Below are 72,089 nucleotides of genomic sequence, written 5' to 3'. Positions count from 1 at the left end.
CCTCAAAATTGTTCATGTGTGCTCCACTTAAGGAGTTTCAGTCTTCAGTGATAGGGAAGTTCCTCTTTGAAACAAGCTAAAGTATTAGTCAGTTCAGGCATGTCTGACTCTCTGATTCCACTTGAGGTTTTCTTGAAAAAGATACTAGAATGATCTGACATTTCTTTCTCTGGATCATTTTACATATGAGGGAACTGTGACAAACAAGGGTAAATGACTTATCCAGGGTCACACAACTAGTAAGTGTCTGAGGACAGATTTGAAAACATGAAGAGTTATCCTGATTCCAGGCCCAGAATACTATTTACTGCGCCATGTAAATGCCTAAGCTAAAATATGCCTCTCTATAAGTTCTAAGCAGGATGCTAGTTTAGAGAAGCCCAGAATTGGAAGAAAATCAGTTGCTATTTAATCTAATCAACAACTGAACAAGGAATTCCTTTGCCTAAGTGTGTGTGCTATAAAATTTGATCTTTACAACACCTTTGAGAGGTGGGTAACGTTAACCCTCTTTTACAGATAAGAAAACAGCCTGAGAGAGATTAAGAGATTTGTCCAGGGTCCCACAACTAATAATTGTTGGCAGCAGTATTCTAACTTAGGTCTTCCTAGCTTCAAGGTAATCACCATTTCTACTATTTCTTAGTCACCCCAAAACTAGTGGTTTACTGTTGGGAGAGGCAGAAAGTAGATTAATTAATTTGTGGTTCAAAAATCAGGAAATTAGAGCCAAGTCCTGGCTGTTTATTTACCAACCACATAATCAGAAGATACTTTGAACTCTCTGGACATCTGTTTGCACATTTGTAAAATAAGAGAGTGAGGTGATTCTCAGGCTTTGCTTTAAAACTTCCAGTAAGAGAAAACCCATTAATTATAATTGTAATAATAGTAACTATCATTTATATATCACTTTAAAGCTTGCAAAGCAATTTACATGTTCTCTCAACCCTGAAAAATAGAAGTTATAATAATCATTCCCATTTTACAGGTGAGGAAATTGAGGTATATAACAATTAAGTGTCCAGAGTCACACAGCTAGCAAGTATAACAGACATGATTCAGACTTATATTTTCCTTCCTCAAAGGCCAGCACTCTACAATGTGCCACTTAACTGTCTCTAAGGCAGTCCATTCTCCTCTGGGAAAACTAATTGTTAGAAATTTTCTCTTGGGTTAAACCTAACTCTACTTTTTTTTTTAACTAACCTCTGTCCTCTAGGACAATCCCATATTATTCCTTCTTTCTGGAGAGAAACAGAATGAACAAATCTAACTACTCTCCCACATTACATTTTGTCATCTTATTCAATATCACTCATGACCTAAATTTTCTGTTCTCTAAGTTGAGCATCTAATTTCTTCAACCAATCCCCATGTGACATAATCTCAAGACTTTTCACCTTACTGATCACTTCTGAGATCTTTCTAACTTATCATTATCCTTACTTAAAAATATTGCCCAGAAGTGACAATAATAAAGATGTATTTAGACAAAGCCAGAGTACAATATAATCTCTCTAATTCAACAAATAAATCAATTAAGAACATTTATCAAGGACCTACTATGTGCCAAAGAAGGAGACAGAGGCTTATTTCATAAGTACAAAGAAAAAAACAATCTGACCTATAGGAAGCTTACATCTAAAGGGGAAAAACCACAAGTATACATACAAGCAAACGTTAAATAAATAGATAAATTTACAGAATTTATAAATAGAAGGTCAATGGATTAAGATATCAACAAAGTAATTAGATGCAAAGTACTATGTCGAGGAGCACACTAGCCCTGGGGGAATCTGGAAAGGATTCATGCAGGAAGTGCTTAAAGTATAGCTTAAAAGGAGAGAGATTTCATGAAGTAAAGGTAAGAGTATAGCATAGGCGATGCCCAGTCAATGGCACTGAAAGGGCAGGATTATCTTGTGTGAAGAATAGTCAGCCAGCCAAGTTTGATTTATTCACATAGCATGAGAAGAGGAATCATGTCCAATCAGGACAGAAAGATAGATTGGGACCAGATTGAAAAGAGCTTTAAAAACTAAGCAACTGAGTTTATATTTCATCCTACAGGCATTAGGCATTCACTGGAGTTGATTAAGTGATCTCATAGCCAGATCTGCCTTTATGGAAAATTACTTTGACAGTGATATGTAGGATGGACTGGAGTAGAGAGATCTGAGATAAGGAGAACAATTAGGAGACAATTGGAATAACCTTAAATGAAAGGTAGTGAGAGTTTAATAAGGTGATAGCTATTAGTAAAGAGAAGCGGTCAAGTGTGAGAGATGGAAAGGAGGTGAGAACCACAAGATTTGGCAACTGCTTAGATATGTGGGACGATGAAGAGTGAAGAGACAAGGGGAACCATGGCTACAAAGCTGGGAGACTGGAAGGATTGTGATGTATTTGATGAAAATAGTAAAGCTTGGAAGAATGGGAAAAGGAAAGATGATGTGTTCACTTTTGAATATGTTAAGTTTATGATGCTTTGGGATATTCAGAGGGATGTATATAATAGGTAATTGGTGATGGACTGAAACTTGGGGGAGAACTTGGGGTTCTGTGTGTGTATGTCTGTGTATATGTGTGTGATTCTGTAATTTTACAGTATAGCAATGGCAATTAAACCTGTGCAACCTGATGCTATTGTGGAGAGAGGGAGTGAGAGGGTATAAGACAGAAGCTTGGGCATAACGAGCCAGAAAAGGGGTCTGAGAAGGAATCATGTTAGGAATAGGCAGGAAAGAAACAGGAGAGTTTGATGGGGAAAAAAATCCAAAGAGGAGAGGTTATCCAGCAGGAAAAGATAGACAACAGTATCGAATGCATCAGATTATTTAAGATAAGGATTTAGAAAAATGCCTTTAGTTTTGACAATTAAGAGCTTATTGGTGACTTTGGAGAGGGCAATTTCATTTGAGTAGTCAGGTTGGAAACCAAATTAGGAAGGGAGTGAGAAGAAAGAGAGTAGGGCAATGAATGTAGTCATTTGTCTGCAAGGGGGAGGAGAAATAGAGGATAATATTTTGAGGGGATAGATTAATCTAGTGAATTATTTTTTAGGATGTGGCATCTTAGACATGTTTGAAGGGAGTAGTAAGGAAAAAATAAATACAGAATGTTTGAAGATTAATGGCAGAAAGGGGAAAGACACAATTTTCTGTAGAAGGTGAGAGAGTATGGGATCAAGTATACATTTATAGGGGTTGGTCTGTGTAAAGAAGAGTCATGCCTTTGTCAGAGACAGTGAATGGAAGAGAACATATGAAGTGACATTTTTGAGAAGATGAGAATGGGAAAAAAGGAAGGTCATGTCAAATGGTTTCCATATTTTTCAGTAAAGTAAAAGGTGAAGTCCATAGTTGAGAGGAAAAGGATGAGAGGTTTCAAAGGCTTGAGGAAGGAAGAGAAATATTGGAATGACTTCTGAGAGATAATCAATTAAGGAGGAATCAAAGGGTTCCCTTATTTCAATGAGTGTCCAGTTGAGGCTAGACACCATAAATTGCAATGTACCCATTCAGTATAATTGTGAGACTTGTACCAGCATCAACCACTGATGAGAAGCAAAGCAGGTAGAAGTTGAAGGTAAATTCAAACTTAGTATAACCTTAGATTACATTAACTTTTTAAATGCCTTGAATATCGTTTATCCAAATTGTTTCTATCACATAAAATCTGAAAATTTTTTTCAGAAAAAAACCTCTTTATATAAAATATCTCTCATCTTGAATTTGTACAATTGTTTCTGTGAATATGTACAAAAATTTATACTTATCTCTATCATTTTTAATAATCTTATTTACCTTGAAAACTTTTATTCCTTTCATTTCTGAGAGAAACCTTCTACTTGACTATGTGACATATCATCATCATTTAATTTTTTTTAAAAGAGGGGGAAAAGTAGTTCAACAAAATTAACCAACACATCTACTACATATGACATTGTATACAACCTTCCTTAACGACAGTCCCATACCTCTGCAAAGAAAGAGGCATTTGCTCAATGCTTCTGTAGGCATGATTTTGATTATTAAATTCATGGGATATTCAATTTATTTTGTTGTTTGTTTTCTGTTTATATTATAGTAATTATTTTGTATATTGTCTTCATAATTCTACTTATTTCACTTTGTATTAGTTTATATGTCTTTTCATTTCTGTATGAATTCTCTGTATTCAGCTGCTAGTAAAAATATTTAATCACTTAGTAATCTGTTCTAAAATTTTGCCAGCAATCAAAGCCAAGTTCACTGGTCTAGAGTTGGCAGGCTCCATTAACATTATATTATTTTTTTAAAAAATCAGACCATTAGACTTTGCCCAGTTATATGCCTCATTCTCCCAAACCCCATTTACTAGCCTTTCAACCATCATTCTTTGAGTACTCCAGAATGCAGCTGTTTGGGACTTGTTATATACTTGCAGCCATCAAGGGTAGTTAAGTGCTTTCTTACACTTCTTAATAGTGATTTTTTTCTCATCCACTTTGATTTGTTGATCATCCAAATAAAGATTGTCTTCACTGGCAGAGAAAACAAAAATATAATAGTAGTTGAGTATATATGATTTCCTTCTATTATCAATATTCTCTATACCTGAACAGAGGTTATATCCCTTTGTCTATCCTCCTTTTTTTGCATATACAGACAAAATGTACCCTCTTATATATTGTCTTTTTCAACCTTATCTCAGAATGAGCTTTAGCTGTCTGGATTCTATTTTTACTAGAAAATAATGTGATACTTCTGTATTAATCTTTTATTATCGATCCTTGTTTCTAACTTCCGTATTTGTTGCGCTTTTTTATATCTAAGTTGATTGATGAGTTGTCTGCGAACTCCATTCATCTTTTTAGTCAATTTCCCCTTTTTCATTTCATCAAAATTGTTTCTTTTCTGTCTTTAGAATGTCATTCCTGATTTTAATTTCTTTAAGGCTGATTTTTCTTATAGAATTTTATTCCTACCCTAGAATATGCCAAAACTCTTTGAAATGTGCTGACCTAACTCTAAGATTCATGTCAGATTGTTTCTATCTTTCCTTTCCTCTTTTAACAATTCTCAGAGTAGTTAATTCCCACCAAAATTTCCATTATTTTGATTCCAGTAATTATTTCCTCTTTTTTAAAGAAACAGCCTCAGTATAGAAGTCCTGCTCACTGGCTTTTATACAGTTTGGTATCAGATTATGAATAAGTTAACTAAAATTATTAACTATTAACTCTGGTTTTGACAGAAATACAATGGATTCTGGATAACTGAAATGATGCATCCATATTATATAATGTTCTGTACTAGACTTACCATGTTGTTCAAACTTCAACTATTTATTCTTTTCAAACAGGTAGTTTTTTATTCTTATAACGTTTTAATATGTAACTTGATGAGCAATAGCTTTTTAATGTCCTTCCTAAAATGTCATACTCTTCACCTGAACATAATGTCCATAAAATCGAACTATTCAAACTTCTCTCATTTTGAACATGCTGTTTCTTTTAATGAAGACAAAAATACATTCACTTTCTTAACTGGGTCATACTTTTGATGCAGAGTGAGTTTGTATTCCATGGAAACCTTCAGGGTTTTTTTTTTTTTTTTTTGCTCATTAAGTGCTGCCTAGTTGTTTCTCTCTTATCCTATATTGTACAATTTTTTAACCTAGGAGGAATTTTATATTTACTATAATTAAAATGTGTCCTATTAGAGTCAACAAATTATTTTATCCTTTAGAGACATTTTGTAAGCCTAGTTTCTCATGCAGTTATACCTTTTTCCAATTCATTTGATAAAATTTTTAAAAGAAGTTTAGCAAGTTACCACTTTGGAAGGCAGAGAAAGCCTGAGCTTAAAGAATTTCAGAGCAGTGTCAAAGTAGGGCAAATGAGAGAGTGAGACATTATCATGGAGATAAGGGTCTTTTAGTCCTTTAAAGTTTATGAAGCATTTTTCACAAAATCTTTCTCAAGTAATAATAATAGATCCCATTGATTTATTAAATATATTTTATAGTTAGCTCCCCACAGCAACCCTGTAAAGTTGATAATTTAGGTGTTATGATCCCCATTTTGCAAATGATTCTAGAGTCAGCACATAACCTACTACACCTTGATGTTAAGTCAAGTCAACAAGCTTTATTAAGTCTCCATTCTGTGCTAGACTCTGACACAGAGTGGATACTTAACAAATGGTGATATAAAGAAAGGTAAAATAAAAGTCCCTGCCCTGAAGGAGCTCACAGTCTAATGGGGAAAGAAATGTGGAAACAACTACGTACAAATCAGATATATACAGGAGTACTCAGGGATGGTCTGAGTGAAGGCTTCAAGATTAAGGAAAACCAAGGTTTCTTACAGAAGAAGAGAGAGTTGCTGAGACCTGAAGGAAGCCAGGGAAGCCAAGGGATAGAGAGTAACAGGGAGAACATTCCAGGCATGTTAGACAGCCTGAGAAAATGCTCAGATTTAGAAGATGGAGTGGAGCATGTGAAGCATATCAAGGAGGCCAGCATCCCTAGATGACATTCTATGGAGGAGAGTAAAGTGTAAGAAGACTGGAAAAGTAGGAGAAAGTCAGGTTAGGAAAGGATTTAAAATCCAAAGAGGGTATTTTGTATTTGATGCCAGAGGCAAGAGAGAGCTATTGAAGTTGATCAAAGAGGTGAGTGACATGGTCAAATTCACAATTTGGTAAGATTATTTTGACAGCAGAGTCCATTTGAACAGATTTGAGGAGAGACAATGCACGGAGTCCAAATAGGTTATTGTAATAGTTTAGGTGTAAGGTGATGAATGGCTGTCCCAGGGTAACAGAGTCAAAAGAATAAAAGAATATATGTAAGAGATATTACAAAGGTAGAAACAGCAAGACTTGAAAACTGTTTGGACAGGGAATGTTACTAGGTTGGGACTCAAAGATTAGATAACTAGGTTGCAAGCCTAAGTAAAGATATTTTAGAAAAAGCTAAGTTTAACTTTGGACGTGGTGAGTCTTAAATGTCTGTAGGACATCTTATTTGTGATGAATAAGCAGTTGGAGAAGCCATTGGAGTTCAGCAGAAAGGACAGAGCTGGACAAATAAATTTAAGAATCACCAGCACAAAGATGAAAATTGAATCCATGGGAGCTGGTTATATGAGCAGCAACGTATAAACTTTACAGTCTGTAGTTTTGAAAGGAAAATGCTTTTATAATAGATGCTATTGTTGTGACTCTAAAGTATCCAATTAAATATCACAGTATCATAGATAGAGAGCTGGAAGGGACCATAGAGGTCACCATGTCCATTCCCCCCTTCATTTTACAGATAAGAAAACTAAACCACACAATTTAAATGGCTTCTCAATATCACAGAGATATGGAAGATAGAGATGGGTTTTGAACTCAGGTCTTGTGACTATATATTCACTTACGTTATAACATATATAATATAACATATATTTATATGTGTGTGTGCTCTTTAAATTTTTGCACTCCTAAATTTATGAAATAAAAATTCTAATATTTGAATTGTAATACTTTGGCTTGGCATCTCTAAAATAATTATATTAAAGTTAATGAATAAAAAGCACATTAATATTCATACCAAGAAATTGTCTTATCCTACTCACTATATATACCTGTTATTTAACTCTATTTTCTAAGAAGTTAATATCTTAACATTACTTTAAAAGATGAAAACACATTGCACCTTGATTATTTTAAAAGAAAATATAGCTCATTACAACTGTCCATCACCTAATGGAAGCACTGATAGAATTATCTCTTCTGTTCTTGAGAATACAAAATGAACCAATTTACAATTAGTGTTGTTATGACAAGTGCCTAATAAACTCATAATGATTTGATGCTAGGGCTGCGTTTCTATCAGAAATAGTGGAAAGTTATGTGAACAGAGGCTTTTGTAATCCCTAGGCATAGAGATGAAAATCTAACCCATAATAGGAAGTCATCCTTATCCTTGCTGTTTTCTAATTACAACTTTGGGCACTGAGCATTAAAAAAAACACTGTTGACACTTTATAATAAAAAGCAGATCCTTATTGCTTTCATCTTTATTCACTGTAATGCCATTACTTATAATGAGCTGTGGGCATCTTCATATATGATATGAATATCTATGCAAATTAGAGGATGGAGGGTTGAAAAATGTTCAATTGGAGCAGGTCATTCCTTTTCCTTCCAGATTAGAAATATACAAACACTCAACAACAATAACCACACTACAATAAACTTAACCTTTAGAATAAAATATTTTTTTCTTCCTATTTATTTCTTAAGCTTGATTGGTTCCCTTACACATGTGGGAACATTTTAAGGATCTGTGACTGTTGGGGTAATTCCTCAGGCAGAAAGGATAATAACCTTTCCATGATTTTTTAGATTGGATCTGAAGGAGCTGAGACACACAGAGATAAAAATAACTTACTTTGGTTGACCTTAAAGTCACAGGATGGTTTTGAATCCAGGTCTTGCTTCTGCTAAGCCCAGAATTTTGTCCACCATACCATGATGCATTTAAATGCATCATCATTATTATTGACGAGAAGTAACTCCAAAGAAAAGAGCTAAGAATAACATTATAAAAAGGTGTTTCTTTGTAAGTTCCAATTTGTCCTTGTCCTTTTCTTTTTTTAACCTATAATATTCCTCCACTGGGAAAGGTACACGATAGACACTGAAAATTTAGTAGATGTTACTTATGATATCCTTGAACTCATCAAATAAGTATCCAGGAGGTGGAAAGAAGGTTGTATAATCTAACATCTTGTCTCTGGCAGATGACAACTATTGGTGTTTTAGAAGACAGTGGCAATTAGAGTATTCCCTAATGTCTTTAAGCATGGTACAGGATAGTTTTGCAAAGAAGAAGAAAAATATTCTTTCAATATATCCTTAGAAGGCATGTTTGCGTCTCCAAATGTGTTATTTAATTTCTCATGCTTAGAAATCTATAGGGGATATTGATAGTCTTACAAAAACATAAATTCATTTAATTTAAGTATAATAGTAAAGATAATCCAAAAGTGTATTAGTTATAGGATTATGCACAACTGTAGTCACTAAACAAGCTCATCTTTCTCAATGTCTCTTAAATATATCTTTTCCTGTTTCTGAAATGCAATCATACTGCCAATACCCTTACATCCATCCTCTTCTCAGAGTGACTTTTGTGAAGTGTAGGTATGTACATATTACTCACTATTCAATTAAATCCAATCATTTTCAATTGGTTCCAGGATCAAATATAAAGTCGTTTGTTTAACCCAACACTTCTAACAGCCTGCTGCTTTTCTATCTCTTATGTGACTCCTCATATATCTCTCATGCAGCTATATCAGTTTCAGACAGGACATTCCATTTCTTTTTTCTGTCCTTGTCTATTAATTGTTCCTTATGCACGGAAATATCCATGTCCAAACGTAGTTAAATGATTCCGGATTTGTTTTACTATTAATATACATGCAACATGGCATGGTGGATAGGGAAAGCAATGTTTTCCAGGCAACCTTTAAAAGTGTAAATAGAGATCAATTTCCAATCTTCATCCATAGAATTTCCACTTGAGAGTAGAGGGAATAGGAGGAGAAGCAGAGAAATAGATGAGAGACAGAGACAGAGCCAGGGGGAGAGAGAGAGAGACACACAGAGAGAGAGAGAGAGAGAGAGAGAGAGAGAGAGAGGAGAGGTTAAACCATTAAGATTTCCTTTACAATACTTTTATGACCAATATGGGATTATCCTTCAACTAAATTGTGAAGTAAGAAAAAAATCTGAGTGTTACCTCTCTGGCACTCAGTTTCCTCATCTGTAAATGAGCCAGGTTGGCCTAGATGACCTCTAAATTCTCTTCCATTTCTAAATATATGAGCCGCCTAAACTAAATCTTAAAGATGGAAGGAATCTCAGAAATCATGTAGTTGACCATGCTCATTTTACATGATACTCATATGAGTTTATTATTTTATTAATCTGGGAATCCACTCCAATGATCCATGGATGCAAATCATCCATGCCTACCTAGCCTATTCAACTCTCATCAATATAAAAACTTATCCCATATTATGTAGAGCTAATACTTAACCTTAGACTATGTGATTACTCATTCCACATTTCCAAGCAATTGGTAAATCTTGCTAATCTACAAAACCTCTCCTATTTGCCCCTTACCCTCACATCCACTGCCCTAACTCAGGCCCTCCAACTCTTTACTCCGCATTCTATCCCATCTCCAGCTTCCTCGTCTATCAAATAAAAAGGTGAAAATACATAATCTCTAAAGTTTATATAATCAGTAAACCCAGGAATGACCAAGTTGCTCCCTTGCTTATAAATTTATAGGGGTTCCCTACTGTGTCTGGAATAAAATGAAAGCAGCTCTATTTGCCATTAAAATGGACTTCTGCATATATTTCTACATAATTATTTGACTGCCATCTCCCCCATTAGACTGTGAGCTCCTTGAGGACCAGGGGCTGTCTTCTTTATCTGTATCTTTAATACAGATACATACATACTTGGGTCTGGCACACATTTAATCCTAAATGCTTGTTGACGTAATTGACATTAAGAATCTTTGATTTCCTTCGTGGCTCAGCTCAATGTAACTTTCTCTAATTTTTCTAAGTGTTCACGTCTCTGTCTCTCTCTGCGTCTGTCTCTCTCCCAAATATTCTGCATTTATGTGTACTTTTACATGTTGTATCACTTGGGACAATGTAAGCTATTGTAAATATGTCTTTTTTTCCCCCATAAAATCACAATTGCTTTTTCATGGGATTATAGATTTAAAGCTGTAATATATATCAGAGATCAGTCAAACTGACCTTTTTTATGGGGATCATAGATTTAAAGTTGAAAGAGACCTAAGAGGTCATGTAGTCCAACCTTGTCACTTTATACATTAGATTAGAAAATGGAGGGAGTTTAAGTGACTTGCCCTACATTGAATAAGTAGCAAGAGACAAAACCAATACTAGAATTCTGACACTTTCCGTTTTTATCTATTTACCCACTGCCTATCCCTTAGACATGATTGTTACTAGTGTTCTAGATTCACTACTCTGTTGGGGCTAAGATACAAACTCTCTTTGCCACTGAAAATCAATATCTAACTGTCACAATCTTAGAGAACTTCTTGGACCACTCAGAGGTTGTGACTTGTCTATGATGACACAGCTACTAGGAGTAAGAGGCAGACTTGAAACCAGGCCTTAATGATTTACCAAGGTCGGTCCTCCATATGTCTAAGCTAAATTATTAAATAGCAGGAGCAAAAGTAAAACAAAGGGAGACTAAAACTTACGAATGGGCATTCCCCCTCCCTCCAAAAAAAAGTTCAAATTTAAATCATTTGTTTAGAACTTAGGCCATATTTTTTTTCTATTAAAAATAATATTGTATACAGTGGTCACATTGCCAAGCCAATGTCACAAATCTTATTTAATCCATAAGGTACCTGGAATAGAATAGTCTAGAAAATAAACTGTAGACTCAAATACTTATGTGTTTCTACATGAAAATATAGTAAGCATTTCCTGTTGGATCTTCTCTCTCAGCTACCACTCATATCACAGGGGGAAGAACTCTTTCACCAAGGTCTCCACCTGAAAGTAGAGATTTCTCCCTGTGTTCATGCTACCGATGGAGTTTCTAAGGCAGGAATTCTAGTAGGTTTGAATTATATGTATCAAGAACATGGTTGAGGCCAGGATAAAGGACAAAAATGAATACTCTGGGGTAAGGATTCCATGGTCAGGGAAGAGAAGGGAAAGATTTGAGGAAGATAAGATCTAAGTATTGTACTTATATAATATTTTATTATCCCTTATCTTCTCTGTTTTTGCAGAGGTGCTCTAGTCTCTTCATGTGAAAAAAGGACTAAAATGAGATTATCTACATTTTTTTAGAAAGTGCAGCCACAGGTTGCCCTAGGTGTTTCATTATTGGGATCTCAGAAAGAGCAGAGGAAGTTGAGAACTCTAGAAAGAAAAAGGAGGGTAGATTCTCTTTGAAGGTCTCTGAGAGTGTGTTTTGATATTTTTTAAATCTGAGGATGGAATAAAAATACACTGTTTTAAAAATACTTCAGTCTAAGTGTATAGCTCAGGATGAGTATATACTATGGGTAAAGCAACACATACCCCCTCCTCAGGACCTATAATTTATACACTATCCTGTGAAGGTTATAGCTACACATCTAGATCAGTTTGTTTTATGTCAGTGTGGGGGAAGACTTTATAAGATGGACATGTAAAAGTATAATTCACTGAAATAACCATAATTTGGGGTCCTTATTCTACAGTAAAATTGACTGCAAATTTTCATTAGTTAGCTAGTTGTCTAGTTGTCCTAGAGGCACAGCTCTAAAAATGGAATTAGTCTTTCCAACATTTAAACAAAAAAGAACAGTTTTTTTTAAAAGCCAAAACATGAGATCAGTAAGAATCAATTGCCTTTATGATAAAATAATTTTAGTATTATTCTTGATTCCTCACTGTCACCTCACATATCTAATCTGTTGTCTAATTGTATTGTTTTTAAATCCACAGCATCACTCCCTTGATTTTCTCCTTTCCATTCAAGTAGTCACCACCTTTGTTCAGTTTCTTATCACCTCTTGGGTATATTATTGTGATAGCTTTCTAATTGGATTCTCTCCCTTAAGCCCCACCCACTCCAATCAATCTTCTACGTGGCTGCTGAAGTAATGTTCCTAATACTGATCATGTCATCCTCCTCAAATACCTCCAGTGGCTCTACATTAGCTCTAAAATCAACTTCCCTGTTAGGAATTTAAAGTTGTTGACAACTTGGTCCCTTCCTCCCTTTCTAGTGTTCTTAAACTTTCCTCCCTATATCAGTAAGCACCCCAACATACACATGGGGGGGCCTCCTATCACAGGTTCTTAGATTTGCATTCATAAAAGGAAAGGCAACTTTTGAGGGATTAACAATCACTTCAATCAAGTAGATGTATCAGTCCTTTAGTCAAGCACATATATCATTCACTTAGTTTAGGGGAGTCAACACCCTAAACTTCAAATAAAATACAGAGAAATTAAAAGTCAACAGACATGCTTCCAAAATGCCTGACCATAATTCAACAGACCATAATTACCAGAGGGAAGCACCAACATCTGGGTTTTCAAAGGGAGTGGGGTTGGGGGTCCTTAAAGCAGCTTCCCAGAGTTCTCATCTGCAAAATAAACACTTTCAAGCAATGAACCCCAAGTAAAACCTCACCCTTAAAGTATTTATACACTTTTTAGAGCCAGAAGGCATAACCCTCTGACTCAGTGTTTCAATAAAAAAAAAAAAAATTGAGACCTTCCTACAAAACAACTCCCCTAATCCAGCTTTCCACAATGGGCAGGCCCATCGATGGGTGGGAGAGATCCTCCCCACTCACATTATTCAATCAGAGGCACTTTTAGTAAAACAAAAACAACAAAAGATCCTAATTGCCTTTGGATCTGATTGCCTTTGCACTCCCCAAAGTCTATACTCTAGCTATACTAGTTTATTTGCTGTTTCTCTTATATGATGCTCTCTCATATTAATAGCCAATCCCATGAAAGAATTGAATACAAGAATGGAGGATTCTATGTCTCTTATCTTGGTATTTCATGATCCCACAATCAGGAAATTCTTTAAAAGAAATCCTTCTAGGTCGAGAAAAAACAACTTTCTAAATCTAGTATTGTCCCACTCAACAAACGTTGGTGTTTTGACCTATTTTTCATTCCACTCCTAAATTCATTCATGATTAACTATTTCTGAAGGTAAATATTTTATATTACATGCCCCTAATAGTGTCAGAGAATCAACAAAGACACCTCATTTTAGTTGGTTATCATTAGATTAATGATCCCTGTGTACTGCAGTCTCTGCTCACATTTTGCCTTAAACGAAGTTGACAGCACCCATGGATATTAATAAACTCTAGAATGTACTTAAGTAATTTCCTCACCAGAGCATTGTTCTTGTTAGCTGAATGATTGGCCTATGCTAGGATCTATTTCCTCCCCTTTCTAAGATTTCAATTAAAGACAGATCTATTTTATCAAAGGACAAATCTATTAGCTGTATGAATCAGCAACAGTGGAATGCTATTGGCATAGAATTGAACTTGGAGTCAAGAATTCTTCTAGTTCTAATTCAGGATACCTAAGGAATTTAATTTGATTTATTTGTCAGTTTTAATTTGTAGTGAATGAATGCATATCAGAATATGAACAATAGGTAATATAAGTATATACCTATTCATATAGAGGTAGGGAATGAATTTGAATATTTTCAAATCATAAAAGATATATATTTACATATATACATACATATGTGTATATGTGTATATATATATAGAGAGAGAGAGAGAGATTTGCAGTAGGAGAAAAAAAAGCTTGAAAAATTATCTGCCCATTGAAATTAAAGTCCTCTTTTTATCATCTTGTCACAGTAATGTTTAGAAGAAAGAAAGGGAATCATATATTTGTCTAAGTGAAAGGATCAACTATAAAATTTCCATCCTATCTGTTCCTCTAATGTCCATTTAGACAGTAAGAACTTGAGGGGAAGAATAATTGGACAATATCGTCATCATCATCATGACAGCTAATATTTATATTGTGCCAAGCATTGTGCTAAGAGCTTTAAAATGTTAGTCTTGGTTTATCTTCACAACAACCCTAGAAGGTAGGTTCTGTTACTATTCTCATTTTACTGATGAGGAAACTGAGGCAGAGAAAGGCTAAGAGATTTGACCAAGGTCACAAAGCTAATAAGAATCTAAGGCTAGATTTGCATCTGAAACTTCCCGATTCAAGACCCAGGACCCTATCTACTGCACCACCTAGCTGACTAAAAAACGGTGCCGTAAAGCTTTGCAAAGCTGTTTGATGCTGCCAAGTATAAACTCTAGCTCATATAATTCGGGTGGTTCAGACTCTAAAACTTCTTACTGTCCAAATGACCATGATCTTTTATTTTGCTGTCACCAACTGATGTCAGAGTTCCCAAACCTGCTCTAGAATTGAGGTAGTTTATGTACCAAAATCCACTCAGAACTATAGATCATGAATCATCATTGCTTGTTTTTATGAGGCCAGAAGATATATTCATTTTCAAATTGAAAGACATTTAATCAAACAGCATAGCAAATTAAGGGACAAGTCCATCCAAATCACATATATACAGGCATGGTCTTCAATTGCCAAAGCAGTAGCTTATGTCAAACACATATAGAACACGTGTGATAAGGGAACACAGATCTAGGCTGTCACTCATATAAAGAAAACATATAGCTGAGAAATGCATGTGAACAAAGCACACTCGAGGAACACAGGTGGTCAGGGTAGGGAAACCAAGATTTAATACACATGTCCAGGGTACACTTATGGTCATGGGTTTTCAAACTGTGAAGATGCTATCCTCTGGTGATGAGGTCCTGTAGTTCCTTTTTAGGTGTGTTTCTGCTGGGTGTTATGTCATTTCTGTAAGCTTCCCTACTCTCCCCCGTTCATTGACCTCCAATGGTTTTCTGAGCTGTCCTCATATCCTGTCTGACAGTCTCTTCATGTCTTGGGCTATAGAAACTTGCAAGCCTCTCCCTGGTAAGGGAAAGATAAAGTTCTTTTACTGAATAGCCTTTGGTTATGAGTCACCAAAGGAAGTAGAAGCAGCATGCAAAAATTAAGTCTATTATTTTGACCAGCTCTTCTGCTGTTTTTATTAAAATTCCTTGACCCCAGACAAGTATCTGATTTGAGGTTTACAAATGATTTCAACTCCTGCCTAATTCATTATTGTCTATCATTATTCCCTCAAACAATTTTGTGGATTCACCTTGGGAAAACTCTATAAAAGTCATTGGTGGATGAGAATAAGGATCCCTTCAGCTCCCCAAAATGGTCCTTGACTGTTATACAAATAAATCTGGAGGCAAAATAAAAAATATTAAATGAAGTTGACATTGTTCTCCAGGTCTGTTTTTATTATATGTCCTTGCCAGCAATAAATTATCTGGCCTTGTTTAGCACTGTGTTTGGCAAAATACTGCTGGTTTCTCTAAGCAATTGCAGTTTTAAAAATTCTGCTATAATAATAGAGAGAGAGAGATGGAGAGGGAAATGGTAAAACTCTTCAGTTTCTTTGCCAATAAAACTTCAAATGGAGTCACAAAGCACTGGACACAACTGAAATGACTGAACACCATATAGAGAGAATAATTGAAGTCAAGTACTTCAGAACATCTGCCTATTGGTCAAAGAATTCAAAAGATGAAGAAGTGTTTTTGGGGTTTTTTTGTTTTTTGCAATAGATATACCAATGTCAAGCATTGTAAAGAGCTCTTCTTTGAAATTCAGAAGAGTCTGGATGTGAATCTGAACTCTGTTACTTCCTAACCCTGTCACCTTCAGCAAATTACTTTATCCCTTTGGACCTCTTTTTCTTCACCTGTTAGGCTAGAAGATCTCTGCATTCCCATCTAGTTCTCAAGAAGTCCCCAAGTAGAGGAAGAAAGCATTTCAGTGAAATTATGAGATTGATTTATAATCTACACACTGTCCCTACCCTTTTCTTCTCTTCACCCTTTGTCTTAACAATCTACAACTTGACTTTAGTGCAATACTGCTCAGGGTATTCTAGCAATGTGAAAAAGGACAGTATTTCTTTAGAAGTCCCGCAATTGATAGTTCAAAGTTCCACTAGATTCAGGTACTGTCCCAAAAATTTGGGTTTTGTGGGTAAGTATAGTGACCACACCATCTGGGAGCAACCTGAGTAAGTACACTCTGATCTAAAGATTGAAAATGTGCTATGTGTACAAGAAAGAACTGGGTAGCTAGGTCTAATAAAGAGACCACTGGACTTGGAGACAGAAAGTCCTGAGTTTGAATTCTGTATCAGATTTTTATGAACTGTGTGATCCTGAGCAAATTGCTTGATCTCTTTCAGTTTCACTTAACCCATTTGCAAAGCAGGGATAATAACAGCACCAACCTGGCAGAGTTGTTGCATCAAATGAGAGGATATACACAAAGCACTTTGCAAATCCCCAGATTATATATAGAAACCACTTATAAATGCTACATATTATTATACAGTCAGGCTTATTCATCTTCAGTCCTTTCATTACTGAAAACATTCTTTAAACGAATAACACATGTACTCAGATAATATGTTATAGATGGAAAGAGTAGTGTTAATCATCCAGCAAAAAGGCAAGTATGTAAACTAGAGGCATGTTCTGTTTTTTTTAAACTCATTTTCACTAGCCTTGGGAAAAACCTTGAAAACATTCACTTTGATAGAGATTTAGAAAAAAATGAACCTTAAATATTTATTCTAAATTATAGGCAACATGAATTCTGTTTATATGCAAAGTTAAAAGTAATTTTCAGACTTCTGGGAGGAAAAAGTATAATATTTGATTCTGTGGTAACAGAGATCGAGGTTTGAACTAATTTCAAATACTAGAAATGGCAATTGAATTTATGAGATATATAACAATATTATACTATGAAGCCTTGTACAGAGGTAACCTCTACTCACGTCTATGTGCTCTTACAAGTGAAAAAGAATGTACGTGACCAGCCACCTTAGGAAAAAATCTAACAATTTAGAATCTATAATGACTGACTGAAGGCAGGTCCCTTACATTCTGTATTACACTGTGAACAATGTTATCACCAAGTTATGAAAGCATCAACTGAAGCAGAAAATTCCAAATTATTACTTATATTACAAAAGAAAACATTTTAAAATAAAAAGATATGCAAGGTAGAGGGTTGGTGAGTGGAATCAACTTAATATGCTCTATGAATTTTAAATAATCCCTTGAATGGTCAACAGTGGTATCCACTTAATGAGGGGACTAATTCAATATGAAAGCATTTTGCATCAAAAGCATAGTTTTTTAATAGCAAAAAATAGCTACACACATAAAATAATGACGTCTTCATTCACTTCAAGAAACTTTATTCAAATTCCTAATCTGACAGAGGGTGGAGGACACATACAGAAACAAAGATGAACAGGCACAATTCTACCATGAAGAGACTTGCAACTTGGTGGGAAATAAAACACATTCCTTTAATATTTGGGGAAAGAGCAATGGGATGGAAATAACAAAGAAAAGAAAAGAAAAATCTTTATACAAGAATTCTCTGTTCTTCAGAACCCACTACCTAAAATTAGAATCATAGAATTTTACTGATAAGAGGTTGCTCTTATTATAGTCTAACCTCACTATTTTATAGATGGGGAAACTAAAACCCAAAGACGTTGAATGATTTGTCTGGTCATTGTTACACACACACAAGATAAAATAGTCAGGACTCCTAAGACCCCCAGTCCAAGGCCGGAATGTCCTTCAACTCATCCCAGCGTCTCCACTTAGCAAAATTCCAAAAGGGAACCTAGGCTAAGTACATACTGTTCAACACGCCCTCCTTCCAAGCACCCCTGTTTGCTATGAAAATTAACTCAAGAAGAAGATAAAGATAACAGTAACAGTCACCACAATAATAGGGAAGATGATGGAGATGATTAACTTTAGCCAACTTTCCACCAGCTCTCTAAATTACCACGGTCCCTGGGGTTTACTGTAGCATGGTTTACATGTAAACTGATAATTCATACATTTGAGGTAGGAGGAAGCACTAGCAATTAGAGAGATTGGAAATACTTTACTTAAGTAATAGTACCTTAGCTAAGACTTGAATTAAATCAAAGATCCTGAAACACAAAGGTAAGAAAGAATCTATTATAAGTATTCAACATAGTCCAACCAAGACACAGAGATAGAAGACCAAATAATAAATTTATGGGACAACAGGTAGACCCAATGAGTTGAAGCACTTGGTATATAATGAGGGATAATATTAAATTAGTCAAGAAAGGCAGACTGGTGCCAGATTTTGAAGGGATTTAAATGCCAACCTAAGGAGTTTATATTTTCTTTTGGAAGCAATAAGAAGCCACTGAATATTCTTGAGAAGGGCAATGACATACGATAGATGTCTGCTAAAAGATTTTTTAAGCTAGGGGCAGAATAATAAGAAATGCTAATACAAAAACCTTTACAGGAGATGAAGATGGCCTGAATAAAAGTGATCCTATGGGTGGTAAAAAGTGGGGGGAATAGATATAAGGGATCTTCTTGAGACAGAATTAACAAGAATTGGAAACTAACAGTATATGAAGGGAGACAGAGACAGGTGGAGACAACACAGAGAGACAGAGAGAGAAACAGATACAGAGACAGACAGAAAGACAGAGAAAGAGAAATCAAAGATGGCTATGCAGCTGCAACCCTGAGTGACTAAAAGTATGGTGGTATCTTCAGCAGAAATAGGAAAGCTTAGAGGAAGGATAGGTTTAGGAGAGATGATGAGTTCCATTTTAAACATATTGAGTTTGATAGGACTACTACCCAATACCCAGGTGAAGTTGTCCTGATGTAGGAAAGAGATGATGTAGGACTAGAATTCAGGAGAGAGATGAGAGCTAGATATATACATTGGGTTTTGGGAGTAAATAGAGTGACCACACTATCTGGGAGCAACCTGAGTAGGTATACTCTGACATAAAGATTGAAAATGTGCTACGTGTATAAGATAGAATTGGGTAGCTAGGTCTAATAGAGAGATGACTGGACTTGGAGACAATGGGTTAGCTAAGAAACTGTGTGTGTGTGTGTGTGTGTGTGTGTGTGTGTGTGTGTGTCTGTATACATATAAAGTGTCCAGGGCCCTAAGGAGACACCCTTGTTTAGGTGGTAGGAAATGGATAATTATCCAATAAAGGAGACTGAAGAAAAAGTGAAATAGGAGAATAGGAGAAAATAGGAGAAAAACTGGGAGAAATCAGTGCCATGAAAAGGGAAAGAAGAAAATGTCCACATAGGAGAAAATAATGGTTAACAGGGTCACAGCCATCAGAGGTCAAGAAACATGACTGAGGGTTCAAATGAGATATCTGCAAAGTGTTTAACATGGTACCTGACTCATAAGATGTGCTTAATAAATACTCATTCCCTTTTCTGGTAAGGAATAGGAGGATATCCTGGTGGAAATATTGAGCAGAAGATATTGATTTGGGACTGGGGATCAGAGGGGAAGTCAGGGCTGGAGATACAGATTTGATAGCCATTATATAGTTCAAAATTTTGATGTATCCATAAGCTCATCGATGTGGATGTTCCCTCAAATTGTACAAATCTTAACCTGAATGCTCTCCAGTCCTACATGAGACTCATTCATATCTTTCATAAATCTTCCACAGGTGATCCACTTACTGTAACAATAATGATTGCCTTCTTCCAGCTGTCTTAACATTCCACAGATAATAATTGATTATAAAGAGTGTCAATTGGCTATCCCTTACCAACTTTCCATGAAAGGTCTTTTTGATCTTTGATCGTTGTAATTAAATCTTTTAGAATATACACTATCTCCGTGGTGTTGATATTTGAAGCCATAGGAATAGTTCCATATGCCAAAGAAAAGAATGTAGAAAGAAGACAAGAGGTTTAAAGATAGAGTCTTGGAAGATGCCCAGATTTAGAAGGAAAAGGAAAGAGAGGTAGGAATCAGAAAATCAGTCAATGAACAATAGTATATGCCAGCATTGTGCTAACTACTGGGGTCACACAGAAAGGCAAAAGACAGTATCTATTCTCAAGGAGCTCACAGTCTAATGGGGGAGACAGCATACAAACAATTATATATGAACAAGATACAAACATACATAATATGTTAGAAAAAAATCAACAGAGGGAAGGCACTAGAATCAAGGAGGATAGGGAAAGGCAAAGGAGATGGAGAAGATGCAAGCACATAATGAGGAGAGCCAGGTCATGAAATCCTAAAATGGGGAAAGAATGTTGCAGAAAGTTTAAAGAGAATACATGAAACTATGAAAAGTGGGCTAAATTTGGAGTCAGAATGCCTGGGTACAAATCACATTTCTGAATGTTGTGTGCACTTGGAAAAGTCACTTGACTCATCTTGGTTTAAGTTTCCTTATCTGAAAAATGAAAGTAGCACCAGAAGGTCTCTAAAGTCTCTTGCAATTCAATATTCATGATACTATGATCCTACAACTGAAAAAAAGACCTTTAGTGACCTTGCAAAGAGCAGATTTAGTTAAACAAAGATGGAACTCAGAGTGCAAGCCACTTTTCTTTTTTTGAAATTTGTTAGTGAATTGAGAAGAGAGAAAAAGCAATTGCTCAGTTAAGGGGAACAGCAAAAATGTAAGCTCTCCTTTTCCCTACTCTACTTACTTTTTGTAACATTCAGGAAGGACCCTACCCTAGAAGATAAAACAAACTGGAAACATGCTGGCTTTTCTTTTAAAGTAATTCTCACTCAGATTTACTATTATAGAACTAAAGATGGGTTATGAAGCCAATTTACTACTTTATTTTTAAAAGATGTATCTCAAAAACTCTTTCTGATTATGTATTTATGACTACATCTTGATGTTCAAATAGAATCATATATTAAAGTGTGGACCTGCTCACCATGCTTGCTAGTAAGGAGGCATGGTTTATCCTCTTGTCTTTGATCTTTTGAAGTATAGTGCCAAAATACTTTGAATGCTGACCTAGTTTGTCATCCTGGGTGACCTTGCTTCAGACCCTTTCCAGTATAATTCTCTATTTTTCTCAGTAACTTATTGAAAAAATATTTGCAAAGCTTTTAACATGAAGTACCATATCTCCTTCAGTGTTTTAAAGCATACATCTAAAATGTACAATACTTTCATTGTAGCTTTGATTTTTATCCCTTTATCTTTCTGTACCTATCTAGATGGTCCTACCCATTCATTCATTTAACAAACAACCACTAACCATTTAATATGTTCTCAGCATCATGCTAGTTGAAATGGAGAAAACAAAAATATAAAAGACATACTGCAATCTCCCTAGGAGCCTATGATGTAGGATAGAAAACGATACGTATAAAATCAACTACTAATACAAAGCAGTCTGTGAAAAATAATGCAAAACAAAAGTGATATCTGAGTCTGGATGTGGGGGAGGTCACTTCTATCTGGGTGATGATGGAAAGTTTCGTGAAAGAGAAAAGATATGAGCAAAGCACCCAAGGATAGGAAAGATTTTCACAGATAGGCACAGGGTGGAAAAAAGGCCTTCAGATTTATGACATGCATAAGCAAAGAGACAAACCAGAAAATACTAAATGCTTGGGAAGCGGCAATTAATCTGACTTTACAAACCACAGTTAAATTAATGGAAAGGGAGGCAGAAGACTGAATATGTAAGCTGAAATGATTTTGTGAAAGACCTTAAACATCACTGGGCAGCTAGAAGGCATAATGGATAAAGTGTTGGGTCTAGAGTCAGGAAGACCTGAGTTCAAATCTAGCTTCAGACATTTACTAACTGTATGAACCTGGAGAAGTCACTTAATCCTGCTTGCTTCAGTTTCCCCATATGTAAAACGAGCTGGAGAAGGAAATGACAAACCACTCTGGTATCTCAGCCAAGAAAACCCCAAACGTGATCACAAAGAGTTAGACACAACTGAAAACAACTGAACAATAACAACAACATGGATTTTGGGCTAAGGATTTATTATTTGATTCGATAGGCAACAACCAATGAATGGTATTAAGTCTTGCTTTGTGGGGGTTTTTTTTGGGGGGGGGGTGGAAGGGGCAGAATGCAAGGACAGCAAAGCAAAGACTCAGGGACTTATTTTCTAAATTTTTAAAATGTATTTACTTCCCCTTGAAAAATACGTAGATTGTCCAAAAGTTAATTGACCAAAAGTTCCCATAAATGACCTTTCAACTCAGAAGACAAGTTTGAACATCACTACTCACTATATTAAAGAGTGAAAGTGGACAAGTCTGAGGAATTTGTTGCTGCCAAATTCACTGGATCAGTCATACTTGATGACTTCCAGTCTCTTTCAAAATCTAGAAAAAGGAAATTCTACCAATAATACTTGATAAATGAAGAGAAAAAAATTAGATGTATGATTATTTCTAGAGAGCTAGCCAAATTTGGAACACAAACTGGTAAGGATAACTATTTCTATTTTAAAATTTCCCTTTCTCATTGCCTAGCCTATACAACTATATTTCATAAGTTTAAAAAATAAGGCTAAGTGATATGGAAAATGAAGTTCTATTTTCAAGTCCTTATTCCTAAAAACATTCATCTTCCTCAATCAGTCAATAGAAAGTATTTACTTAGCTCCTGTTTTGTGTCTAGCAATATTTTAGATGCTGTATGAGATACAAGAGAAGTACAAGACAGAGTCATGCCCTCTAAGACTTGTAATCTGATTGGGCACAGAAGATTTATGAGCAAGAATTAGAAAGCTATACAAGGTAGTATAAAAGAAAATGTTTTACACACGTGTTAGAGGATTTGAGATAAAGGAGTTATAGATGCTAGGGAAAGTTAATGTGGTGATGGGATCTGAGCTGTGCTTTAATGGAGAGAAAGTGTGTGTATATTATAAGGAAAGAGAATAACATGAAGTCATGGACCAAAGAATAAAGATGACATTTGAAGGTGTAGCAAAGAAAGTGGCCCGGGGAACAGATACTGTTGGGGGAAAAGAGAAAATAAGATCAATTTGTTCAGTTTGTCTCCAATTATTTCCAATTTGGATTTTGTGAAGAATTTTCAAGATAGAATAAACATGTAAATGTGTAAATATATAAAACAGCATAGATTACAAAACTGATTATAGTACCAGAAATGCTATGTAATAAATACAATTTAGCCGCCTTTTTAACAAAATAGAAAAAAGAATACTGGATGTTATGGTGGGAGCCCATCTCTAATATAGATAATAAACATATTTTAACATAAAATCTCTTTTGGCAAAGAATACTTAGATTCCTTAAAATTCTTATTACTTGGGCTTTTTTGCTTGTTTTTTGTTTTTATTGTTCCCTTTCTTTACTCTCCTCCTTTAACATCTGGTGTGTGTGTGTGTGTGTGTGTGTGTGTGTGTGTGTGTGTTTGTGCGTGTGTGTGTGTGTGTGTGAGAGAGAGAGAGAGAGAGAGAGAGAGAGAGAGAGGGTGCACAAATGAGTGAAATATCTTACACAACACAAAAGAGGTTTAAGTAACTGGGGTATGGAAGGGGAAGTGTTGCAAACGCTTTGCCTGTAAATGCTAAAGTACTCTTAATATTGGACAAACTTTGTCACTGAAAAGAAAACTGGCATTAAAGTAAGAGTTGCAAGGTTCAAAGCTTGATTGTACCACTCTACCTGTACAATCAGGCACTTAGGTGGTACAGTAGACAGAGTGCTTATCCTGGAGTCAGGAAGATCTGAGTTTGAATCTGACCTCAGACACGTACTAGCTGGGTGACCCTGGGCAAGTAACTTGACCCTGTTTGCCTCAGTGCCTCATCTGTAAAATGGAAAATCTGGAATATGAAATTCAAGACCACAAATAAAAATACTGGGTGTTCCAAAAGTTTCAGTGCAGTTTTGAGCTATTAAAGCTAATGAACTAGGATTTTTGAGATACCCTGTATGGAGGCATTAGAGGCAGGGAAATGGATTCATTAATGCCAAGAATATCTAGTCAGGTTTTCAAGGAATGACTTCACAATGCTTTATTTTACAAAACAGTTCTAACATAACAACATAACATCTGTGGTCTTTCAAATTGGGGTTGTAAGTGAATATGGAGGATAAATATAGACTTTCCTTTTCTTAAAGCTATGATTGTTTCAGTTGGGTTAGAAGGAGGTCCAAATCAGTGACTTTATCAGGTAAAGAGGTTTGCTAGTGAGGAAACTCGCTTTAGCAATGTGAATAAGCAATAGATCTGTAACCTGAAGTCTTAGATAGTTGCCTGGGACATTGAAATTTTAAATAATTTGCCCAGAATCACACAGGCAATATATCTCAGAGACAGTATTGAATCCAGGTTTTCCTGACTTCAAGGACTATTATCTATCTACTACAGGTATATAGATACATATATCTCTATATCTGTCTATCTGTCTGTCTGTCTATCTATAAAAGAAAATTGCACTCTATCCTACCACCTTCTGGCTTCTCTGGAAATTCTCCCCTTCAGTAATCCTTCCATTTGCTCATCTTCAGTCTCTCCTCACCTCCTCGCTCTTTTCCTGCAGCCAGCAAACATGCCCAAATCTCTCTCCCTTAAGCACAATTAAAATAAGCTAAGAAGAAGAGCAAAAAAGACTTTTACTTTCTCTTTTCATCTTATCAAATTATCATCTTATTGTACTGTATCAACTGTCTTTTATAGCCAAATATAAAGAAAAAGCAATCTGCTCTACTTGCTTCCACTTTTTCAACTTTTACTAATTTTTTAATTCCTGGCTTCAAACTCAACCACTGAAGTGAAAGTGCTCTCTCTAAATATACTAAGGATCTTTTATTTCTCACTCCAATATCCTTTTTTTCAATCACTAAAGGTAGAATTAAATTTTCATCTTTGTTCACCCCAACCGGTGGCTTCTTTCTCCCCACTCTGTTTTTGTGACTATTCTCTCCTCCTTTACTACCTATGTGAGAAATTGCTTCATGTCCTATTAAACTGGATTAATGTTCATATTCCACCTGTCAAACATGGGTGTTTCCCAAGGCTCAGTCCTAGACTTTCATCTCTTCCCTTTCTTTAGGTTATCTTATTAGTTCTTGTATATGTAATTATCATCTCTATTCCATTTAAGAAGTGGAGAGAGCATTGGACCTGAAACTAGAAATACCTGAGTCCAAATCCAACCTCAGATACTTAGCAATGGTGGGGTTTTTGGAAATTCTGAGTCAGTTTCTTCATCAATAAAATGGGGATAATAATAACCCCACTTCCCAAACTTGTCATGAGAATGACTATATTATATATATATATACACACATATGTATTTATGTATATATATACACATATGTATGTATGTATGTATGTATAATTTTACAAACTTAAAGCACTATATAAAGGTATCATCATCATCATCATCATCACCAAATATTTACCTTTAACTCTGGGCTCTCCTTTGAGTACCTCTCCTTGCTGGAAGTTACATGAGGATTTCAGTCTCAAAATTTCTAAAATTAGTTATTTTGTTTCCTAATATCAACCCAACCCATACCACCTCCAAACTTCCCTACTTCTATTAAGAGTACCATCACTCTTTGAATCACACAGATTCACAAGCTCAGAGACATCTTGGACTCTTCTCTCTTACCCCTTATAACTAATCAGTGGCCAAGTCTGGTTTAATCCATCCCTTTCTCTTCATTCACATGGTGCCAGATCCAATTAAGGCCATCATCAGCTCACATTTTTCCTATTACAAAAGGCTCCTAATTGGACTCCTAGCTCCCATGCTTTCCTTTCTTTAATCAATCCTCCACACGGTTGCCAAAATAATCTTCATTAATCACAGGTCTAACTATGATTTCCTGCTTGAGAAGGTTCCTTATACCTGGAATGCACTGCCTCTCTGTTTCATATAATTTCTAGCTTCACTCGAAGCTCAACTCAAGCACACCTTTTAAGGCATGCGTTCTCAATCTTATTCTTGTCATAGAGTCCTTTGGCATCTGATGAAGCCAACGGATCCTTCTCAGAATGTGTGTATGAGTATGTGTGTATACACAAATATATTTGTCTCTATATATAATATTTTAAATTCATAACCAAAGGAAATGCTAAAAATTATTTTCTTGAGGTTCCTTGAATCCCCGACTAAGAAACCCTGTTCTAAGGGAAGATTTTCTCTATGTCCCTATTAGCTTTAACCCAATCTTCACTCTCATATGATTATGTACTTACCCGTATAAAGGTTGCAACTGGTGAGAACACAATATAAACTCCTTAAGATCAGGTGCTCTTGTTGATTTCCTCATTTTGCCTTTCTGACACTAGAACCTTGTGATGTGTCTCTCATATAGTATGTGCTTAATAAATACTTGCTAAATTCAATTAAACTGCTTATTTTCCCATTGCATTACATGACTATATAGTCTGTATAGGTCTGAAACAGCAATATACTAAGTAGTAATTCTGTAACTTACATATTTAAAATTTGGGATATCTTTAAAATGTATCCTAATCATTTTCAGATTTGATAAGCACTGGAAAATGCAACTAATCAAGAATGCCATCAAATACCATCTCTATCCCTTCCCTGTGTTCAAGAAAAAGATGAACAGGGATCTCCAAAGGAACTGTTGAAGAAAAAGGGATAGGGGCTAAGGATATATGTGATTGTTGTCTTCAAATTTTTGATGGACTGGACAATTAAAAAAATATTAGACTTATTCTAGATATCTCCAGAGAGCAAAATTAAAACAAGTGGAGTGTAAGGGTACAGAACAGGTGGGTAGATTTTGGCATAATAAAAGAAATTCCAAATAATTAAAGCTATTTGAAAACAAAATGGACTTTCTTGCTAGATAATGAGTTTTTTACATTCACCGAGGGTGAAGAGTGATATCACTGGGCTGTTTCAAAGTTAAAGTTAGTTGTATACAAAGGTTAGACTTGTTAACTCCAAAGATTCCTCTGAGTTCTGATTTTCTATGATTCTATAATTCAAACATGGAAGGAAATAATCACTTATTTTCTGGGGTTAAAGTATTAAGAGTTTAGCATTCAAACAACCATAATGTCTTGATGAGAACTTCACCTTTCTGAAAATATTTCATCTTTCATTCAGATTTCCTTGTAACTAGATTCATTTTAATTGCTTTGACAGAGAAATTGGGAAAAGAACATGCAAAAAATGTCTGAGATCCATGGCTAAAAATAATATGTAAATGTATATGACTATTTCCATGAAATACCTGCTTAGAGTTTTCAAAGTAAAAACCCTGAAACTGTATGTGAAACATTTATATATGTATGTGTGAATATGTATACATGATATATATGTAATATATATATTGTTAATGTACTTAGTTTAAGCATAAATTAATAGAAATCATTGGTCCTCAGGCTTTGAAAATCCAAAACAAAACAAAAATATTCTTGTTAGAATCCTACAGATGTATGAAAACTGAGCTATGAATATTAAAACTCCAAATGCAATTTTCTGTGCTGATCTGACTTCAAGTAAAACAGTGTATTCAATATAAACTGTATTATAGGAACATATTTAAATTATGTCCTAGAACTCATAGTACTGCCCTGTTTGTTTTCATCGTTATTGTGGTACTCAGGAGGTTTAAATGTGTTAACCTACGAAAAGAATAGCCTGTTGAACCTTCTCATACTTAAACTGAAATATAATAAAAAAGTATGATTTAAACAATGTTAATTTAAAACCCAATGACCAGGTATTTGCATGCTAATTGTCGTGTCCCTGCTGTCATGTTACCTTCAGCCTGAAGATCAGTCAGAAAGAGACACTCGGCATCATCTGTGACAGAGAGTGGACCGAAAAATGCCAGTGAAGTGAGTTGTTTAAAGCTATTTTTAATTTTAGATTACGTACAGAATGAAATGCTTGACATGTGGATGAATCTGGGTAGACATTTTCTTTTTTCCTTGCTCATGATAAATGTGCTAAGTATTGTCATTTCTCTGATTTGTGCTTCCATGTTTTCCTTCCCTATGTGTTTCCTCTGTCTTAAAAGATTCCAACCTTCTTGGGCTTGCTCTTACGGATTCATTAAGATGAACAAATCTAGAACCAGATATCTAAGCTTCTCGTTTCAGCCATCTTTTACTCATGGATTTTATACTAAACAAAAATTGCATGCTTTAGTTGTCTATGATAGGAACCCAATTTCTGTATTGTGGCATGTGTTTTTATTTGGGGATTTTAAAATAAGCATTACCTGTTCTAAAAGAAAGGAATGATGTCTTCCTTAAATGCAAGTTATGTCCTGAAAGACACCCAGATTGGACTTTTTATTCTTTAGTATACAGTAAACTGACAAACTTGTTATATATCACATTTTAACATAACATCAGCAATCTAGTTTCTATAGTTAGCAAAATAAAACTATAACAACTATACAAATATACAGTTCAAGCATGTTACTATATATTAATAATACATATTTATAAATCAATCTGTAATATTAAATACAAAAAAATGAATAATTTTGTCACAAGAGTATTTCTATTTAAACTCTATCGAAAAAGATAAGGAGAGTAAGCATAATAATGTTTACAAAACACTTAATATGCATTACAACTAGTATGACACACACTCCCTTCACAGACAAGGAAATTGACTCACAAAATGGTTAAGCAACTTGTCCCATCATACTAATATCTAGAAACATCAGGCATGACTCTTTATTGGACACTTATCTCAATTTGTTTTTTATCTTAAAATTGACTGATTTACTACTGCATCAAACTCTTCCAAAAGGATACTCCAGAAGACTGAGGGGAAAAACATTTGTGTGTGTGTGTGTGTGTGTTTGCAAAAGCTCTCACCCTGTTATGACAGACTGTTAGATAACTGACATAAATTAGCCCAGAATTTGTAGCATACTAACTCATTGCATAATAATCTCATTTTAGGGTTGGGTAGGCAGGAATTTTCAGGATACTGGAAAATAGACAAGCATTTTCAAAACTATTACTTGCTTAAAACTCTTAATCAAAACCTCATTAAAAAGAAGAATTGTGAATTGAGTCAATTTTTATCCTCAAAAATATCTAAAAATAGTCCATTTATCACTATTGCTATCATGAAAAGCCTTTGGATATCTTTTTTTCTTGGACAGAGTAGAAGAGTGTCACATAAATTAATGGTTAATCCTTTCATAGTTAAGAAGTAATTCAATACTGCCCTACAGAACAATGAGTAATATCTCTCTAGCGCCTCTGTTATAGTTGGACCAATTGCAAACATTATTACTACTGTCTGCTAGATTAATAAAGAAGTCACCAATGCCAAATTACATTATATTTTTAGGGTCTCTGAGGTTAGCTTCACACAGGAAAAGAATGGTTATATAATTGTTATTGGCCTTTCACTATTGGATTCATATTGAAATGCTAAAAGTTATTAATCAACAGCCCATTAAAGTTGTCTTTGAAGAATTCTATCTAGAGAGAGCATCAAGATGACTATAGCTTGTAAAGGCAAAAGATCACAATGCTATTTTCAAGGGTAGATGTTGTTTCCACAGGTCAACACCCACAAACCCAATGGCCTGGTCAGAGTCCATGGATACACTGCTAGCCAACAAAGGTAAGACCAAGCTATTAATGCACAGTTTTATCCAAATAGAAATTTGAACATAAGCACAAGGGTTGCCTTCTGAGTTGTGATTATAGCCATGGAGCTATGATATCAACAGCAATGTAACCTTATCATGTGGGAATTCCCATCAGTAAAGCAGATCCAATTCTCATTTTCATTCTACCTACCAAAGCAGACCAAAAGCATCTATCTGTGATTGAGTAGATCAGACTTAGGAAGTTGTCTGAAATCACAGAAAGCCTGACTTGCTTAGGGTCATACATCTAGTAATTGTCAAAAGGAAAGCTAGTTCTTAGAGCTAGTTCTTTGTAAAGCCCAGCACTCTGTATATTATATAGTGCCTTCTAGCATATTTTAGGGTATATACATACACACACACACACACACACACACACATATATATACATACACATAAAAATACACATACACACACATATATATATAAAAGTTTTTAATGCATAAAAGACATAAAATATTAAAAAGATATCCATTAAAGTACGGCTATCACAATATTTTCCAAAAAACAAGCCTAAGAACAACAGAATATAGACAGGTACAATAGAATATTCAATTAACCAATACTGTGTACTTATGAATTAAAATATCCATATATGTTTGCATAGAAGCAAAGCTTGAAACAAATAGGCTAAAACAAATGATGCAGCTGAGAATTAAAATGTTAATTAAAAAAAGAAACAGTTCCAAATTAGTAGTATAATAATTTTTCAGGCTATTTGAATCTATTGTCATAAAAGCACAACCTAATTCTGACTTTGGTACTATTTCCTTGGGGCAAAAAAGCAGTGAGTTTAATCTGTAACTCCATGAAAACAACCAGTTTAAAGTGAAATCTTGGTCAAAATGTATGATGCAAGCATATATATATATGTGTGTGTGTGTGTGTGTGTGTGTGTGTGTGTGTGTGTATTGGATTTTATTATATAGGACATGTATTGATATATGGATATATGTATACACACATACATATCCATATATCCATCCATCCATATACATACATATATATGTGTGTCTATATATACATATATGTATGTGTGTGTATGTATGTATATATATATACATATATAAATATATATATATATGTATATATATACACACTGGTCTTTGAGTCAGAAGATGGAAGACAAGGGCTAAATTCCATCTAGTCATACCATGGGACAAAACAAGCCTTGATTCACTATCTCATTCTCCACAGCTGTTCCTTCCTCAAACCTTCCATACTTTCCCTTCTCCCTTCTCTCATATGAGAACTTTGCCTTTTACTTTACTGAGAAAATTAAGGCCATTATATTTGAGTTCCCTCTTCTGTTCTTTCCTATTAAAACCCTTTGACATGATTTCAGACTCTTTTCACTTTTTCTCCAGCCTCTGACAATGAGTTGACCCTTTTCCTTATTGAGACTAATCCCTGAGCAGCTGATTTCATTCCCTCCTTTATCCATCATATTACCATCTTCTATCATTCTCTCTCCCAAATCTTTCTATCAACTGGTTCTTTCCCTACTATCTCCAAACATATTCAAATTTCCTTATCTAAAATAAACCTTCACCAGATCCCACCACCCCTTCAATTCAGCATACTATATCTCTGCTCCCTTTCTCAAAAAAGTTACTTGGAAAATCTATGTACAAATACAACCTCCCCTTCATCTCCTCTCACTCCTAAACCATTTTCAGTCTGAATTCTGACTTCATAACTCAACTCAAACTGTGTATGTGTCTGGGGGTGTACATGCAGTCATTATCTTCACTAACCTTCAATTCCATGTCACCAATTGCCAATTGCCTGTTTCAAACTGGAGGTATTAGAGATAGATTAAAATCAAAATACCTATAATTAAATTCATGAACTTTTCTCCCCTGTCCTCTATCTTCCTCTCTTCCTACTCTTCTATTTCCCTCAAAGACACTAACATCTTTCCAACTTCAAAAGTTGCCAGATATCACCGTTTCCAATTTCCCACTTTCTCTTGCACATCTTTCTCTTCACCCATGCAGTTACAGGCCCTTATTCTTTGTTTGTTTAGAGTTATTATACTAGCCTCCTAATCTGTCTCCCCACCTCAAGTTTCTCATAATTTCAGACCATTCTATACAAAGCTGCCACAGTCGTTTTTAAGTGTAGAACTGACCATGTGACTTCACTATGCTGTCAAATTCAATGGTTACCTATTGCCCCTGGAATAAAATATATAAATCTCTGTTTAGGTTTTAAAGCCCTTCACAGCCTGGACATTTCGAACATGATTAGACATACCCTCCCTCTCACATTCTGTGATCCAGAAAAACTAGCCTTCCCTCTGTTTTTTACACACAATGCTCTGTCTCATGTCTCCATGTTTTACACAACTTGAAATGCATTCCCTCCTTACTTTAGCCTCATAGAATAAGAATCCTTCTTCTCATTTAAGGTACAATCCAACCACTGTCTTCTGCATGAAACTTTTCCTCCCTCCCAAAATACCTTTAATGTACTTAGACTGCATATATTATATATAACATATATATGTAACATATATAATTAACATTATACTTATACTTTATAGATATAAAGATATTATTATATAATATAAATATAAAGATATTATTATATAATAATAATAGCAGATAGCATTTATATAATACCTTAAGATTTACAAAGTACCCTACACATATTATCTCATTTTATTTTCTTAAAAACCCAGAAGGTAGATGGTATTTTTATTCTTATATTATATATGAGGAAACTAAGGCCAAAGTCAAGTGATATGTCTGGCGTCATACAGTAATATGATAATTATTACACTAGTGATAGTATCCCCCATACTATGAAATTCCCACATACTATGATTGTATTACCATATTGTCACAAGACTCATATATTTTTGAGATGTGGTAAAGATGTTCTGTTTCCTCAAGCCCTTCATAGTAATATAATAATTATATTATAATATAATAAGTGTCTGAAGTCAGATTTGAACTCACCTCCTCCTTATCCCTGGTCCAGTGCTTAATCCTCTATGTATTATCTCCGTATCTTCTACATTATAATATAAACTCCTTGCAAGTAGGGATTGTTTCATGTTTTTGTACTTGTATCCTTAGTGCCCACCACAGTGACTGGCACATAGTAGGCATTTACCAAATACTTGGTTGACTGACTAATAATAACTCCTTGTATTGTAAGGATCAAATGGAACAATAAGCATAAAGTGCTTTATAAAACACTATACAACTAAAAGTCCTTGTTATATTGCACATTTTATGTTCTTCATATCCTATTCTTTAGCACTTTCCCTATAATACCCTTATTTTATGTCTTATAGTCTTCAGCTTAACATTGGCTGACACGTTCCTTGTAACTTTTATTCATTTATTATTTTCTTCTTTTCCCCACTGGTTTCCTCTTCCTTTCCTCTGACTGTCTTTCAACTTCTTGTACTATTTTCAACTGATTTTGAAAATTAAAAATTCAAAACTCTGAGGGCACAAGTAATTTATGCCTATATTAACTAAAGAGGATTATAAAAATGTTCTTTAGGAGACATAATTAAACCATAGTTAAATCTGTTGTCTTTCATGGAACACATAAGGTGCCACTGGGAAGAAGTATAATTTGTTAAATATAATGAAGTAGCATTAGGGTGCTGTCTTCATCTGGCAACAAAAAGGGAGACCACCTAGGTATCTATAACTTGCTGTCTAATTGAATCATGCCATGGAACAACCTTAAGCGACACATTCAATATCTAAGTCTTTTCAACTGTAAAATGAGAGAGATGAACTAGATTGAATATGAGATCCTTTATAGAACTAGACGTAAGATATCCTATTATCTACCTGTTGAGTTGTCATCATTATCCATTAATAACAATACCTTAACCCTAAATTGCTTAGTTATATAAGGAGATAGAAGATTGTCACAAGACTCATATATTTTCAAGACATGGTAAAGAAACATGTTCTGTTTCCTCAAGCCCATCATAGGATTAGCATTATATTTCTCAAAAGCACTTAAGATATTAGTTGCTTATTTCTATCTTTGTGGTCCAAAGAATGACAGAAGACCAGTTTGGGACAGGATTCATTGAAGAATCTCAACTAGGTCACACTTATAATATTCAAGCATTATAAAATAGAATTTTTAAATCAACAATAAAGAATTTGTGGAGATCCTTGAAGAATGCATTAATGAAAGTAGTTTTGGTTTGGTTGTGTTGGGTTGAGTGTGGTTCTCTCTGGGCCATGAATTTCACAGGGTATAGGGAATTCCCATAAAGTAAACTTTTGTTTACAATGCAGATCAGAAACTCATTTGCATAGTTTCATGGAGTTACCTGTACATGACACTGGATAAGATGTTTGGCTATGTGTACCCAGCTTGTGTGTGTCAGAGACTTGAACTCCAGTCATCATGGTTCTATGACCAGCTGTTTTATCCATTATGCAACCTTACGTAAGAGTTAAGCAAGCATATTTTTAATTAATTATTTAAATATGATCTCCAGGGGAAAGAAATGGGAAACTTTTAAATACTTACATTTAGAGAAGTAGATAAATATTTATTATATAAGACACATTGGACAATATTATTTTATGGCTTTTATAATACATTTTCTTATTTTTGTCACAGCTGGACTAGATGCTTTTAGAACATTTCTGAAGTCAGAATTTAGTGAAGAGAATGTTGAGTTCTGGCTGGCCTGTGAAGATTACAAGAAAACTGAATCTGCAGAAAAAATTGCTTCTAAAGCCAGGATGATTTATTCTGAATTCATTCAAGCTGATGCCCCGAAAGAGGTAAAAATAAAAGTACAGTGAACAATCTTAGTTTCACTACATGTAGCAAAAAAAATATAATCAACTTAAAGCATTTTCAGTCCATCTGAGAGAAAGCCTCTATGAACCCATATTCATTAAATGTGTATTTTTTTTAAGTCTGTAAAAGCAAACTGATAAGAACTAGGGAATAGTTATTAAGAAAAACTGATACTCCAGTCATGTCCTGGTGTGAATGCACGTATATTGAAAATGATTGCTTAATGACCAGAAAGTAAATAAAAGTTCTCTAAGATGAGGAATGCAGGCTGATCACTAAATAGGAAGACTCAGATCAGTTTTTAGTAACGTCACTGATTTGCTCATGAACAACTGCATTAAACCCTACTTAAACTGACACATTTTTTAAGAAAGGGAATATTCATCCATTCTACCCCAAAATTGTTGAGCAGATTCAATTTTAATAAAAATAACCGCAATGGTTAGCATTTACATAGTATTTTAAGACTGACAAAGTAGTTTCCAAATCCTCTCATTTTGTTCTTACTACAACCCTGAGAAGCAGGGTCTATTATTATCTTTATCTTATAGATGAGAAAACTGAGGCAAAACCAGCTGAAATAACTTGTCCAGTAACACAGACAATAAATGTCTGAAAACAAATTTGAACTCTGGCCTTTCTAATTCTAGATTTAGCTTTCTATCCACTGCAGCACCAAGTCCTAAGACTTAAGCTCTTAGGGATAAAGAATCATTGATTTTAAAATTGGGAAGGACTTATAAGACCACCTAGTCCAATGCCCTCTGTTTACAAATAAGTAAACTGAAAGCCAGGGAAATTTTAAAAACTAGCTCTAATTATCATAGATAGAGCTAGGATTCGAACCCAGTCATCTGATTCCAGATTTGGTGACCTACCTATGTAACAGCCTGCTGCCTCCTTTATATGCATTATGCAAAAAGAAGACATCAATATGATTAGATTAAAATCTTGAACCTCAGAAATTATTAGGAAACCAAAATGAATTGTAGGGCATCAGTGTAATGTGATCTCATCAAGTCTTATCAAGAGTTGGTCTGCTGCTAGTTATGATATGGTTTGAAAACACAGATTTTTTATTTTTTATTAAGTTCATTCTAGTTAACTGACCTTAATTTCCACATTGTTGAATAGAATGTATGAAAAAGTCTATTAGTATGTGAAAAAGCTACTTCTTTTCAGAAGGGTAAGTGATGTTTTTAATTCTATTAGAGGTCATAATTATGATATCTAACAGTATATGATTTCATCCTTCCAAAAATAAATTTTTATTTTATTTTAAAACCCAGATTATAAATATTACATTTTTCCAAAATGCTTAATTATATCTTAGAAAATAAGACAAATACATATTTTTTATACTTTGTCAACTTAATTAAATCATAAAAAATCATTGGTTTCAATACTTACTCGATACCAAATACCATGCTACATACTGGGCATACAAATAAAAAAAATTAGATTATCCTTGCACTCAAGGAGTTTGCTTTTTAATAGGGTTAGACAACATATATAGGGGAGTTGTGTCTAGGGAAATGGGTTTTGGTCTGAAAAGTCACAAGTGTGGTAAGTAAAGCCACACAGCAATTGAATGACACCTTGCCAAGAATGGGAGTGTCTACTTGCTTACTGTTCCAAGAAAAAAGGTAGAATGCCAGGGCTGGGACAAAAGTACAGAGCCCAAGGTAGCAAACAGAGATCAGCAGTATGGCAGAAATACAGCCAAGATTTCATTTTTGTTGTTACTCAATTATTTCTTTTATGATTTGAGCCCAAGGAAGTTGATTGTAATGCCTGTTTGGAATGTTTTCAAAAAATAAAATTATATATCTTGGGATGTGCTAAATTTCAACAAAACCAAAGAACTATGTGTATTTGAAATAATCATACTTTCATTCTTATTGGACTGTTATAGATTTTTCTAAGTTGAATTACTAGATAACACATATGTAATATTTCATGGGAATTTGAGAATTTTAAGATGTATTTACCTGCCCTCTGTCTTTGTAGTCTATCAGATATTTTCCTCCAAACATAAACCAATCTAGCAATTCTCTCCACTGACAACTCTCTGGTGTTTATTAAAAGCTTTTCTAGAGAGAAAAACAACCCAATCAAAACCGAGATGAGGCTATGCTCTTTTTTTATGTTCAATTCAGCTGGGTAACTGACCTCATATTGATCAAGGGGTTTCAACCAGTGCGTTTTACAAATTTGTTTCAAGAACTATTTTGAATCAAAGTTGCAGTAGATTAAGTTAGGAGAGAGTCCTATAATAATAATGTGATAGAAACGGTCAAATTATCCTGAGCTATATTTAGGTTATGGCCACATGGCGAATCTGTTTCAGAGTTTTGCAAGGATTTTGTCCCTCTTTCTCCTCATCTGTAAAATCAAAAGCATGTCATTTTAGTGGTGCATGTCTGACACATAGACAAAGAGTAAACTATTAAAACTAAAACATCATGGACTCTAAATTGCCATTACCTGCAGTAGTTCTTCATCTGATTGGTAAAACACACACAAACACAAACACACACACACACACACACGATTAGCTCTCACATCACAAATTCATTTGAATATAGAATGCAAATTATCAAAATTTCATGCAGATTTGGTAAAGTGTTTCCATTGTACTCAAGTGTCTCTCATATTCTTTCCAGGTCCACTGGACTTTTAAAACTTCTTTCCACTCGTAACCCCTTCCACACTTCTTAAGCTCCATATGGGGTTGCTACCCTCAGTTTAAGAAGCACTGTAATTACAGTAATACTATAATTAGTAAAGACAACAACTTGTCTTTCCATTCATTTCTACATCTATTAAATAGCTGCTCTGTATAAGACACCATGCTCGACCTTGGTTATACCAAGGCAAAAGTAAAACAATTCCTGCTCTCAAGAAGTTTACATTATATTGGGGAAATTTTGACATACATTTAGATAAGTAAATACAAAGTAGATATCAATAACTTTCATTTGTTAAATTATAATACAAATATTTCTAAACTAATAACAATAGTATTAATAATATCAATACAAGATTAATAACACACATACAGTACATTAAATTCTACAAAAAATTTTCCTTGCAATAACTCAATTAGTTACCAAGTATAAATATGATAATTGCTGTTTGGGGGAAAGGAGAAGAGAATAAGCATTTATATAGTGCCTATTATATGTCAGGCACATAGTGCCTACTATGTGCCAGGTAGGTCCTATTATTACCTTCATTTTACAGATAAGGAAACTGAGGCAGTCAAGCTGTGATTTGCCCAGCATCATATAGTAAGTGTAGGAGGCCAAATTTGAACTCAGGTCTTCTTGACTCAAAGCCTGGAGCTATTATCTACCGTGTCACCTAGCTATTCCATAAATATTGTAGAAAATATGACATATAACTTTGATATTATATATGACATATAAGAAAATTGAAGTACAGCATTTTAAGCAACCTGTTCAGGGACATTCAGCTACTAAGTAGTCGAGCTAGGATTATAACTTGAACTCAGTTTTTCTGAGTCTTTTAACACCAGTACCTTATGCTGGAAAAACATGTGTCTTTGCTGATTATGCTATACTGTAATTTTTTTTAATTGGGGTAGATGCTGATTACACTATACCCTAATTATTTTTAACAAAGAAATGAGGACTTGTGCATGCAAATTGACTGATAGCCCTCAAAGTCATCATCTTTGGGTCATTCTTATCACAATCATATTGCATTACTCAAAACACGCTAAAAATTGAGCAACCTGGTGGGGTATAATGGGATCATATATAGAGCTCCAGTTACAAGTGATCTCATAGATCAGCTCATCTAGCCTCATCATTTTTCATGTTGGTGGAAGAGAGAAGATTGCCAAGCCTGTGTTAAAAAAAGACCAGAGTTCAAATCTAGTCTCAGATACTTCCTAGACATGTGATCCTGGGCAAGTCACTTAATGTTTGCCTCAAGTTCTTCATCTAAAAAATAAGGATAATAATACCTACCTCCCGAGATTGTTGTGAGGGTCAAATGAGATAGTAGTGGTAAAGTACTTATCAAATTGCCTGGCACATAGCATGTGCTGTGTGTTAGTTTATCAGTATTGTTGTTATTATAGAAGAAAAAAACGAAGCCCCATAAGGAAGTCACTACCCCAATCTCAAGTGGTTGGAAGTTGCAGAGACCTGAACCCAAATCATCTAGCTCTAAATCTGAGTTTCAGGAGCTTGAATCCCTAAATAAAGACTCACTTTGACAATGAGAGCAAAGGAAATAGGATGAGTATAAAGATAACAATGTATAATGGGACACAAAGGTATTCTACATATTATAAAGTTGTTCCAGGATCCATTCTACATCTACCAAGACTTTCAAAAACCATTTGTAATAATCACAGGCTCTGTGGTAGCATGTTTTCTTTTCTTTTTACAGAAAATTAATCTTTTAACACATAGGAGTAATACCACTGCCTTTTAAACAAGCATACCAGAATGTAGATATCCAAATGGGAGTCAACTGTTTCAAAGTAGTTACTTTGGGAAGATATGTATTTTAAATGACGCTATCACATTTCAAAGCATTTTTGGAATTTTTCTTTGGGAATTACCTTCAAATCCTTTATCACATTCCTCTGAATATCCTCAGTGGTTGTAACTCCTTGGTCCTCTGAGACTAGATTGGATTTGTGAAAACAGTCAAAAGTCATTTGGTGCTTGGTCTATTGGATTAGATGAGGGGTCATGCTACATAATAGATAGCATTTGGCTCCAAAATGAGATTTGACTATAAAGTAATGAAACTAAGTGTTCGTGTATGTCTGTGTATTTGTGTATAACTTGTGAACTGATTCCAAAAGTAATTCTCAAGAAAGAATTTTTTCAATGATCTGAGCACAATGTCAGAAACAGCTGAAAAACTATAACACTCACTAAGAACACTTTGAAAAATAATGGTGATTTTATGGCACAGCTGTTTTTTTAAGGTCTTGTTTTACAATCATGTCTTACATAAAACCAAGTATATTTCTTGATATTCCAAGAAACAAACTCAGTAAGTATAAAGAGGGATAAGGGAGAGCAATAAGGAAGGGATGAAACAGAGGAGGAGAGGATAAGTCTGTAGCAAATTTATAAAAGAGACAACAGAGGGAAAATGGAGAAGCCATTCAAGGAAAGAGAAATGATCCGTGGGAAAGAAAAAACACAAATAAAATTCAGATAAGAAAAAAAAAACATATCTTTGTATAAAGATTGAGATAATTAAATAAACTGGGAAAGTGGAATACATTAAAGATCACAATGGGAAATTAAATTTTATTAAAGACACAATTAGTACTCATGGCATCTTCTGTAAGAAACCTTTCCTACTCCTCCTTAATATTAATGCAATCCCTCTGAAACTACTGTGTCACTATTTAACCACCCATGGAGAGAAAAGTCATCAAGGTCAGAAGCTAACTTATGGATTGTGACCAGACTTGTGACTTTAGGGACAAAGATACAATTGACATATTTCAAATTTGGAATAGTTTTGTGACAGATTAGATGTGAGGAGCAAATTAAAAGTGTTTTCCACTTCAGTCTTTTCATTTGATCTGAAAAAAGAATTTCAAGGGAAGTAAAATCATTTAGACTACTTTTTTTTTTACTTCTGAATAACTTTTATGACAATTTCTTCACATTTGGCTGGAGTGGATCTATTGATTGATACATTGAAAATTATTTTAAACCATTAATTCATCAGGTCAAAAAGAAAAGTGATCACCAACATAGAGAAGACAAAAATAATTGATGGCTATACTACGCTTAGAGAAAAGTTGTCATACTACAGCTAGAAATTATCAAACCCCACGTGCACTCAAATACAAATAATTGTCATTGGAAGAACAGATGAGTAGGCAATTACATAAAAATACAGGTAACTCATAGAAAACTAGTGTAAAGTATCTTACCATATAAAGAGACCAAAATTCATATAGTAGAGGGGAATTTACAGAATTAGAAACTAAAAATCAAGACAAGACAATTTACAGAATTAGAAACTAAAAATCAAGACAAGACAATTTACAGAATTAGAAACTAAAAATCATGACAAGACATCAGTCTTCATTACTAGCAACAAATTACTACTGATATCTATTATTTGTGTTTATCTTCTTTATTTCAAGAAGTATTATCTTATTCTGCCATTCATTTAGCAAACATTTTCAAGCTTATCTACACAGCCATAACTAGGACGTTTCAGTGAACATTTTGCCCACTTAGAGCATCCTGGCGTTTCCTTGCTGTAGCTACTTTCTTTTCTGTGTACTGTACTGCTATATCTCTGATATGATCCATCCATTCTGTCCTCTTTCTTACCTCCATGCTCAGCTCTGGCCTCACGATTTTGGGGCTTTTTCTCCTGCTGGTCCTACTGACTGCCTGATCCCAGAGGGTTCCTTTTCTATCTCTACTTCCCATAATTCTAGTTTGATTTCTTTATTCCCCTTCCTAGTTCTGGTTCTCACACCAGTGGTACATCCTGTATCCTGACTTTGTTGTTGTCCTCTTTGGTAGTTCCATCAGTGGTATCTACCATTAGTCCATGCTTGTATCAGATTGGAAATCTCAGGGTAAGATACTATTTCACCTATGCCACATTCCAAAATTATTGTCCAGCCTGACCTTGACCCAAATAAAAAGTTTGCTGGTTATGGCTTATGCCTACATGGCATCGTAGTAAAACAAAATGAGTGCACATAAGCATCTTACTCTTGAAGAAACTTCGGTTAATTTGGATAGAAAAAAATGGCATATGATCAAGTGAGTGTATTGGGGTTTTTTTGTTTTTTTTTGTTTTTTTGTTTTTTTTGTAAACACCTAATGAACACAATGCTAGGCACAAAGTGTTAGGCAGTTAACTAGGTGTTGAGGATATAAGTAAAACACAAATGAAATAACAATCAGTATCTACTCATGGGTACGTTAAATTCTAATGGGATATGTGTGTGTGTGTGTGTGTGTGTGTGCAATAAATGAAAAAAGAATAAGTGTAAACATAGATAAAGTAGTTAACTCTATCCCCTCATAGATCACTTCTTTGTTGTGGTGAAGGCATTTGTGTAGCTAAATGAAACTATGAGTTATGCTATATAGGGTTACCCCAAATGGATAGGTCATAGTGAAGAATTTTGACAAAAGATGATCCACTGGAGATGTAAATTGAAAAGCATCCCAACATCTTTACCAAGAAAACCTCATGGACAGTATTAAGATAAAAGTAATGACATCAAAATTTAAGTCGCTTGGGTCAGAAAGTGTCCAACATGTTACTGGAGCAGCAGATGACTACAAGTACTTCCAGAAAAAAAGGAAGTATCTGGGTCAAAACCAAAAGGAAGCTCTGCTATGGATGTATGTGATGACAAAGGGAAAGTCTAATACTGCAAAGATCAATATTGCATAGGAACCTGAAATGTAAAGTCTATGAAGCAAGGTAAGCTGAATGTGTTTAAATAGGAGAGGGAAAGATTAAACATTGACATCTTAAATGGATGGCAATGAGTGAATTTTGTTCAGGTGATCATTAGAATACTACGGTGAGCAAGAATCCCTTAGAAGAAATGGAGCACCCCTCATGGTCAATAAAGGGGGAAAAAAATAGGTACTGATGTATTAATCTCAAAAATGATAGAATGACAATCTGAATCCAAGGCAAATCATTCAACATCACAGTACTACATAACTGTGCTCCAACCACTGATGCTTATGATGCCAGAGGTATTCAGGTCTATGAAGACTTACAATATATTCTAGAAATAACATTTAAAGAGATGTCACAATCATCATAGGGGATTGTAATATTGTAAAATAGGAAATAAAAACATAATTTGAATAACAAGCAAGTTCGATCTTGGAGTAAAATATGTTGCAGGGCAGCAACTAATTGAGTTTTATTAAAAATAAAGCACTGGTCACAGCAAATACTCATTCACCAAACCAAAAGGTGACTCTACACATGAATATCATCAGACGTTTAATATTGAAATCAGATAGATTATATACCTTGCAGCCCAAAATGGAGAAGCTCTATGTACATAGTCAGGTAAAACAAGTTCCGGAGCTGACTGTGGTTCAGATCATGAGCTTTTTATTGCAAAATTTGGACTTAAATTAAAGAAAGCATGAAAAACCATAAAACTATGACCTAAATGACATCCCTTATGAATATTAAGTGGAAGTGATGCATACATTTAAGGGATTCAATCTGGCAGAGTGCCTGACAACATTGTACAGGAAGCAACAATAATAAAATAAAAAAAAAATCCCAAAGAAAAGAACAAGAAAGCAAAATGGTTGTCTAATGAGGCTTTATAAGAAGCTGAGGAAAGAAAGAAAGCAAAAGGAAAAGGAGAAAAGGAAAGATATACCCAGCTAAATGCAGAATTCCACAGAATTGAAAGGAGACATAAGAAAGTTTTTTAAATGAGCAAAGCAAAGAAATAGAAGAGAAAAAATAGAATGGGAAAGATGAGAGTTCTCTTCAAGAAAATTTGAGATATCAAGGCAATGTTTTATATAAATAGAGGCATGACAGAATAAAAAAATGGTAAAGATTTAACAGAAGTAGAAGAGATTAAGAGGTGGTAAGAATATACTGAAGACCTATACAAGAAAGATCTTAACTTCACTGATAAGCATGAAGGTTTGGTTATAGATCTATAGGCACACATCCTGGAGAATGAAGTCTAAAGGGCATTAGGAAGCATTGCTAATGATAAAGCTAGTGGAATTCCACTTGAGTTATTTAAAATCTTAAAAGATGATTCTATAAAAGGGCTACACTCAAAATGTCAGCAAATTTGGAAACCTCAACAATGGCCACCAGATTGGAAAAAATCAATTTGTTTCAATTATAAAAGAGAGTAATGCCAAGGAATGTTCAAATTACCAAATAGCTGTGGTCATTTCAGAAGCCAGCAAAGGTTGTGCTTAAGATTCTACAAGCTTGACTTCAGGAATATGGAAAACAATCACTGGATTATGGAGAAATCAAGAGTTCCAGGAAAAAAAAAAAAACCTTCTTCTGCTCCATTGACTATATACTAAAGCCTTTGACTGTATGGATCACAATGAAATGTGAAAAGTCCTCAAAAGTCCCCAAAGAAATGGGAGTACCAGATCTGTTTTTAAGCAGGCTTTCTTTTTTCTGCCTTTACTTTTTTTTGATAGTATCATGTTTTTTTTTTTTCAATCGCATGTAAAGATAGTTTTCAACATTCATTTATGTAAGATTTTAAGTTGGAACTTTTTCTCCCTCCCTCCCTTCCCTACCCATTCCCCAAAGACATCAAGCAATCTGATATAGTCTATACATGCACAATCATATTAAACATACCCATATTATTCACATCATTAAAGAAGAAACAGAACAAAAGGGGAAAATCATGGGAAAGAAAAAAACAAAAAAGTGAAAATAATATGTTTTGATCTGCATTCATACCCCATAGTTTTTTTTTCTCTTGATATGGATAGTATTTTCCATCATGAGTCTTTGGAATTATCTTGGATCATTGAATTGCTGAGAGGAGCTATGTCTATCATAGTTGACCATTGTACAATGTTGCTGCTACTCTGTACAATGTTCTCCAGGTTCTGCTCACTTCCATCAGCATCATTTCACGTAAATCTTTCCAGGTTTTTCTGAAAACCACCTACTTATCATTTCTTATAGTGTAATAGTACTTCATTACATTCATATACCTCAACTTGTTCAATCAGGGGGCACAGTCCCAGGCTTCTTGAGCTGGGAAGCAGGGGCCTAGTCACTGGCTGTCCGCACCAGAGTCTCATATGCATGCATCTTGGCCATTGAACTGGAGTGGCCCAGCCTAGTCATGTCTGTAGTTCTGGGATTCTGGGGTTCTCCATTTGCTTTCTGCACTGGGGCTAGAAGCCTCCCAGCTGGTCTGCTGTGCCACTAGCCTGTTGAGCCAGGAGAGAGGCGCCTCAGTTGCTAATCTATACTGAGGCTAAGAGCCTCTTGTTGACTTGCTCCAATACTGTCTGTGCTGTACTGAGCTCTCCTTTTACCCAAGTAAGACAAACCTTTCCTGAAATCCTTCTAAGTTACCTTAAGCTGGAAAATTGCTTCACTCCATCTTTTTGTGGGTTTTGCAACTCCAGAATCTATTTAGAGACTTGATTTAATGTTATTTGGGAGGAAAATTGGAGAGAGCTCAGGCAACTTCCTGGCTTTTCACTGCCTTCTTGACTGTGTCTTCTCTCTCCTTTCCACATCTTCTTACTTGTCCTCTGAGGAGCCTGTATGTAGATCAAAAAACAAATAGACCTGAACATGAAACAACTGATTGATTTGAAATTGAGAAAGGAATAGGACAAGGCTGTATGTTGTCACCTTGTTATTTAACTTATATGCGAAGTATAGCATTCAAATACCAGACTGAACAAATGAAAAGCTGGAATTAAGGTTTTCAGGACAAATAATCTCAGATATGCATATGATATCACTCTTACAGAAAAAAAATAAATAAATAAGAACTAAGAAACCTCTTGATGTCTGTCAGAGATGTATGCAAACGATGTCTTGAAGTTTAACATTTAAAAATTTAAAAAAGTAAGATCATGGCAACTGGTCCCATCACTTCTTGGCAAAAATATGAAGAAGAAATGCAAGCAGCATCTGACTTTATTCTTGGGCTCAAAGATCACTTTAGATGCTGACTGCACTCATGAGATTGAATGATGTTTGCTCTTTGGGAGGGAAGCTATGACAAATCTAGACAGCACACTAAAAAGCAGAGATATCACCTTGCTGACAAAGGTCTGTTTAGTTAAAGTTATGGTTTTTTTCAGTAGTAATTTATTGTTGTGAGAGTTGGAGTATAAGGAAAACTGAGCACCATGAAATCAATGCTTTTGTGCATTGGTGCATTTGATGCAGAAGATTTTTGAGGGACCCTTGCACAGCAAGAAGATCAAATCAGCCAATACTTAAATAAATTAATTCAGACTATTCACTGGAAGGACAAATACTGAAGATGAAGTTTAACTACTTTAACCACATAATTAGAATCTAGGACTCATTGGAAAAGCCTCTGGTGCTTAAAAAGACTGAAGGCAAAAGGAGAAGGAGAAAGTAAAGAATGAGATAGATCGTGACATAGAAGCAATGAACATGTGTTTGGACAGGCCTCAGGAGATGGTGGAGGATAGAAGGGTCTGGCTTGCCATATGGTCCATGGTGTCATTAAGGGTTGGACATGAACAATAACAAGCTAAATACAGGATAATTTAGAAGTAAGGATACAAGAAGTTGGAATGAGAAGCAGCCCACATAGAAGGGGGTGTTTGAATTTCATGTTAAATGAAGAGGGAGACTTGGTGAGACAGAAGTCAGATAAGAGCCCTTTTCAGACATATATGAGGAGTAAAGAAAAGGTCAGATTATTTTTTTTTAATTGCAGAGTGTGAGGGATCAGATGTATGGATGGAGGAGGGGAAGAGAAGGTAAATGTTTAATGATATTGGCGTGATAGGCCAGGACTAGATCATTTAGGGCTTTACAAATAAAACATAAAGTGTTTTTATTTTATCCTCAAGGCAACAGAAAATCATTGGACTTGATTGACTGTGGAATTCACATGGTCAACTATGTGCTTAAGAAAAATTATTTTGGCAGCTGTTTGTTGGGAGGAGGAATTAGGATGCTGTTTCAATAATCTAGGCAAGAGGTAATGAGGATCTGAAATAAAACAGTAGATGGATAAGTGGAAAAAAACATGTAAGATATGAGGAGTAAAGTAAAGGAAGAAATGGCATGATTTGCCAATTAATTGGATATGTAGGGATACAGCTGAGTAAACAATAATGCCAAGGTGATGAACCTGGGATATTGGAAGGAGGATGTTGCCTTTGAAATTTAAAAAAAAGTTTTAAAAATGAGAGATTTGGGAGGGAGAGAAGATGAGGTTAGTTTTGGATATGTTGAGCTTGAGATGTATCTGAGATACATCTGGTGATGCAGGACCGAAGTAAAGTAAAGAAAAGAGAAACGTATGTGTATGTGAATATGTGTATGCACATACACATACACACATACACATACGTAAATACATACATATACACACATGTATAAATGTATGTGTATACATGAGGATGCACACATGCATACATGTGCAATATGCTTACATGCATTTGTCTGGATATGGATGATATGTATGTTCATGAACATGTATACATGTATGAATGTGATATATCTACATGGAGATGGACGAAGGAATAATTTATAAGACAAGACAGTGCATGACCAAGTGCAAAAAAATATATGGAATAAAACTATCTGAATCATTCTTCAAGAGACACAAAGAATTTATTAGAGTAGAGAAGCCAGGAAAGTTTATTGTACAAGGTACTCAGAGTTAAGTTTCTTAAAAGACTAATTCCAACCCTCCTAACTTTCCTCTAAGTTAAACATCCAAGTTTCTTCAACAAATTCTCATATAGAATGATCCTGAAGTCCCTCATCATTCTGATTAAAATAAGAAACTCTGAACTGAGCAAATATTTCACCGCTCTCTTTCTTAAAACTATTCTCTTTTAATACAGCCTGAAGTCCTATTAACTTTCTTAATTATCATATCACACTGGACTCATATTGAGTTTTTAATACATTAAAATACCCAGATTTTTCCCCAGGAAAGTGATGCTGGACATTCTCCCTTCACCTTATAATTTCCTAGATGATTTTCTTGGGTCTAAGGTTACCACTTTACATCTAAGTTTATTAAATTTCATCTTACTAGTATTGCCCCAACAATCTAACTTACTGAGATCTTTTGGGATTCTGATTCTGTCATCCAGTGTGTTTGCTATCCTTCTTAGCTTTGTTACATCTGAAAGTTTATTAGGCTACAATCTACACCTTTTTCTGAGTCTTGGATAAAAATGTTAAATTTCATATGATCAACCATGGATGCCAGTGGCCCCCCACTAGAGACCTCATTCCAAGGTGACATTGAACCATTGTGTGCTCATCAAGGCTGGACCTTTCACTAATTTTGAATATGTCTAGTTGTACTATTATCCAGCTCACATCTCTGTGCCTTTTCCACAAGGATATAGTGAGATACTTTATCAAAGATTTTGCTAAATCCTAAGTAAATTAGGGAATTTGTTTTGCCTGGCTATGCATGTTTCTTTTTTCTTTTAAACAAGGAATTTGTTTTCCTTATTTTCCCCTATGGAATTAGAGATAGCAGGGAAAGAAAACATATTTCTGTTAGCTAAATATAGATAGATAAAAAGATTGATAAATATAGATATACACACATGTATGTGTATGTATGTATGCATATATGCACGTGCATATATATATATATACATATATATGTAGAGAGAGAGAGAGCGCTTTGTAGGCTACAGATATGATTTGTTGCATGAGCTTCAAACAAGGTCACTATAAGGTTAGTTTTGGTCAATTGCTTTACTTTATTACAAGATAGCTTTCCCAGGAAGAGATAATCTGGAAATACTTTTAATGTAAAAAGAAAATATGTTTATAAAATTTAAAAAATAAACTAGTTAAGCTATATGTATAGCATTCCCCAATTCACCAGTCTAGTAGCTGTATCGAAAAGGGAATAAAGTTAGTCTGGAACAGCATATTCTTTATGAAGCCGTGGTGGCTCTTTATGACCACTGCTTCTTTTTTCTAGATTTTGAGGAATCACTCTTTAAACATTCTCTAGAATTTGTCTGAGAAATGATTTCAAGTTCATTGGTCTAGAGTTTACAGACTTCATTGGATGCTATTATTACTAAGAATTTTTCCTTCTCTACTTTATCGTCTTTTCCCTAATCTCAGCAGTCTTTTAAAGATCACTGACAGTGACTCACAATTTAACCTGTCATTTCTTTATCCTGAGATACAGTTCATCTGGACCTAAAGACTTGAAATCATCAAGGGCTGCCATTGATTCTCATTATCTCCTTAATTCTCTATTGACCATTGTTTTGTTTTGTACCTTTCAGCCCCAAATAGCTTTCTTTGGTAGAGAAAATATAAGTAAAATACAAATGAAATAGTTTTACCTACTCTCCATCAAGCACATCATTGTATCCTTTCATCCTTTCCACATCAAGTGAGTAATGATTTATTGCTCCTTTCCCCAAAATAGCTTCATTTAAAAAAGTCTGCGGGGTTTTTTTGTTTATTTTCCTTGACTTTTCTCACCATCTTGAACTGAGAGCCTCAGTACTCAACATGATATCCTATGCCAACTCATTGCATCAACTATATTTCTAAGAATCTGATCGGTTTCATTACATTTTTCTTTAACTGCAGAAGCTAAAAGTAGTTATAGCACATTATATGATACTAAGAACTCCTATGACTCTATAGGCAGAATACTACAATGAAAAAGCATTGGGTTGAGAGTCTCAGCCTCAATTCAAATATCCTTGTATGCCTTTCTATTGCTTTTGGTCAATTTAGTAAATTGAGATTCCTCGGTTGTGAATTCAGGGGGTTGAAGCTAAATGACTTCTAACTTCCCTTTTTCTGCTAATGTTAAGACACTCAGGACTTTGAAATACCATTTAAGCTTTTTTGAATATTACTGACAATGGTTTCCCAAATAATCAGCTTGGAAATTATCTAGAATACACCTTCTTCCTGCTTTTTTGGCATTGTTCTATATATTAGTCTTACACGGATAGGCAGAGAAAATAAAATAAGCTACTTAAACAACTTATTTGATCTTTTCATTAGTAACTATAGCAAATGGTGTATGTCAATGAACTTTTTTTTTATTAACAATACTCATGCTTTTACTTTAAAAAATTAGGTTTTCCCAGGGAAGAGAGAGAAAATTCACATATGTATGTGTATATGTGTGTGTGTATTATATACACAGACATCTATCTATACACACATGCTTTACTATTAGAGATGATTGAGGGTTGTCTGTCTTTCCTCAATTTCATCTCCCTGACTTCTCTAGCCATTCTACTTCTACACTCTAATGCAAAGTGTCAACAACTACTCATAAATTGATGTCACTTATTTCCATCTCAGAATTCAGTGGTGACAAAAGAATAATATTCTGGTCCAGGATGTTTTTAGAAAAGCAATCCCAACTTCCATGTTCTTAATTCAAATACCTGCCCTTATGAAAATATTTCAGCATGTAAATCTATCAGTAATGGTGCCAAAGGTTAGTAACATTAAGAGTGGGAACTACTGTTAAATAAAATGTTCAGAAAAATATGTGTGTGTGTATATATATATATATATATATATGTACATATTTATGTATGTATGTATGTATGTATACACACATATATGAATAGTCACAGGTAATATTCATTAACCTGGCTTTTAGGAGAACTCTTGTAAAAGAAGTTGAAGATTCTGTGCATTCATTTTGGTGAAATCTTTTGCATATGCATGCCCACATCCCCTTTGCATAATGGAAAGTCCTTCCTTAGATACATGCTAACTTTTATATGAGAGCAGCTTGGCTAATTTGAATCTGAAAGCACTATTGCACTCTTCATTCAAATTATGCAAAAAATGTTTAAGGAACTACTTTAGGGTTAAAGGTAGTCAACAGGTTTACTTGAAAATGAGTGCTTACCACCACAATTACTTCCCAATTGGAAAAAAAAAAAAGAGAAAGAAAACGAAAAAAAGCTAAAAGAATTAAGAACTGCTGGTGTAGAGAAAAGGGATTTTGTTTGCATATTTTCCCTGTTAAGAGAAGCATCTCAGAGGATGCCAAAGAGGATAAACCACTAAGGAATATGCACTCAAACTTAAGCTTGTTTTTGAACATATGCCATAAACAGACTGTAGTTTGCAAAATGTTTTAAATCAGTGATATCTGAATATAATGCACTGAGTTAAATCGGACTAAGTTGTAAAAATACTGATTTAGAACCTGACAAGATTTTAAAACTTCATGAGAGGAAGCAGTGGTTAGCTCTTGATTATCTTTCTGCATTGTATAGTGAGAAGAGTAATGATTCTGGAGGCAGAGGATCTGAGTTCCAATATTGCCTCTGACAATTACTATCTGCAACAGGTGCTATCTTCATTGATGCCTTCTCTTCTCCATGCTCATTTACCATTTTGCTTACTTCCCCTCTAGATATATTTTTTAACCTTACCAGTATCTTTCCTAAAATATAACACTCAAACTGAGCACATCATTCCAGAGGTGATTTGATTCAGTTGTGTATAATGGCACTATCACTTCCTTCTTCCTTGCCAGGAATGGAAACAGCTGTATCTGTCTTAACATGGAATAAAATCACATTTTGCTGACATAAAACACTTTTCAATCATATTGAAAATATTTCCCAGATTTATTTTTTCATGTAAATCTATGTAGCCTTGCTTCTCCCATCTTGTATGTATAATCTATGTAGCCTTGCTTCTCCCATCTATGTATAATAGATAGCATTCTGTATCTCCAGCTGTTCTTCTCAAGATTTCTGGTCCAGATATTTCTCCTTCTGGCATGCAGAAATATGATTCTAAATACTTTTTAAGACAGGAACTGGGAAGGATGGATACATCTGGTTATATTTATCTAGGCATATTCTGATCCAAATCAACAAAAGACAAGGGGAAAGTAAATGGTAGCAATTACATATTGCTGTATCCTTAGAAGTGACAATTAGTACATCCCTGCAACAGACTCAAGTCAAATCAAGTCAACAAGCATTTATTAAGTGCTTACTTTGTGTAAGGTATTTTGCTAAGAGCTAGGGATATAAAAGCAAAAATGATCCTATTCCTGAAGAAGCTTACAATTCAATGGAGGAGATAGCATGCAAACAACTATGTACATACAAGATATAGATAGATAGATAGATAGATAGATAGATAGATAGATAGATAGATAGATAGATAGGTAGGTAGATAGTTGAAATAGGAGGTACCCTAAAAGGGAAGGTGCTGGTATTGAGGGAAATCAGGAATGCTGCTTGCTGGTCTCAATTTAAATCAAGAGTTGAAAGAAGACAAGAGGGAGATATCAAGAGGGATAACATTCTACACAAAGGGCACAGTCAAAAAGAAAAAAAAAAAACATAGTCCATAGAGGCAATATCTTATATGAGCGTCAAAAAGGAGTTCAGTGTCTGGATTGCAGAGACAAGTGGCATCTGGATTCATAACTTTCTTGCATGAGAAACTGATTGCTTCAGAGTTTTCTAGATTACCTGCTTTCTAGTGGTCTTCCTACAATCTCAAAAGTCTGATGATGTCATTGCTTGAAATATTTGAATTTATGCACACCTTTGAAATGACTCTAAGAATAAAATCTGTTTTGAAATATCTTCAATTTGATTTTATTTTTGGAAGCAAACAATCATTCAGAGCTCGACCTAGCAAGGAGACTCAGTGATCATACTATTAGACTATAAGCAGCATCAGGAAGACAGTGACCTTATCAGATTCATTTTTATAAACACAGGCTCAAAGATGGGTATAAATAAAAGATAATCAAGGGACAGAGATATAGCTTGATGGATTTGAGGACCCTTGTGCAGAGTCAGTGGGAGCTGAACTTGGAAAGATGGATTGAAGCTAGATTATGGGTAGAGAGTCTTGAATGTCAGGGTTGGCAACAATCTGGGGTCAATTGGATTCCATTTCTAGCTTAGCCACTTAATACATACGTGACCAATAATTTTAATAGAAAGCTTCATTTAAAAAATCTTCTTCCTTTTCATTTTCATGCTATTCATCCAATATCATTCAATATTCATCAAAATAGCATATCCTTCTTGATTCAATCTAACAGTTCTTTGCTAAAGGCCTCTGCCACTGTACTCAGCTCTTGAAAGAGATGCAATAATGAATAAGATAGTGGTCCTGCCCTTCACATGTTCACTTTATTTACTACACTAGTCTCTAAAGGACTCATTACTTTCAAAAATCTACCCTCAAAGGATGGTGATTCATCACCACTGAAGATATTCAAAAGAATGAATCATAGTCTCTCAAGGTCATTTTGAAGGAGGAATTCCATCCTAGAAAAATATCAGTGTGGGACTGAGGTTACTTTGTTCTCTCTCCCTCTCCTTCAATGTTCCTACCATACATCTAAATGATGGTACAAGTAGGAAAGAGTTAAGCAGTGTGTTCGTGCGTGAGTACGTGCATGCGTGTGTGTGTGTGTGTGTACGTGCAAGAATGTGAGCATGTAGAGGTGAAAGTGAGAGAGATACTTGCCTCCCCAGATCTCTTGCCTTTATTATTTACATTTTCTCAGCAACAAAATCATTAGTCTATGTTTAGCATCACTCAAATCACCAGTCTATGGTTAATACTATCAAGCACAATACACAAATTAGGTGCTTAACAAATCCATGTTGGTTGATTCTTGATGTCTGGGGTTGGTATGTGTGAAATGAGAATGAGGGGATTGAACTGGAGAACCTTACAGTTTGTCCCTGTCAGCTCTAACTCTATGATCCCATAATGATAAAGATGGGGGGCCAACGAGGACTTTTAATAGAAAATCAACATGGTGAAAGAGTTTCAGAGAAATGTTTCTAGAAGTGATGTGTAGGTAGGGGTAGAGTGAGGATACAGTGGAAGAAAGAAGATGACTTGGGAGTCAGTGTCAGATTATGAAGAACTATGAATAGTGTAACAAAGATTTTAAACTTTGTTCACTTGAAATTATCTGCAGTTTTTTAAAATATCTAAGAATGAAAATGACATAATCGTGATACAGGAAGATGAAATTCACAATGGTTTCCAAGACAGAAAAAGGAGAAATATTTAGAATCCAGGCAACCTGTTAAGGAAATAAGATAATAATGACCTGAATTGCAATAATCTCAATGGGACTGGAAAATAGAGCATGAATTCTAAAGACATTTGGAAGGAAAATCTGACAAGGGGTATCAATGGTATAGAACAGAGATATCGAATACATGACTCCCAGTGACAACACTCCCAAGTAGACTCAAACTAGATTCAAATACAATTCAGAAATGTTTTCTTTTAATAAAGATACAAAGAATATAGATAATTTTAACATGTTTTCTAAGTCAATGTGCATGCAGGGATCCTTGTATATGGCTTAGTGGCCCCTGTCTATTTGCTTTTGACATGTCTGCTGTAGAAGCAGCACAAGACTAAGAGTTAGGAGATCTGGGTTCTAATCCTAGTTCTCTCACCCACTAGCTATGTGTTAAGTGTTTTAATATCCCTGTGACTTAGTGTTGCTCTCTTACAAATAAAGGGAGGTGAACTAGATTATTAAAGTCTTTTGTTCAAAAATTATAAAGTTTTATTCTTCTTTGATTGGAAATGAGGGATAATGAAAACAAAAATGTAAAGATGACTCCAGGGTTTTGAGCTTAGATGACTAGGGAAAGGGTGATTTTGATCACTGAAATAAGGTATTTAATACAAGGAATGGGTTTAGAGGCACGAATTATGAGCCCACTCTTAAATTTCCTACATTTGAAGTGTTGTTTGGGACTTGGAACTGGAAATGAAATGAAACAGCTATAAATATAGGACTGAATGAATGAAAATGGCAAAGGCAGTGTGGCTACATAGCATTGTTTTCTGAAAAAAAAGTCTGGAAGCTTTAGTGCACTCCAAATTAAACATATCAGTAGTGGGATTTGCAGTAAAAAATAAAAATGTGACCTTGGGCTGGTCTTTGTAAACATAGGGGTTAAGCTTCTGATTTCATGGGTTTAGGGAACTGTAAGGTATGAAAATTTCTTCTAGTAAAGGAGGGCATATCCTTCTCCATAACTTCTAGTCTTAGAGCATTGGCTAGAGCAAGTAGGGGTTAAATGACTTGCTAGGAGTCACACAGTCAATACGTTTCAGTGAAAGAATTTGAGCTAGGTCTTCCTGGCCAACTCTCAATTTATTACCCCATAATTCTTCTCTTTATGTGAAGAACAGTGTATATATTAAATTCTGCCCTGGTGAGACCAATCTGGTATATAATGTTTAGTTTTGAGCAACCTATTTTAGGAAAGAGTGATAAATAGGAGATCATGCAAGGGACAGTAATCACTAGGGCAAGTAGGTCTCAAGATCATGCCATTTGAGAAGCTACTGAATATGCTTAATATAGGGGAGAAAAAACCTACAGAAGGTAATAGTAGCAATCTTCAAGTATTTGAATGTCTATCACATGAAGATTAGACTTGTAGAAAGACAGTTTTGAGGCTAGTGAAAAGAAAAAAATGCTAAAAATAAGCTAAGATAAAGTAAAAGACTGCTTCACAAAGTAGCAGACCCTTAAGTAAAAGCTGAATAACCAATTGTTAGATGTATTGTACATGGAATCTTCAGTTGGGAAAAGATTGAACTTGGTGGTCTCTGAGACACCTAATACCAAGGATCTTTGATAATGTGACAATGTCAGGGATGGAAATATAAATTTGTGAGTCTTTCCCATAAGCCATTAAATGCATGGAAGTACATATTATTGTCAAGAAGTGAATGAATATAGAATAGAGAAGGGATATTTTTTTCAGGTAACAAGATAGAAATATAAATAAAGGCTTTGATTTGGAGAAAAGGAAAAATTAAGCAAATCCTGTTAGAGTCAATTTAGTAGACCATTTGGTTGCAACATGTCCACTGAGAGTCGAGAAATTGGAGAAGAGCTAGAAAGATTGTAGATTTAGAGACTTAAAGACTAAGGAAAAAAATCTTGTGGGGATTAGGATAATGCAGGAGAGACAGAAAAAAGAAATAAAAATGAAACAGAAAATGCTAACACCTTTTGACAAATCCAGGAGAGAGGTACTACTTCCCTATTTGTGTTATCTGACTATCCTAAGACATTTCAAGCTTGCTCAGAACTTATACGGAAGCACCCCAGCACTGTAAATCAACCTTGGATTCCTGCTAGGTACTTTACTCAGGCTTTCATTGATATTAGAAGGCCTCAAGCTACTTTGGGCCTGAGAATCCTCTGGATTCCTTGACCTGCCAGGTCTCTAGTTAAAAAAAACTTTTTTTCCAGGTTACCTTAGTGATCTTCTCCTCAGGCATCATGCCTAATTAGAGGTTTATTCTAACACTGTAGCTAACACCCCACTCTGGGACTGCCCTTATCAGAGAAGTCTTTACCTGACTTGTGGTGTTGCCCTGCCAACCTCAAGGTCACAACCTTCTCTCTTGTCTGTTTCCAAATGAAGTAAAACCTCCAGAGAAAGAAAAAACCTACAGTGAAAGTATCTTCTAATGATAATCCTTTCGTCAATCACAAATAAACTAACAAACATTTCCTTACTTTCTAGCTCATTTCTGAAGCATATTAAAATTAACATGTAATAAGTCTTGCCTCTACTCATCCTCAACTATCAGTATTTTTATAGTTTGGGATATTTTGCTAACAGAACTTTTCAAGTAGCTGTATCCTATCTTCCATTATAAGAGTCTTAAAATTGTATATTAATTTACTATGTATTTACACATACATGTGTGCATATGCATGTGTGCACATGCATGTGCTTATGTCCATTTCAAGTGTAATCAATCAGATCTATAATTTTATCCATATAAGTGACTCTGGATTGAAAATATTCTCCCTTTCAGTTCAGGTCAGGTTGTTCAGCTCCTTAGAGTATTACAGTGTTGTCTGCAGTAATGAGAGTTTAACTGTCTTGCTCATGATTGCAAAACCCAAATAAATGTGTCCCTGGCAGCACGTGAAAAAAAAATGTTTTCCTGACATTGAGGCTAGACTTCTAGTCATTAAAGTTAACTGCCCCTCATAGATGTGCTGAACAAAATAGCTAAGATTTTCTTCTTCTTTAAAACAGAAATATTTCCTGATTGGAAACAACAGAGTGGGAGGAGGGGAGTGAAACTGAGATTTAAGATATAGATTGACCTTTTGTCATATCTATCCAGAATCAAGACTGACATTTCTTACATGCTTCAATCAGTTGAGCTACTCTTTCTTCATTGTTCTACATTTTCAAATATCAAATGGACAAAGAATTTCATCTTGGGAATTTCACTTCCTTATTAAAGTGTCAACTACCTTAGTAGTAAAATGAACATAATGTTCAACCAGGCATTTGTGGCCTAGACACCATTACTTGTTATTTGGTCAGTCTGTCTTCTCTGTACACAGATCTATCTTCCTCAACCCTGGATTGGAAAGATTTTCCAGGGATAAATATTATATTTCACAAACAAGGCTGGGTTCCATATTCAATTCAACTTTCCTAAACTCTTATATTCTAGGTATTGTGGGAAATTCTGAGGATTTTTTTAAAAGTAAAAACATAATTCTTACCCTCAAGGATCTCATATGCTAAAGGGGAAGACAACACATAAATAAATATCTTCATAGGTATATGCAGAGTAGATGGAAGATCGTCTTGAAAGGAAGGGCTTGGTAGGAGGATGGGGTAGTTGGGGGGAATAAAATGTATCTGATAGAAGGTAGGATTTCACCTGAGTCCTTAAAAAGCCAGGGAAGCTAAGAGTCAGAGGTAAGGCACAGGAGGTAGTTAATAAAAAGTAAAGAAGTCTAGAGTCTCCTGGGGAGTGTTGCTGTATCCTAGAGTGTATGGAGTAGAGTGAAATTGGAAAGGTAGAAAGGAAACAGATGGTGAAGGGTTTAAAAAAAAAGAGAAAGGCCTAGTTTCCAGGAATATTAGGGAACCAAAAGTTTATGGGGGGAGGGAATCTAGTTAGACTTGATCTTTAGGAAAATCTCTTTGCCAAATGAGCAGATGATGGATTGGAGGGGCGAAATCACTTGTGATGAGGAGAGCAATGAGAAGGTTTGTAATACCAGAGGCAAGAAATGTCTGTATAAATGTGGTGGTTATGTGAGAGATTCTCCTTTCACTCATTGTCATCTTAGTGAAAGAAAGGGACATAGAAGAGATACTGTGAAGGGAAAATTACAAAATTTGTAAGAGATTGGACATGTCAGTGAAGCTCATGTGAAGGGCTGAAGACGACACTGTGGTTATAAGCCTGGGTAACTAGGAAGATAAGGGTATTCTGGAGAAAGACACTCAGAAGAGGGTAGGGTGGAGAATTGGAATAGGAGTAAAGAGGGAGACAAGTTGGATAATTGAGCTTAAGATTGGCTATAAGATATCCAATTTCAGATATTCAAGAGGTAATTGATGAAATGGGACTGTAGCTCAAAAATGAGGCTAGGCTGAATTATATATATATATGTGTGTGTGTGTGTGTGTGTGTGTGTGTGTGTGTGTATGTACATGTGTTTGTATTTCTATATTACACATACACACAGTATTGTGTTGTTTATACATATGCACATAATATTTTATGTGTTGTGCATTTAATAGAGCATAATGTGTGCATGCATGCATAAATACATATGCACATATGTAATGTACACATACAAGCATATATACACATGTGTCTATATATGTATATGTGGATATAGGCATATATGTGGATATACATTATATACATGTTTATAAATATATGTATATGTATATATGTGTGTATATATGTACATATATATATATATATATAATGTGTATGTGTGTGTGTGTGTGAATATATGAATCTCCTTCATGGTATCGATCATTAAACCAAAGGGAACTGGTGAAGTCACCAAGTCAGATTGCGTATAAGAAAAGAAAAGATAAAAAGGACAGTCTCAGAAGTTAGTGAGCATGGAAATCTAACAAATAATCTAAGGCGCACAGGAGGCAAAGGACAGACTATCAAGGGGGAAAAGTGGGATAGTGCCAAGGCTGAAGAGACATCAAGAAATATGAAGATCAAGAAAAATCTCAAAAAATTTAGCCATTAACATTGGAATGCTTAACAATTAACAAAAGAATGCTTAAGTCAGAAGGCAGACTACAGAAGGTTCAGAAGAGGTTGAGAGGAGAAATAAAGGCACCCAAGGACAAATCACATTCTTGAGAAGTTTAGCTGAGGAGAGTACAAATATAAGACAATAGCCAGGAGAGATATAAAATGAGTGAGAATTTTTTGTCTTTCTTTTCTTCTAGGATAGGGCAAAACATGAGCTTTTTTTTTTTTTGTAGACAGCAGGGAAAGATTGATTATACAGGGAGACAGTCAAGATTATAAAGGGAGAGTGAGGATGATAGTGGGGCAATACAGAGATGTGGTGGTAAATGTTTAGCAACTATGCTTTCAGGAAGGAAAACAATAGTTTAATCTTCATCATGAACACTTTCTTAAGACTAGACAATTAACAAAACAACAAATCAAGCCTCCTTTGTAGAGATTGCTGACTTGTGAGGTATATTTAGTTTTCACAAGGAAAATATGCAATGGAAAAGCAGTTAAGAGCTGACTCCAGGATACGCCTGGAGACAATCTGTTAGAAAAGATGATAGAGAAGTTCTGGTTTTGGCGAGAATCACCTCTTCATGTGAAACAAGGGTGCTGGAAGTGATAGTGGAGAAAGATATCTGAGAGGTACAAGATGAAGGGGGAAAGAGGGAGTGTTTGGTGAATGGTCACAACTTTTTTTAATGAAGTATGAATCAAGGTCTTCAGCTGAAAGGATAGTAGGAGGGCGTGCTTTTAAAAGGATTAAGAAGCTACACTTTTGATAATAAAGGATTGCCCTGCCACGCTGCCACCCTAGTCTACTTCACTTCAATAGCAAATGAACAAAAAATAGAGGGCAGAAGTAATCTAAGATTTTGCTTGGCAAAGTGTGATTGGTGTTCATAGGGTAAGATATTCAAGTGGATACAATAACATACAGTATGTGTGTGTGTTCGCCCTTCGTTGCTGAAGAAGATCATGCCATCAAAGAAATAACGACATGACTTGCACTTGACTTTGTTTTGAGTGAGGGAGGGCTGTGCAGGTCACCAGTCTCACTTCTCCTCCAGAACCATCTGAATCCAGTGACCAGATGTTCATCAGGATGGCTGGAGATGACCCAGGATGAGGCAATTGGGGTTAAGTGACTTGTCCAAGATCACGCAGCTAGTGAGTGCCAAGTGTCTGAGATGAGATTTGAACTCAGGTCCTCCTGACTCCTGCACTGGTGCTCTATCCACTGTACCACCCAGCTGCCCCTAATGTACAGTATCGAGTTGTGAGGACAGTGTAGCCAATTCAAAGGTGATGACCTGGAAGATAACCAAGGAGTGGAGGAATTCGAGGTCACAGTGATGATGAAGAACAGGATTTGCAGTAATTATAAAAGGTTATGATAATAAAAAAAAATTCAGAATTCATAAACATGAAAGTGTAACACTTCTGAGTATCACTAATTTTAGGGTGTTACCATCTCTATTAGGGGAGATGGACTGGAGAACAGATTGTGAGATTTAGTAGATTGAAGAAAGGGGAAGTTTGGGTATTTGAGGGACAATCATTATGTATGCTGAAGTCTCTTAATAAGCAGATGTGTCAGTGTTTAATTTGGTCCATTATGAAGATACAAAGGACTAGGGGAAAAAAAAAGAAAAAATGGGAGTCCTTGGGGTATGGGGATAGGAAAGGATTAGTGGAGGCTATGGAAAAACATTTCTGTTTTTAAAATTAGATCTGTTTTAAAATTTTGATCCATAACACATGATGAAATTTCTCCCTTAATTTATCAATTAACAGTTTTAAGCAATGCTTTTAACTGTGTTTCTTGTCAATGCCATCGTGCTCCAGTATTATAGATAGAATTCACCATATTGAGTAATGAAAGCATGACCTTTCTGCTATTTTGCATCAGATCTGCTTTGTGTTTTGAAAATAAATTCAAAGCATATTTGCTTTTGTAGAAAACTTGGAACCTTCAATACAGTCTAACCATTTTACGTGACCTTATTTCCCATAGATTAACATTGACTTCAGCACCAGAGACCTCATCTCACGGAATATCTCAGAACCAACTCTCAAATGTTTTGATGAAGCTCAGAGGTTAATATATAGTCTCATGGCCAAGGACTCCTTTCCTCGTTTTCTAAAGTCAGAGGCTTATAAGAAACTGGTAAATAGCCAACAGGATGGAAATCACAAAAGATGGCTCCCCTTTTTGTGAAGAAGGTAAATGTTAAAAATTAAGAGTCTTCTATTGAACAAAAGTGATATTGAACTGTATCTGAAATGTTCTACTTCAAGGCTAAAGTTTAGAAATATGAAATTTCCATAGGATTCTTTCATTACAGCTTTAGAAACTTTTATTCTACTGACAGAAGGGGAAAAAACTTTCAAAGTATACATCAGGCCTAGATTTCGAAATTATTTATTTAGATTCTGTTAATTTTACCAGGTGTTTAAAAATCTCTCCTTGACAGAATGTAGAAGGGGGTTTTATAGAGCTATAATAAACTCTTTAATGACAAGTAGAAATTCTCCTAATATTAAAATATCAAGAAGCTATGAATCTTCATATTACAGAGTGGGAAGTGATATAAAACTATGCGCTTCATTCTGAGTACCATTTGTGTTTCTTAAAAACCTTATCCCTACCAAAAAATGAGCATTTAAACCAAAACAGATCCTTTCGTGTGTTTATTGTCTCATTTTCATGGAAAAGGGGATCAGAATAGGATATGTGACTTACCTAGCCAGCCATATTCCCTAGACTGCTAAAGAAAAGGGCAATAAAAGCATTTGTAAGTAAAAAGTAAGGTTCCATATGTATAATTACCTATACCTAATGTTCACCAAAATTCATGATTACTATCAATTCAATGAGGGCTTGGTAGAATATTTCCATTCTATCAGAACACTGACTGTGGACTCAAAGAACTGGGATTCAAATCTTTGACATTTGCTACATGATTTTGGATAACGTTAGTCATCTCCCTTGGCCATAGTCCCTTCATCAGTAAAATGAGAGAGTTAAAATAGAGGGCCTCTGAGATCCTTTCCAGCTTCTTGTTTATGATTCTGTGGAGATAGCCTCCATGTATAGAGGCAGTACTGAGCTGAAGTGAGAGATTTAGTGTAGAACTAGTTTTGTTAAATGGAGAGATTATTTAGCTGTTTAGTAGGAGAATACTTATAAGTAAATTGAATGATGGTCTAAGAGAGTCAATGGGACTTGATTTCCATCCTGTCATCCACTCCTGGAAAGAAAGAACCCTATGCCTATACCATTTAGTCTTTTTCACATAGGAAAAAAATGATAATTGTCCATGTGGACAGATTATCTACTAAAAACATTCCCAGATATCTCTTATCTAAATCAGTTCATAAGTTATAAAATTTCACCTCCTCTTGCAGGTAGGAACAGATTAATTTATTCCCTGTCCCCTTCATTCTATAAACTTTTAGTACACATTTCCTTTGTGTCAAGCACTGTATTGGTACTGAGGAAACAGAAACAGAAACTGAACAGTCCCTGCATTCAAGAAGCTTAAATTCTAATTTGGAAAACCACCTGTACCTATAAAGTAAATACTATGTAAAATGTCAATACAAGGTAATGAGAATAGGGAAGGGAGGAAGCAGAATAATTTGCATTCCCAGTGACAGGAAGAGAGTCATGGTCAAAGAAGGGATGAATAAATACCTTTTGAAATTATTGTAAGTTTCATTACTTAAATGTCCTTACATTATTATAAAAAAGATTTTTTGTTGCTGTTTTTCCTGGTGGAGATAAAATGGGTAAAAGACATTGCTATAAAAAAGCAAACAAAACAATTTACCTACTCCGAGAAAAAAATGAAAATGTTGGATGTTGGAGGGAATGTAGGAAAACTGGGACAGTAATATGCTGTTTTTGATGGAGCTTTATACTGACAGAAACATTCTGGAAAGCAATTTGGAACTGTGTCGAGCTATAAAACGATGTATACCCTTTGATCCAGCAATACCACTGCTGGGTCTATATCCCAAAGACATGCAAAACAAGGGAAAAGGACCCATTTATATAAAAACATTTATAGCAGATTTTTTTTTTTCTGATGGCTTAAGGATTTGAAATAAAAGGGATGTCCATCAATTGGGGTATGGCTAAACATGCTGTGGTATATGAGTGCAATGAAATATTATTGTGCTGTAAGAAATGATAAGCAGGATGATTTCAGAAAAACCTGGAAAGATTTACATGAATTGAAGCATAGTGAAATGAACAGAACCAGGAGAATTTTGTACACAGTAACAGTGATGTTGTTCAATGAACTGTGAGTGACTTAGCCATTCTCAGTGGTACAATGACAAAGACAGTCCCAAAGCACTGATGATGAAGCATACTATCCGCCTCCAGAGAAAGAACTGATATTGGTTGAATACAGACTGAAGCATGCTATTTTTCACTTTCTTTTTTATTCTAGTCTTCTTATACAAAATTACTAATATGGAAATGTTTTACATAATTGTAAACAAACAAAGAAATAAACAACCAGCTTGTGGTTTATCTAACATTGTTAGCATAGTAGTACATGAAAATTATAAGAAAAATAATGGATGAATCAAATCATAGTCCAATAAACATAGGTTTAATTGTGGCAGCAATGATATATAATTATTAGTATGTCAACGAATGTAATACTATATAGGCTACAAACCAACCTACTGGAGAATTGTGAGCTATTGAGTTTTCATGAGCATAAAAAAAGCAGTGACAAACTTCATTCTCACCTCCATTTAACTGTAGTCCTGTTTAAAGTTACTCTAAAGGGAAGTGTGAATGAATGACAGAATTGGAGTTAACGCTTCTGGAACTTCAATTGTATGAATTCTACAAGAAATAACATGAGCTCAGAAGATGTAGTTAAGGAATAATCTTCCTGAAAGTCAAGTTATATCGGGATCCTACACATTGCTTCATTTACTCATGACCAAAACACCTTTGTAAAAGTCAAAAGGAATTCACATATAAAAACTTGTAATTTTGCGATGATCCTAAAGTCTTCTGTATCCTTCCCTTATAGAAAAAGGTAAAGTGTATAAGTAGTATAAAATAGTCTTTAAAATTTTAAATATCAAAGAGCTAAAATCAACAAAGATCTAAAAATAATCTTCACATTTCCATTGCCATTTGCACAATGTTGTATTTCTATCTCTAGTGCAACAACACTACATTTAAGAGGGATAAAAATAGAATGTCTACTTTTATTTTTCCAAAGGGTATTAATTTAAATAAGCAAAACCATGTCTCTACATCCACATAAACAGTAAACCTTGAAGCAAATGCAAAATGAAAGTTCATTCTACATTTGTAAGTCCAAGTATAGAAAGTATAATATGAAGCAGGATGTGCTACATTATATGTACACCAACCTATATTACTCCAGGATAGAAAAGTTTGTTGTTGCTCTGGCCTTTGTTTTTTCATTATTTATTTCTGAAGCAGCCTTCTGATTTGTGGGGAGCTCTCAGTTAGGAACCACATAGATACCTTCTCTGCAATTTATGTTTAGGAAAATTGTCTAGGGTCCTAATGGATTGTCACATGCTTAGGATCACGTGTTAGAAGTAGATCTCTTTTAGGAAAGTTAGCTGCCTATTTTTCTATATTTATCCCGAAGTCCTAATGCTTAATTGTCTATGAAGGTTATTTCCCCTGAAAGATTCCAATTTAGCACTCATTAGGCTGGAATACTTAAGCTATTGGCATGACAGAATTTCCCTATAACTTGAGTCAATATATATCATTATAGAAATTTAAATGAATGCATGTTCTCTTTATACTAAAGATGAATCAATCCAATCCCCATAGGATCATGTCAAACTTTTAGAAAGGAATCAGCAGAAGTGAGATTCTTTTATTTAAGAGGTAAGAGGTATTTTATGGCTACATCATATTGTCACATTAGTCAGAAGAACAGACTAAATAAAAAGTTGGGAGGGACCTTAAAAGCTGACTAGGTTGATCTCAATGAAGAAACTGAGTCACAGAGGTTGTGGCTTATTCAGTCACACAAGTAGATAGCAGCAGAGCTTCTTTGGCTCCAGATTCAATCTTGCTGATTGCAAACTCTCATGTGTGTTGCCTAGTTTGCATAACCTTGTTTTCTAATCTGTGTATTCTGTACTAACTCAATGAATTAGAGGTCTGAGACTTCTACTTATCTTTGATACTTTAATTATCAAATAAACTATTTAGTTTTCATTGACTACCCACCCTTCTGACCTGTTATTTGCTCTGATTTTACTTGATTCTGTCTCTGGAATGAAGAGTAAGTTCCAGACTTATCTCTACGTGGACCATTATCAAGATCCTATAACATTCTCCTAATTCTAGTCTTCTGTGACTTAGTAAAGGCACAGAATCCTTCCATACCTTTAACAATTTCAGAAAATGTATAAAGCAATTTCACAAGTACCTTCTTGTGAGTGATATATATTAGTGGTTAAGATTTTAAAGGCCAAATGAAAAAATCTCATTGCCTTAAGAAGTTTGCATCCTACTATAATTGAAAGTAAGGACCTCTGAACCCTTGACAGAAGCATATCTGAGAAATCCAGAGAGTATTCAGGGTATAATTGTCCGTAAGACTATAGTCAACATTGCATAAACCTCAAGCAAGTAACAGCACAACTTTAAACATAACTTCTTCAGGGACACATAAAACAGTGTCACAAGCACAAACATGGGTAAAACTACTTAGGAACACCAGAACTCTCTATGCACACTCACTGTTCTTATGTAAAGAAGATGCTCAAGACTTCTCTTACTCTTTATAGGCAGAGAACCAAAAATCTTTCTACATTAAGACACTTTCCTCAGATTCCACTGGTGGTAAAATATTTAAAGTGAAATAATAAAAATTGCAAGTAGCAAAAAAAAAAATTAAACACCAATATATATTTTTGTTGCTTTTTTGTAAGTGATAATCTAATTAATCTATTCTATTAATTTTTTAAAAAATTAATATATTCCAAATCCTAAAGATTATGGGGTGCTTGGGTACATGTGCTTGGACCCCAATTCTGAAATCACATTTCTCTTTAAAAGTCACATTTCTCCCTAACCTCAAAATGCTATCCCAGGCAGTTTCTCCCCAGCTCAAGGACACAGTCTGCCCCAACAACAACCATTATCTCCATTTCTGATATAGCAGCGAGCTACACCTATAGAACTTATTAGTCTGAACCAGCTATATACTGTCTGAATTGGCTGTGCACTGAGTCATAACGACATTTGCTACTCTCTGAACAATCATACGTATCCCAGATTTAGACATATTTATACTCCCCTACATTTATCTTGTCTAACAAAACATTGATGAGAGAAGCCTGATTTTTCCTGGTCAGCCCTGACCATTGGTTGACTTAGTGACTTTTCAGCCCTAAAACCACACCTTCAGGTAGTCCCGCCTTGGGCTATTTCCTGATGAATTTTGGGTAAGATATCACAGTAGATATGAAAAGTAAGCATTGTTTTAACAACTCACCACTCCCTTACCCCACCCCAGCATATTTAGCACAAATGACTATAGAATATCCTATATAAACTTTACCTGTACCCCTTTAGGTTTGCAGGTTCCCTAAGAACACTTGCCTGCTGAAAAGTGTAATAAATCTTTACCTTGACCTCAACAATTCCTGAGTCCGCTAATTCATTCTAAGCGACCTGCCTCTGGTAGACCTCCAGTCTTTGTGGGGGTCTCACCTCCACTTCCAGCCCTCATCAAGGAGATAACATGGTCAGATCAGTGATCCATCTATTCAAGTAATTTTTGTGATGGTGCCACCAAATTTAATTTGTGCATAAGCATAGTTACCTTTCATGATATTCCAGATGACTTTTACAATTCCTTCCAGAATTAAACATTTAAACCATATTTCACATTCCCATCAAAACTGACAATTGTTGAATATGCAATCAATCTACCACCCAAATAACATAATGTTATCGTGTAATGTTTCCTAAATAATCCATTAAATTATCTAACTTTCCTTTTTGGAAATTATTTATATTTTTAACCTCTATTACAACTCAAGTTACTGAATTTCACAAGTTATGCCCTTTCATGTGTCCCAAAAATACTGTTTTAGGCTTCACGTATAATATTCTCCCAACTCTACTCTTCTGCGCCTTAGAAAAGGCACAGAGTCCTTCCACACCTTGAATAATTTCAGAAAATTTATAAAGCAGTTTCACAAGTACCTTCTTGTGAACGCTATATATTAGTTGTTAGGGTTTCAAAGATCAAATGAAAAAGGTTCACTACTGTCACAAAGCTCACATTCTATTATAATTGAAATCTGTATGTGATTGATCACTTATTTTTATTCTATACTAATATACAGCCCTTGATTTTTTCTGTGAACATGTTAGTTATTTCTCTTCTATCTGGACCTTCTTCAATTTTTTTTTTTTAATCTTCTTTGAACTTCAGAATGTGTACACATTGTTCCAAGTATAAATGTCAAAGTAGCATAAGGTAAATAGGCAGCAGGTACCACAGAGGAATGAAAAGATAAGAGAACTGAAAAGATGGCTAGATTTAGAATCAGAAGAAATGAGTATGAATCCTGACTGTGACATTTTCTATATGTGTGACCTTGGATAAATCATTTAACCTATGTCCTTCAGTTTGCTCCTATGTAAAATGAGGAAGTTAGACTAACTGAAATTTAAAATCCCTCCCAGCTCTCTTATCTTTTTCCTATCCTATTGTAGGATTTTATTTTGTTTTTTGCTTGTTTCTTATGTCGTCCCTGATGCTACCCAGAATTCTCTTAGTCTTGATGCCAATAGCAGAGTGAAATGCTGTCTTTTGAGAACATACACTAAGGTTCCCTGAGATATAATGAATAATTTGGCACATATCATAGCATCTTTAGAGTCTGGATAATTTTCTCTAAATGCATTATGCTCCATTTTTCCATGCCTGCTACTTTTCTAAAATCACACAAGTTATGTTAACAGGCAAATAATAATAACAATAATAATAAATACAAACTACTATTAGAAAACAAAGAGAAAGTCATTTTTAATGGGGACTTGATGTAAACATTACTGGTCTTTTCCCTCCATTCTTAGTATAATAATTCTAACCTGGATGATTTCTAATATGCTACTGCTTTTCATTTCTTTCACACAGTCACATAATTTCTTTTACCAGGATTCCACTTATTTCAAATATAGCTCTATAGTCATGTCAAAGGTGTTAGGAAAAGTCAGAGTAATATAATATCCAGTTATGATCATTTAAGAGCAAATAAAATATGCATTCTTTTTCCTCTTCATTTTTTACCAAGGATTGTAATTGAATTTTAATGGCACATGTCAAGTAATGACTATTTAGAGCACTGCACTTCCAGATGGGATTTATATCTGTTAAATACTATTATTGTTTGCAGTGCTGATTGGACAAAATATATATTACTTCTGAGAACAAGTGAGTAAAGTAACCTGTGCATTGACAAATGAAATAGATGATAAGAAAATAAAATAATTCAAAAAGGTGCATTTTTTTAAAAAAATTTATATGAGTAACACATTCTACTCCCTTTTCCCCCTTTCAGTTCTGTCTAAGATGTTAAAAAATGTTGTCCTCAAGATAAGAATATCTTTTGGTAGTTGAGTTCGCTTTTTTATCTACTGAATATTTATGCATGTCATGTACTGTATTTATATTAAAATCATCTTGAATATTTCTGAGAAACAAGAGCCATCTTGTTGCTGTTCACTTTATGTCCTGGGTGATGATTGTTTAATTAACTATTTCTGCATATGTCCCATAAAAAAAGTTATTTCTGTTATTTATATTTTTTATAAACAAGAATGTTTTGGCACTGCTAATTAATTCTGAAAATGTTATATTAGCTTCGTTGCCATTGATTTCTTCTGTACATTTAGAAAAATGCACTAAATAGCCAAGCCATTGGTATACTGAGTGATGATTACTATACAGATAACATTTAATACATACTCTACTGTTTTACAATATGGTAATAAAAACAAATTAATTTTTCATAATGTAGCTATCTTGAATGTTCTTGGTATTTATTTCATTTAAATATTTAATTGAAATATATTTTTCAATCATTAGGTTATTCCTAAAAAGAGCAAATATTTTTGTGCACAGAGCTTTTGAATTATTGATTTATTTGTCTTTTCTTTTCCAAATATTCCATGTTTGCTATGAAACTATAATAATGAATCCAAAGTCATATGGCTAATCTTCACTGCCTTTTATAAACAGAAAAAATTGGGGAAATATGTATTATATGCTGAGAAAAATAGGTTCCAAAGTTAATCATCCAAAGCAGGACTCGCTTAATACACAAACATAACAATTTTATGGGGACATACAATAACCCATTATTAATGCCATGTGCATTTCCTGGGAGATTTTAACAGTTGGTTTATGATCAATGTACCAAAGCAATTCTTTTTAAGGACCATTTGATGTCCAACAATTTTTTTTAGCAGCCTTTGTATGCTCTTTCTCTCTTCCTTCTTTACACCTTTTCTTCCTTCCTTTGTTCTTTCCTACTATCCTTTCTTTCTAACTCTTTATTTGCTAGAAGTAATATTTTTAAAAGAGCAATATATTCATGACACTCAAAGTTAAAGACTGATTTAAAAAATCATATTACTTGAATTATCTGTATTTAAATTTAAATAAAAAGTTATATTCCTAAACTAAGTTATTTGAGTAAGCAACTTAAACCATCAAAAGGTATACTAGTATCATTGTGTAGTGACTTCAAAGAAATTTAGAATTTTATTAAAGGAATTCTGTGTTTTATACTATGCATTTTTATATGTGCTCTATAGACAGAAATTATGCAGTAAAGAAATAAATGCTATAAAATTCATATGCTGTGCTTTTATTTGGTTTTCTCATCTAAAATATAATGGTTTCTATTTGTAAAATTAACCCATAGACTTATTTGCATTTAACAAAATTTTTATTTGTTTGTTTTTGTTTCCCATTCCCAGTGAGCAGCCAGGATTAGCAAGAACATTCTCATGTGCTATTATTGACCTTAATTAAGGCAGAAGTTTTAAATTATTGATGATTAGCTGACAAAATGGAAAATTCTATGGAAGAAAAATAAATAAACTTTATTATTGTACTGCCCTCGGTATAGAAATTAGATGGAATTACATCTTGCTCTATATGGAATAGAAAGTCAAGGCAATAAGCATTTGTTAAGATCGTACTACTTGATAGGCATTATGCTAAGTGGTGGGGATATAAATACAAACTAAAAGAAAGGTGTAACCCACTCTCAATGTGCTTATATTCTAATGAGGGTTTAAAGGGATAGGCAAGTAATGGCTGGGAATATGGTATTGAAGTCCAGAAAGATAGGACAGCCAGTAGGATTAATGAACCGTGGCTGGCAGGGTCCCTCCCCTAAATGAAGGCTTTGGGAGGAAATCACTGTTGGGAGAAGTGGGGTGACACTGTGGAAAGACACTTCAAACTCAGGAAGCCAGATTCTGAGGGAAGTTCTAGAGTGAAACTGCAGCTGAGGCACAGCGTTGAAGTCCAGAAAGTCAGAAGCACAGCTTCTGTACAAGTTGCCTATGTTGAAGAAACAGTAATGGGAATACACTTGATTTTCAACATTATTCAATTGAATTGATTAGGATGGAGGGAAAAATAGGTAGTCTTTCACAACCTGACTATTATAGAAGCCTTTAGCAAAACTACACATATATAGCCTATATTGAATTGATTGCCTTCTCAGTGGGGATGGGTGGTGAGGGAGGAAGAGAGAGAAGACAGAACTCAAAGTTTTAGGAAGGAATGTTGAGAATTGTTTTTGTGTACAACTGAGAAATAAGAAATACAGGTAATGGGGTATAGAAATCTATCTTGCTCAACAAGAAAAGAGAGAAGACGGGGATAAAGGAAGTGAGGGGTGTGATAGAAGGGAGAGTAGATTGGGGGAAGGGGTAAACAGAATGCATGGTGTTTTGGGGTGGGGGAGGGAAGAGATGGAGAAAAAATTTGAAACTCAAAACCTTGTGGAAATGAACATTGAAAGCTAAAAATAAATAAATAAATTGGAAAAAAAAAAGCTAGAAGGAGAGAGGGCTGGGAACCATGCTATTCAAGAATCATTTGATCAAACAGGAGGCTTAGTTTGGAAGAGAGAAGAAACATAGGAAATATCACAAATGGCTATGACACATAATAGGCCTTAGACATTTACTTGGTCTCAGAGGTAGACCTAAGGGCAATGGATGAAAGGAAGATATCTATATGATAGAAGAAATTTCCTAACAGTTTGAGCTACACAAAATAATAGCTATAGTTACTATTACACAAAAGTGGAAGAGTGTGCCTCAGGAGATGAGTTTCCTCAAATCTAGAAATCTTCAAAGAGAGAATGGAAATGCATTTAAAGTTTTTATAGAGGCAATTACTATCCTAGTTGTGATTGTTGTTACCTTTCATCCTTCATTTTCAAAGAGGACCAAGGACTTCCCAAGCATGGTGTCTTCACTTGCACATGAATTGTATTTGAGTGAGGGAGAGCTGTGGAAAGTTGTCAAACTCACTCTAGTCCAGTGGCAAGACAATGGTCAAGATGACTGGTGATCACCCAAGATGGTGACCTTGGCCTTTTTAAATTGAGATCTTTCCCAGGTCTCAGATTTAGGTAATGTCTGGGGGCTCTTTTAACTCTAAGAGTTTGCAAGCAGTCAGACTTATGGGAGTGCTAATGCTAATCACAATCTTCCTCAAACCCAGTCATTACAGCCAATGTTAAATTTTATAAGACATTTACCACTTTAGAAAATTTTTATAATATAATTGGCATAACAAAAGAATGATTATGTCAAATGATATTTTCAATTATATTTGTTTTTCAATGTTACTCATTTTAATTCATAATGATAATTAGTTTATTCTTCATACAATATGAGATTGAAATCATTTAATATTTCTATATAATTCCTTAAATAAAATATACAATACACAGTATTTCTATATCAAAGAGTTATATGGAATGAGGTATGTGAAACCATGGTCTAAATCACACTTCTTAAAATTTTAAAGAAAAAGAAACTGTAAAATATGAAATAAATGTATCATTTAAAATGCGCATAAGTTTAATAATGGCATTAAGTATAGTCATGATTGAACCGATAAAATTTGTCTATTTTTAAATTATATGATTAAAACAGAATATACAGCCTTTGAG

The 72,089-nt window shown here is 34.8% G+C and overlaps 1 protein-coding gene across 1 annotated transcript; it reads left to right on the top strand.

Moving 5' to 3' along the window:
• The first annotated feature begins 28,429 nt into the window (after window positions 1-28,429).
• Window positions 28,430-61,056, top strand: RGS21 (regulator of G protein signaling 21). The gene is made up of 4 exons (XM_072648356.1): window positions 28,430-28,440; window positions 30,123-30,199; window positions 34,842-35,008; window positions 60,853-61,056. The coding sequence occupies exons 1-4, from the start codon at window positions 28,430-28,432 to the stop codon at window positions 61,054-61,056; spliced, it is 459 nt and encodes a 152-aa protein (XP_072504457.1).
• Window positions 61,057-72,089: the final 11,033 nt, after the last annotated feature.

Source organism: Notamacropus eugenii, chromosome 2 (assembly GCF_028372415.1).
Source record: "Notamacropus eugenii isolate mMacEug1 chromosome 2, mMacEug1.pri_v2, whole genome shotgun sequence".
In the NCBI taxonomy this organism is placed as follows: domain Eukaryota; kingdom Metazoa; phylum Chordata; class Mammalia; order Diprotodontia; family Macropodidae; genus Notamacropus; species Notamacropus eugenii.
This window is presented reverse-complemented; position numbering and strand designations above follow the sequence as displayed.

Coding starts and splice junctions, on each gene's coding strand:
- RGS21 (XM_072648356.1), top strand. Junction 30,200..34,841: donor TACACTGCTAGCCAACAAAG/GTAAGACCAAGC, acceptor TTTTTGTCACAG/CTGGACTAGATGCTTTTAGA. Junction 35,009..60,852: donor AAGCTGATGCCCCGAAAGAG/GTAAAAATAAAA, acceptor TATTTCCCATAG/ATTAACATTGACTTCAGCAC.